The 72,089-nt window shown below is 34.8% G+C and overlaps 2 protein-coding genes and 2 long non-coding RNA genes across 5 annotated transcripts; all 4 read right to left on the bottom strand.

Moving 5' to 3' along the window:
* Nucleotides 1–2,237: 2,237 nt before the first annotated feature.
* Nucleotides 2,238–3,155, bottom strand: LOC140035372 (uncharacterized). The gene is made up of 2 exons (XR_011839514.1): nt 2,819–3,155; nt 2,238–2,642 (listed from the first exon to the last, which is right to left on the bottom strand). It is a non-coding gene; the product is annotated as an uncharacterized lncRNA (long non-coding RNA).
* Nucleotides 3,156–22,393: 19,238 nt separating this feature from the next.
* LOC140035371 (uncharacterized) lies at nt 22,394–25,864 on the bottom strand. 2 transcript variants are annotated; one of them, XR_011839513.1, is made up of 3 exons: nt 25,158–25,864; nt 23,561–25,060; nt 22,394–22,828 (listed from the first exon to the last, which is right to left on the bottom strand). It is a non-coding gene; the product is annotated as an uncharacterized lncRNA (long non-coding RNA). The 2 variants fall into 2 exon arrangements; XR_011839512.1 differs by having other exon boundaries at nt 22,394–25,060.
* A 9,334-nt stretch (nt 25,865–35,198) lies between these two features.
* Nucleotides 35,199–39,993, bottom strand: LOC113727413 (uncharacterized). The gene is made up of 5 exons (XM_027251567.2): nt 39,501–39,993; nt 38,224–38,385; nt 37,972–38,144; nt 35,736–37,845; nt 35,199–35,578 (listed from the first exon to the last, which is right to left on the bottom strand). The coding sequence occupies exons 1-5, from the start codon at nt 39,627–39,629 to the stop codon at nt 35,522–35,524; spliced, it is 2,631 nt and encodes an 876-aa protein (XP_027107368.2). The 5' UTR covers nt 39,630–39,993; the 3' UTR covers nt 35,199–35,521.
* A 28,291-nt stretch (nt 39,994–68,284) lies between these two features.
* LOC140035728 (uncharacterized) lies at nt 68,285–70,635 on the bottom strand. The gene is made up of 2 exons (XM_072077077.1): nt 70,322–70,635; nt 68,285–68,681 (listed from the first exon to the last, which is right to left on the bottom strand). The coding sequence occupies exons 1-2, from the start codon at nt 70,633–70,635 to the stop codon at nt 68,285–68,287; spliced, it is 711 nt and encodes a 236-aa protein (XP_071933178.1).
* Between the last annotated feature and the right edge of the window lie 1,454 nt (nt 70,636–72,089).

The raw sequence follows: 72,089 nt of genomic DNA, 5'->3' as shown, positions 1-72,089 counted from the left end.
ATATAGTGAATTAATGGTGTGCAATCGTCCCCTAAAAAAAATCAAATCTGTGGTTAAATAAAAAAAAAGTTCCCTACAGAGAGCGCGTGGTTAAGTTGGAGGGTTATTAATTCACACAAGCAACTGCACCAAGAAAGAAATTTGCAAATTCACACGAGCAAAACAATTCCTTCAATTAATGACGGAATTCACATGAGCAGACGACTATCAATCGATCAATGACAGCGTGCCACTTCAGCAATTGGAACCCAATTGAAAACTCCCCCATTCCCCAATAGACTAGATATGTTTATGCTGTTAATCGAAATGCGCGTTCGGATGCTTTGTTGTTCTCTATCTTTGTTCTTTTATTCATTCGTTTACGGAGTTGGTAGCGTGATTTATTCTTTAGTTGGGAAATTATACTCATTTTTGTTGTCTGATTCAAGAAATGAGTCTGATTCTTTATAAATTTCATGAAATTACTCTAAAGTTTTCTCATTCTTTAGTGGATAAATCAATAATTGTAAGCTTTCAGTGGAAGTCTTTTTTTTTTTTTTTGAAAAATGTAGAACCTTTTCCAGATTTAGAACTTTCTGGGTCTATTTTGCGTAGTTCTACGTTACTAATTATCTTTGAATTCTAAAGAAGATAAGATTAAAAAAAAACAGTGACCCTGCCGGTTTAACCGTTAAAAACCAGAACAAACTGCCAGCCGGTTGACTCACCAGTCCATGTTTTAAAACATTAATGTTTGCCACATCTAGGTTGATCAAATGCTGCAATCTCATGTGCACAAGCTCAACTGGCTCCTGCAATCTCATGCATACAAGCTCAGCTAGCCCTTCAGGTAGTGATGGCTTGGGTTTGTATGCGGAAGCAGCATGTGACATTTTATTGCAAGATTGGTTTATCCCTATTTTTAACAAAGCAAACCACTGGCATTGACTTTTGCTACATTAAAGGAATTTGTCTCTATATATAGATGGTATTATATGTTTCATGGCAATGCAGTTGCATTTATAAATGACTTTTGCTAAATTAAAGGAATTGGTCTCAGCATTAGTATAGCAAAGTATTCTTGGTTCTCATACTCCCTTTCACTGCGCTCAAGAGGCCATTTGGTATGTAAGGATGTCAATCTTAGTGTGGAAGTAGATGACCTACCAAAAGTTCAATAAGCTATAACAAGATCCACAGAAAACTTTCAGAGTTTACATAAGCACAAGTATAATTAGAAACTAAAGTAGCTGAAATGTCCAAGAGATCCCAAGCTTCTGCTTGCTAACTCCTAGCACATGCTTTTGTTTGATGTCTTCAAGTGGTTACACGTGTAATAGACCAATCACAGAGAAGAATGAAATTATATTGCACTTTGTGAAAAAAATTAAATCACAAAGGATTGAGACCAGAAGTTGCAGGCAAACGAATTTAGATCTGATCATTTTTAACTTCTGGCAACAGTTTGAGGGACTATTATAGGACCTTGTATGTGCTAATCTGCCAAAGACAAGGCAGGTGATACCAAAGTCACAGAAAAAAATGCTAGAATCCCTTAAAAATCATGTTACCATAGGATAGAGCATGGGCGAAGCTGGATTCGGAGACGCAGAACCCAAAAGTAAGACAGAGCAAGCTAATTTCTCAAAAACCTGCAAGCTGATTTGAGGAACTACAGAGGACTCCAACCAAAATGACCGTCTTTTTAAACTGCAGCTGAGCTACTAGGAATCATCAGAGTTCAGGCATCTACAGCTGCAGTATTCCTACTTTCTAAGTAGACTTCAAAACTTCATCTCAGATAGAGATGTCATCCATCCAAAGAGACACGGTTTAAAGGCACCTCAACTCAGGAAAGTACAACTTCTAGCTAATTCTGAGCTGATCAAGAAGCAAAAATTGTTAACCCAAGCTACCATTTAATGCGCATTTAGCATCTTCAAGAGCAATGTTAGAATGTCAATTCATTGGCAAATGCACAAATATAACAAGATCCAAACTATTCTTCAGTAAGGATGAGTAACAGGAATGCAGAATTTCGTTCAAATTAAGCAGTAAGCCAAAGAAGATAGATATTGAGTTGCCTTCTATCGACAGAACATATCAATAAAAAGAAACGAAAACAACTAAAGAAATTTGTACAAGAAGAAAATGGCAAGTAGCAAAATTCATTCACCTACAAGAAACAAATCTTGAACCTTTCCCCTCTAAAATCATAAATAACCAATAGCTCCCATATAAATTCACTAATCCAAAAAGATCCAAAATTTGATTTTTCTCATTGATCTTGGTAAGTTCGAATCAAATCAAGAATCTAAGCAAAAAAATAGCTATAAATTATGCATCAAACAGTAGAAGAAGAGCAGTACAACAACATCTAACTACTATTAAATCTAATATCAGGGCCAAAGGAAATGATCATCTAAGATCAGAAAAGAACAAAAATTTCTAGTACCCACAAAAAATTAACTAGCTCAAGAACACATTTCATCACCAATCTTGATAGATCTCTGCCTCCGATTTTTCAGCATCCACGTCTGAAGAACAGAATCTTGATGCTTAGATGGAAATCCCACTGCTCTGCTTTGCCTTCTGGACATTGATCTTGTCCTAGATTTCACTTGATTCATCATCTCTTCTTCCTCTGGTTCCCGATTAAGAACCTGAAATTTGCTCAAAATAAGTCCATGATTGAATTTCACAGCTGCTTTTCTTCTTCTGACAACTCTTCTTTGAATATAAGGGACTCCCACAACAGAGCCCGCTGTAACAAGGTGGATTGCCTTGACAAGCAGATCAAGGCCTTGGCAGCGTTTAGAACTGGAAGAAGCACTTATACCTGATGAAATTGGACAGAAATTTGGTGGGGTGGAGGAGGATGATGAATCTATGGAAGAAGCTAAGGAGTTGGCGGTGATTGATGAACTTGAACAATTTGAAGATGCTGATGTAGGTGATGGTGAAGAATAGGAAGAGGATGATGATGGAGAAGCAGAGATTAATGATGATTTTCTTCTAATCCTCATAGGAAAAGCTGTTTTAAGAGGCAAAATTTGGGTTCAGAGGAAGACAGATATGAAGAAGAGAGCAGGAGCAAGGGAGGAATGGGGAGGCAGGGGAAGGCGTGTTGGGGGAATTTTGGGAAATAGTGCTAATATTTGGATCTGTATTTCTGTAAATTGTACTGTTTCTTTTATTATTATTTTTTTCTATTTCCCTGGTGTTAAAATTTATAACAGCAGCATCAGAGAGAGACGATACCATGATACATTCTTTTATCTTTCCCTCCTTTTTCTTTAACCACCTCGTTTTTAACTGCCATAATATTGTTTACTCAAGAGGCTGAACTAACTCGTGCGAGGCAATTTGGCCCCCAAGTTGCAAGACAAGTTGAGGATTCAATATCCCCTCTTTGAAGTTAAAATTTTTCTGAAAGATGATTGGTACATTCCTTTGGTTCGATAGACCTTTCCCTGTAACTCGTGTATGTAGAAAAACTCAATTCAGTTCCTTTGATTAGAGAAAAAATAATAGAGGTTTTGCCCTTCGACAGATAATTTAAAAGAAAAAATGTTTATTGAAGAGGAAGAGGAATAGAAACCCTTTATTGATTCAAGTGGAAAGTAAATTTGCAACTCCAAATCGTGGTGTTTACATATTATTACCTGTTAATTAAAACTTTATTAGGGTTAAAGAAAAAAAAAAGAAAGGGAGGGTTTTAGATCACCTAACCAATGTTTGTACCATATAAATTATGCTTTTGGGACAAAAAAATGAAGAGTGACCAAAAAAACTGAAGTGCTGGGTTTCGCGAATTGGCAAAGACTTGGGGGAATGTCAAGAATCAAGCTTTAAGCGACACTGTTTAGATCAATTGTTTAGCATATTAGTAGAACGGTGTAATTTTGAAATAAGAATTTAGTTAGAGGTAGTTAACAGAAGTGGTTATGAGATGCTTTGCATTATCAATGAATAACATAATTGTTTCCTTCTCATTCTCTCATGTCCTCCTCAATTCTCATATATCTTCTATTCTTCCTTCCCTAATTCATCTTCCCAACTTCACCCAAATCCCTGACAAATTGGTATCAGAGCTCTGCAATCCTTGGAGATGGAATAATGGCGAAAAGTACACATTTTAAATCAATGGACGAACAGGTTAAAAGACGGAAAGAAGGTTGCAAGAATCCATGGAGTTCTTCCAAAATTCCCAGTAGCAGTTTCATCTGGAGTTTGGAAATGGCACTAGGGCAGAAATGGAGAATTCCAACAAGAGAATGGAGCCAATGGAAGCTACCGTGGCCAGTCTGGAACAAAAATTCAACTCTTTTCTGAAGCTGATGTTGAACAAAGAGAGGACGGCCAATGAAGAAGGGATTATGCCTACTCCACCAACACCTTAGAGGATACAAAATTTGGAAGAAATTTCTGGAATAGTTAAGAAGGATGAAGGTAAGGTAGCTACCAAGTTACGAAACCCTCCTAAGATAGAATCGCCCCTTTTCTATGGAGAAAAACCTCAAGATTTTTGAAAATGTAATAAATATTTCCTGAGCTATCAAGTTCCTAAAATCCAAAAATTAGAAGTTGTGGAGATGTTTCTAGAAAGGAAGGCTATCCAGTGGTTTCAAGGAATTAAGGTGGAAAAACAAAAATTATCTTGAGAGTTTGGAACATTGTTGTGGAAAAGGTTTGATGGCAAGATATGCAGAGATGTAGTGGAAGAATTTAACAAACTTTAGCAAATAAGGAATGTGGAGGAATACCAGGAGAAATTTGAAGAATTGAAACCCTTAATGTTGATGAGGAATTCCAATTTGAGTGAAGAGTATTTCATATCTAGCTTTGTTAGTAGTTTTTAAAGAAGAAATCAAGCCTATGATTAAAATGTTAAAGCCAGAAAAGCTATCTATTGGGTCAATTGCAAGAATATTCTCTCAAGATTCAAGAAAAATCTGTAAAGGTTACTTCCACTAGTAGGAAGTAACAATTACTACAAAATTCCCCCAAGAATTTCAAAGAAAACCACTTTCGAGAATGGTGGAACCAAGAAAATTTCAGTTTAGAAAATACAATTCAAAAGAAATATTGGATTATGTTTAGGGTGTGGAGAGAAGTTTGGGATAGGGCATCAGTGCAAAATGAGACATTTGAATTTTTTGTTTAGTACAGAAGATGATGAAGAATCTGAATTTGAAGATGCTGTGGGAGAGCAAGATGAACACATAGGAAATCCAAGTCAAGTTATAGATATGTCATTGCATGCTTTGTCAGATGCAATTTAAAGAAAAAAATATTACCTAGGTTGGCAATTTAGCTTGTGAAGAAGTGCTAATATTAGTTGATACTGGGAGTTCTGTTAGCTATATAAGCAGTGAGTTAGTGATTGCCTTGGATGTACCATATTAGATGATTGAGTCATTTGCAGCAATCATGGGAAATAGATCTTGTGTTACCAGTAATGTAATCTGTCCAAGGGTGACTTGGAACATTAAACAGTACATATTTAATTTTGATTTGAGAGTTATGAATCTTGGTGGATGGGGTATTATTCTAGGTGTGGACTAGATGACTCTTTTTTTTTTTCCAACAAACTAGATGACTCATTTCATTCCTATTATTTTTTACTTCCATCAACTGTCCATTTCCATGTTCAGTCAAGGAGAGTCAATTCATTTATAAGAAGGGAAAATTGCAGAAATCTCCCCTGAAACTACTGACACTTGCACTGACCTCCCCTCTAAGTCCAGAAATGGTATACAGACCCCTGAACAAGAACAATATGTTGCAGAATCAGTCCAGGCAGCTTAAGGTTCCATTAAAAAATTATTTGTAGAAGTGAGATAAGAAATTTCTTCCAAATTTGCCTTGATCTTGTTTGATAAGTAGTATTAACAAGGGAGGGGCATAGGCATTAATCATCAAGTAAGTTCAGGGGGTATAAATGCAATATCATGCTTCCAGATGCAGACCTGCAACTAGGGCTGCAAACGAATCGAGCCGCTCGCGAGCGGCTCGAGTCGAGCTCGAATTCGAGCTCAGAATATTAAGCTCGTTAGCTCGCGAGCCGGCTCGCGAGTTTGAGTATATATATATATATTTTATTTTTATTTTTATTTAATAATAAAATAACGTATATTATATATATATTTTTTTATTTTTTATTTTCATAGTGAAATTACGTATATATCCTTAATATTTTATTATTTATTCAGAAAAAAATATTATTTTATTTATTTTTTTTAAAAATAAATATTTTTTTATTTTTTTCGAGCTCGAGCTCGGCTCGACTTGATTCGAGTCGAGCTCGAGCTCGAAAATTGCCAGCTCGTCGAGCTCGAGCTTGGTAAAATTTAGTCGAGACTCGGCTCGATTAGTTCAAAACTCGACTCGGCTCGATTCGTTTGCAACCCTACCTGCAGCAACTTCATTTGCTGAGAAACCAACGGCTACTTAACGGCTAATTGTGCAGTTTCTTGCACTAGCTTATAAACGATGCTTAGTCATGCATGAATACCAAGATTACTACAAAATAATGAGCAGCAATTTTCCAACTCAAAACACAACTTGCTTGATACTCAGTTTGGCAGCTTCAAGTCATATTGCAGTCCCTAGAGAATGGCTTCTTCCAGTCACAGGAGAGTATCATGGAACTCCCCAACATCCTTCACAATACAAAACAAATATTACTGGTGCAATCGAAAGGCAACATTGAAGATTTCTGAGACTGAAAACAACCCCAACAAATTATATTTTTTTTGTGCAAAATGCAAGTACTTCCAGTGGTCTGAGGGTCCTAAAGAAGAAGAGGTTAACAGTAAAAATTATGACACCAATTCAATGCTGCAATCTCAACAACAGCTACAAAGGTCTACGGCAATGCAACGGAAAATGCCAATTGTTCTGACAAGTGCAGTGGCTATAAATGTAGTAGTCAACATACTTTTCATCATCAATCTCATACTTGTTGCTATTATGCTTTCATCCATATTGTGAAGTCAATAGGCTGATGCTATCCAGAAATATACATTAGTGAATATGTAGATGTAGCTGCAGTTCGAATTGAGGTTGTAAGACATAGGAGAGGAACAAGTTATTCATCATGTATGCAGTAGCATTTGTGGTTTACATTATAAATGCAAGCAGTTAAGTTTATATCTACTGTCATCAGTACAAAATCCACTTCATCCGACAATACAAAACAAAACAGTCACGAATCACACTTGCATTACAAGACTAATCCATTAATACAATAAGTCTGATCAGAATTGTGATTGAATTACTACAAAAGGGCATCACAACATTCCATTAATACAAAAACATAACTAAGCAATCCACTTCAATTCAAAACACGATCTGCTGCATTAAAGGACTTAGAATAGATGGTGAGGATTGCAAAGACCTAAGATGCAGAAACATATAAATCTGCAACAGTAAAGTATAAAATATTCTCTTATGTACCTAATTAATGGCATACTACTGAGTTGATACTTTTAGCAATAAGCATTCACCTCCCAAAACTACAGAGTATGCATCAGAATTGCATACTGAATCTGCTGTTGTTGCTAACATTTGTTGAGTGCAGTGTTGCAGCTGCATTGATTGATTCAGATACAGCTGTAGCAACTTGAGATGTAGCAATTTGCTGAACTGCAGCTTGTTCCACAATTTGAGTGATCTGAATAGTATTTGAGTTGTTTCTCTTGCTGCTCCCTCTAGCAGTTGCTCCAGTATTGCTTAAAAGCCTTCCTCTCTGCACAATCACAAAGATTGAACATTACACTCAAGCATTTTATTGAAGCATGTATAAAATGTAGTCATTTGAATGAACCTTTTTCTTTGAAGTGGTTGATGTGCTCTGAATCTGCACATGCAGATTCACAGTTGCAGGTTGACTTGAAGAAAAAGGATTGCTTCCTTGGCTTGAGTGTACAACTGGAACATTGCCAGAGATATGATTCTAGCAGTAAACATGGACAAGTAGTATTAGCATCGACAAGGCTAAGGCTGTAAATGTTACAATCAGAAGCTTAAATAAAAAAAAAATCTTACCCAAAGAGTTGCTCCTTACAGGTCTGTTTTTGCAGTCCCTCTTCCTGGTTTGCCTCTTCTATAGCTCTATTGTTAAGCAATAAGCTTACATTAAGTAATGAATTGAGTATAAAATAATCAGATTCAGTAGCAAATTCAGCACATATAACACCTGTTGGCCAGGAGTTCTGTTGTCATTCTTCTTATTCTGGACAGGTGCTCCTTGGCATGACTTCTTGTTGTGACCAAAAGAGCCACAATTTCCACACTTGAACCTGCTCCATCTTTTTGGTTGTGATGCAGACTGTCCTTCATCATGTTCCCTTCTCCTTTTCACCTTTGGTCTACCTGGAGCTCTCCTCAATGGAGGAGGCAGGACTATTGTAGGGGTAACATGTGGTATAGGTGGCCACATTCTCTCATCAGGAATTGGATAAATTATACTTGCATATGTCTTTAAGTACATATCTCTTGAGAACCAATGCTCACAGTAGGATTCCAGCTTTTGTCTCTTGTAGATAATCCCTAATGCAGCATTGTAGACACCAAATTTTCAGTGTTTTTAGTTTTTTAGTTTTTATTTTATTTTATTATTTTTATTTTTAAACTTTAGCATAGAATTTCTCGGGAAAAAGAAAAAGCATTCAAAAAATATGTTTTAGTTGTTTTGATTTAAATTCCATGTTTTCTCGAAAAAAAAAGGAAAAAAAAAAGAAAAAAGATGAAAATGAAGGAAAAAAGATTGAAAAATGGCAACTTGGTTTTTGTTTGTTTATTTTGATGTGATGTTACTTAAATTGTTGTTTGTTATTATTATTATTATTATTACTTAATTTTATTATCAATTTTGTTAAATTATTTTTTTTAAAAAAAAAGGAGAGGATCCCGTAGCATGCAAGCTGCATTTTTTCGCAGCTTGCAAGGAAGGGTTTGGTCAGCCCCTTGGCTGCAAATATAGGAGAGATGGCTGGGGTTTTAGGGTTGGAGATTCTGGTATAAAAAGGAAAAAAAAGGTAGCCGCAGGTGGGGGGGAGTGACGGCCGCAAAATCTAGAGGGGAAGAAAGGAAGAAAACAGGCTGAGGAAAGAAAAAAAGGTTACGGGAAGAGGCTAAGGGTTCAAAGGGGGCGGCTGAGAAGAAAAATCTGAAACGGAGCGAGAGGGAAACAGAGGAGAAAAGCAAGAGGGTTGGCTGAGAAACAGAGAGTGTGGGATACGGGAAAAGTTTGACGGCTAGAGAAAACTGAAAGAGAGAGGGGGAGCCCAAAAGCTGGAGTTGCACCAGAAAACTAGTGGACGGTTGAGAGTAGAATCGAGAGGACGACTAAAAAGTGAGAGCTTTGAGAGTAAAAGGAAACGGGATAGAGAGAAAATGGCGGCGGAAGGAAAGAAACCAGAGAGGAGGGTAGGGAAAACAAGGGAAACAGAGCTGAGGGGTTTACGGCTGGAGAAAAGCTAAGCTAGAAGGGTTTCGGCTGCAGGACCGGAAGGAGAAAGCTTGTGTGTGCAGAGCGAAGATTTCATTTTTTCGGTCATCCCAGACCTTGATTGACCTTTCAAAAGGATAAAGGTAATATTTTTCTACTCTGGAGTTGTTTATACGTTGTTGGGTTATGATGGATTGCAGAAAGTTTGCAGCTTTGATTGTTTTGTGTTTAGAATCTTTTAGCACATCTAAATCTAGAGTTAGGTTTAGTTTGGACTGGGTTTTAAGAGACAGAAACCCGGGTATGTCATGTCATGAATGTTTACCGCAATTTTTTCCTTGGCATCCTTACTGCGTTTTCGTAGTCAAATTACATTGCGGCATTTGATCATGTTGGAGGATTTTCGTTGCCTAGGTTCAGATGGCTTTTGGTTGAGATTTATACGTGATTAATTTGCTGTAACAAATTTGAAAACGTTCGGTTGGTTGCATGGATGTTTGTAGACTCATTTTCTGGAATAACTGAAATTCTGTTTTGGTTGGGTTTCTTCCATTGGGTTTGTTTGTTTGTCTAAGTATTTGAGGCATCCGCAAGTTGTTTCCTTTGACTCTTTACTGCATTTTCACAGCTGATAACATCGTTGAACTTGCTGGGAATGGGTAGGTGCACTTGTGTGTTGCTAACAATGCTAAGATGAGGTTTTAGTAAGGTGGTTAACAACCCTAGAATCTGTTTGATGTTGGGTAAGAGAATGATTCGGTTTTTCTTTGTTTCATAGCGTGGCAGTGGTAGGTCACGCACTTAACTCCTCTCTGTTTCATGACAAGATCATACTAATTCATACAGAATGTCCCTTGTAATAGTTTGCTCCATGTATGAACAAAATCATCAGCTCACTTTTGATCATGAAACTAGAGTAAAGTGAGCGAAGTTGCTGCAAATCCTCACGTTGTTTTTGCTGTTTTATGGTTGCACTTGTAGTGAGGTAGAGACAAATGCATGTTTCGGATGCTGTGATTGTCATTTGGTTGCTGATTTACTTTTGTTCCATGTACAGCGCACATCTTATCGTTTTTTTTAGATGGATAGTGTTTGTTTTTATTAAAACTGATGTTTTGCTGTTCAAGGCAGCAATAGCAGAAAATTTTCTAGAAAAATGCATGCTCCCATTCCTACGCTTCTCTTTTCTTTCTTGGCTTGTTTTGGGCGTTGATTTTTTGTGAATTCGTTGTTTTGGAATCGAGGCTGTGATGTTGGGTTGAAATATTAACTTGTTTTGGATGGAAAGATTGCATTAGAATGAACACAAGAATGGCAGGAAACATGGCTGGAAAATTTGCAGAAAGCTTCAAATGCAGAAATCTTCAAAGTGCCGAACCATTCTTGTATATTTTTCCAGAGTGTTTGCATGATCTCTTCCTATGTCTTTGGTTGTTTGAGTGTCAAATTTATGCCTTGTTGTTTGGTTTGAAGTTTTGGATGTTTAGATCAAGAAAAGTTTGGCTAAATCTGAATCACGGTGTTGGAAAGGGAAACAAAGAATGCAGCAGTCTTGTTGGCCTTATTGCAGAAAGTTCTACGTGATTGCATTGATTTTTGCATGCAAAAACAACTTCTGAAAATCTCACTTTGACCCCTTGGCTTCTAACTAATGCTGCTATGATCCAATCAATTGAATAATCTCCTCAATTTGGTCCTTGGTAGTTTTAATTTTACAGTTTCATTGCTTGTTTGCTTCAATTAACTACTATGCTTTGTTTCAATTGCACTTAAGTCATGACTTTAGGGGCTTCATGATCAAGTGAGCTTTGTTTCGCACATTTTCTTTAATTTTCCCAAATAAATTGGTACTTTGACCATTTCTTTTATTTTGGAGGATAAATAAGTGACTTCACTCCATTAAAGCTCCATTTCAAGGGAGGTATAACTTCTTTTATCTTTTTTGTCTCTCCCCTATGTGATCCAACGTGCTAAGTGAGAATTGCATGTCTACTTTACTTGCTTTCCTTGTTTTTCCTTAATTCATTTCATTTACTTTTGCTTTTATTAAGTCATTCTTTTATTTACGGGGTATGTGTACACCTCTTGGCTTGTAATAGATAGGGCTTAGAGAGCACTTGATGAAGACCTATTGAAAACGTGTGCCTAGCTAGCAAATGTAATAGGTTTATTGGCTTGATTGCTTGCTTTTGTTGCTATGTGTTAATTTGCTTTATTAGACTCTTGCATCTAGTCGAGCATGCTAAGTGTTATGTGCTAAGTGTTTATGAGTATTTTGGCATGTCTACTTGCTTTCCATAGCCATGGATGAATGTGATGGATGAATGTACGTCACCACACTAGTCCAATGTTAGTTGTGGCTCATTATTCCGTTAGAAATTCATAGAAAGGGCTAGTCCAACGCTAGACCCAATAGGCCGTCCCCTTTTTGTTAGTGCATACTTGCATGTTCACTACATTTCATGCATTTTTCTTAGTTTTTATCATTTGGCATGCTCCTCCAATCATTTTCCCCTCATTTTAGGCTTTTTTTACATCCTCATGCTAGTTATAGGGTACATTTTGCTTGAGAGTTCCCTTTCGATAAGGGAAACGAGCGAGTTTGGCTACAAAATAGCCTTAGCACGCTAGTTCTTCCTTCTAATCCAAGGGAAAATCAAAGTCGTAAAGTTAGGAGTCCTTCCCGTGCCCGACCTGATGCATTCCCTTAGGATCATACACTTGCATTCTTTTTATATCACATTCACACTCTTTTAGCCACGTTTTCTCACTACTTAGATTTTTCTCAATCCATTTTCTCACCACCTTTTTCCTATCTCTCATTTATTTTCAACCTCACAAATGGCACTCAAATTGCACTTCTACGTATCTAATATCCTATTTTCATTCATTTGCACACACAAACACCTTTATTTTCTCACATTTGCACACTTGCACTTGAGTCCTCACTTGCATTAATCACGACTTTCATGAGAGCTTTCCTCATTGGCCACCACAATTCATGTGGTTGGGACCTAAAAGTCTCATGAGAAACATTTTAGATTTAGGATTGCATTTTTCTTTCCTTTTCGCATCCATTAGTCATATCCAACATGCGATACATACCTTGGGTAGAAAAAATTAGGAAAAGTGGGGCTAAGTCACGCAACTAGCTTTGGTTAGGGTAAGGGAGTGCCTTAGGCTTTGCCTTTGCCTTCTTCCTTATCAAATGTGACCCCCGATCCCTTTCTTTGGTTATGTAGATCTAAAAGTTCTTCAAAAGGGTTTGTTTACTTTTTCTTTCAAAAACAAAACAAAATCATTTTTTGGGTGACTTGGTACACCCTAACTCCGTACCAAGTGGCGACTCCATTTTTTTTCATCCAAAACCCTTTTTGGACTTTATTTGGCCGAATCGTCGCATTTTCAAGTCCCACGGCCTTTTATTTTGTCACTTTCACGCACATTCACATTTCACACATCACACACAACCATATTTTCAAAAAGTGGGGCGCGACAAGCATGTTTATAAGGAAGTCCTGAAATTTGAAATGCTCCACAATCACAACTTTTAACTGGTAAATTGACTATGTAAGACCTGTTCATATCCTGCACTTCAAATACGTCATCAGAAGCCATAGTGAGTACACATTGTCTTGATGCTTGTCCTATTTTTTGTAGTTTACCAACCATTTTTGGTGTGATGGCAGTGGCGAGAATGCTTTCTTTCTGATATCGCTTATGCATTTTCTTCATAAACTTCTTCCTCAGCCCATTAACTAGTGTCAAGATAGGTTTCCCTCTTAGCTCACCTATCCATGCATTGAAGGACTCAGTGCAGTTATTTGTGACATGATCACATTTTAGTCTATTATTAAAGATATATCTGCACCAAGTTGTTTTGGGAATTTTGTCCAAATATTTCCATACTTCTATGTTTAACTCCTTTATGTTGGCCATGGCTTCATTATGTCCTGCAACATCAAAGCTTTTTGCTACTCTCCAGAACAAGTTACTAAGCAGAATACCAGGAAATTGAACTTTAAAATTGCTGCAGATATGCCTACAGCAATGCCTTCCACTAGCAACAGACACTATCTCTTCATAAGTTATATTCAAGCCCTGAAATGAAAACCAAAACATGCAAATAAGTTACACTGATGCCTAACAGAATCAGAATTAAGTACAAAACTATTCCAGAATTGCATACATTTTGCCTGTCACTCATGAAGGTTAGAGGACCATTTTCTCTAAATGGCCCAAAAAACTCCTCAACGTAATGAAAAAACCAATTCCAGGTTTCTTTATTTTCAGCTTCAGCCACAGCAAATGCAATAGGAAAAATGCTATTGTTAGCATCTAAAGTTACTACTGTGAGAAGCACACCACCAAAGGGACCTTTTAAAAAACATCCATCAAAACCAACAAAAGATCTACAGCCTTCAACAAATCCACTTCTTTGAGCTTTGAAACTAATAAACATTCTTAGAAATCTAGGCTCAACAAGAAGAGTAGGCCTATCATAATGTATTTTGCAGATATTTTGTGGATTGTATTTCCTAATGAGCTCTACATACTATGGCAATTTGGTGTACGATTCACTGTAATTGCCTTCAATCTCATTTCTTGGTTTAGTTAATGCTCTATACATCTGCTATTTGCTTGGATGCACATCATATCAATCATCTCTATTTCTACCCCTTTGGCGGACATGTTAGGGTGAATTCTCATAACTGGTACTAGTTTCTTGGCAATCCAGTCAGTTGTAGCTTCTGTGTTCTTCCTATCCATCACAATGTGTGTTCACCTTGATAAGTTTTAATCATAAAGGTCATGGAATCTGTAACTAGTAATGCATGGATTCTCCATTTGCATCCTTCAACACCACAAATAGCAGTGACTCTGCTCTTCTCATTCTTCAGCCTCATAGTTGGAAATCCTTTCTGAATTACATAGTCCTTTAAAGCTGCTCTAAATGCATCGATATTAGTAAACAGTAGACCTTTCTTAAATCCTATGTCTGCTTTTGGGTTATATGTCCATATTTTTTATTTCAAAGCTTGCTGAACAGGGTCAGTTTCTTCTTCATTTTCAGAATCAGGAACTATATCACCCCTCCTCATTGTCATCAAAATCAGAAAAGGACATGTCAGTTTGATTACTACCTGCCACAGAGGCACTATCAACATCTTATATCCTTCTCATTGTCACTATTCATGCTGTGCAGCCAGCTTGAATCAGAGCTGGAATCACTATATTCACCTTCAGAATCATCAATGGCAACAACAGATACATTATCCTTTCCTTTTTCTCCTAAGTTCAAATCAGTGTTATGACCATTTTCATTCATCTGATTGGTTTTATTAGATGGAATAACATCCATATCCAGCATATGCACATTAATCACCATAACAGACTTATGCATTGAGAACATTTCACTAACACTATCAGCATCTGTAATATCAAACATGCGATCTGTCTTAGGAATCTGGCACCTTCAGATACCCAGGGACTTCACTGAACATCTTCTTAGCAACATCAAACAGCAAATTAATGTAACAGTAACTAATTGGATCAACATTTGGAATTCTCACTTGTTTCTCCTCATAGTGGACAACTGTGTCATAAGTAGGAAGAAGAGCCATCCTAAGTTTCAAAAATAACAGTTACTGAGCAAAGAGAAAATCACAACAGCAGACAATTGTATCTAGTTTGGACACTTATATTTACACTGATGACCAATCATGAACTCAGACGATTGTTGCATACATCATGTTTATACAAGTCTTAAAAGATCAAAAAATAGATCATGATACATCATCCATTGATAAACATGTCTAAAACAACTAAAATAGCAGAGCAACAAGTCTTAATGTGCAGGCATAGTACATCAGCAAGTCTGAAAACAACTACAATATCATCACATTTGGCATTGATCATTAATGACAATAACATCATATTTGTTTCTGATCATTACTAACACATTCAACTCATGATGCAAGAGCAAACATGCATTCACTGCAGTCAGGTATTGCCTTAGTATCATACAAGAGCTAACGTGTAAATTTTGTGCCTTCAAGTGACAACATCAGAAATTATTTACTTACTCAACTTCAGTTCTTGCAAATTAACTGCAGTAGATGCTCAGAATTGGTTCCTAGCTCATAGTCACATATGCTGTTTATCTCTCACGGATCATAAACCTCCTATGAACTAAGCAAAAGTTCCAAATTTCTTCTCTTATGTTTCCTTCTCTCAATGGTCAGAATTTTATCAGCAAGTCACACTCTCTTATGCTGCAAGTAGGCAGCTTGTCACCTCAAGAGCAACGTGTCAGCAATTGGCGCCAATTCATGGTGCTATCTTCCTCAGCAATTGGCGTCCTGTGTTTGCCTCTACAACTAATCTCAAACACTAACTAAACTCTGAATCAGAGTTAGATGGATAGACAACAGCTTTAGTTAGTTAGTTAATTAGTTAATTAGTTTAATTAGTTTAACATGCAAATAGTTTGTTTAGTTTCGAACAGACAGCAGCTTTAGTTAATTAGTTAATTAGTTTAACTATGCAGAAATCTGATTGTTTAGTTTAATTTGTTTAAGAAAGGATTTATTGGTTGTGATGAACGTAAGCTTTAGTTAATTAGTTTAACTATGCATAAATAGTTTGTTTAGTTTAATTTGTTTAAGAAAGGATTTGTTGGTTTTGATGAAAGTAATTAAACCTTTTATCTGGTAAAGTTAAATCTAATTGGGGTACACTAGTAAATTCACACACTTTTACCTTTTAAATTGGCTCCAACTTTTTTTAGAGGAGGTCAATGCTATTTCAAAATTAATAGGGGAGGTCAATGCTAGTAGTCGAAACCTCAGGGGAGGTTTCTGCAATTATCCCTTTACAAGAACATGCTGATAACTGTGATTTGGACTTGATGAGAGAGAAGGATCTAAGGCATTTTGTAGAATACAAAAACAGTTGTATGGCTATGAAGGGGGTCAATGAAAGAAAGAGATCAGATATATCAGATGGGACACAATCTAAAGAAATCAAGGAAATCTTAAAGGAGTTTTCTGAAGTATTTCACACTCCAAATTCATTACCATCTACCATAGCAGAAGATCATGAAATTCTACTCAATCTAGGGGCATAGCCTTTCAAGTTTAAATCATATAGATGCCCACACTCACAGAAAAACATAAATTGAAAAGCAAGCTATTGACATGCTATAGCATGGTACAATGAAGTATAGAAAACAGTCCATTTGCTTCTCCAGTTTTTCCGGCTAAGAAAAAAGAAGGAACTTAGAGATTTTGTGTGGATTGCGAGAAGTTGAATGAGGTCACTATCAAAGACAGGTATCCTATTCTAAATGTAGATGAATTGCTGGATGATTAGCTAGTGCAATATTCTTGCCTAAACTAGATTTAACTATAAGCTACCATCAAATTAGAGTCAAACCTCAAGATATGCCAAAAACTGCATTTTAGACACACTGTGGCCATTATGAATTCCTGCTCGTGCCTTTTAGCTTGACCAATGCTCTAGTAACCTTTCAATCATTGATTAATCAGGTTTTTTAGCCCTATCTCAGAAAATTTGTTCTAGTTTTATTTGATGATATATTCGTCTATAGTCCAACATGAGAATCACATATGCAACATGTGAGAGTGGTGCTAACTATACTTGAAGAAAACTAGTTATTTGCAAAAAGAACCAAATGCACTTTTTCTGAATAAAGAATAGAATATCTAGGCCATACAATATCTTCTGAGGCAGTTAGGATGGATCATATCAAGGTTGAATGTATTTTGACTTGGTCTATTCCTCAGAATATTAAAGAATTAAGGGGATTTCTAGGTTTAATAGGCTACCATAGGAAATTTATCAAAAAATTATAGGCTTATTTGTAGACCTTTAACTGATCTTTTGAAGAATTATGGGTTTCTATGGAACGATTCTGCTCAAGTGGCTTTTAACACTCTAAAAAAGGCAATGAGTATAGCTCTTGCTCTTAAAATTCCAGATTTTTAGAAGCCATTCATTATTGAGATAGATTCTAGTGGGAGAGGTATTGGAGCTGTGTTAATGCAAGATGGACATCCTATAGCTTTTCTGAACAAAGCATTGCCTGCCGAAAATTGGAGCCTGTTTGTGTATAAGAAGGAATTATTAGTCTTGGTAATGGCAGTCACTAAATGGAGACAGTACTTGGTGGGATTTCACTTCATTATTAGGACTAATCATCAGTCTCTTAAGTACTTACAGAATTAGAAATTAACCACTACTATACAACACAAGTGGAACTGATAATATGATGGCAGATGCACTATGAAGAAGAGTGGAGAACTAGGAAGCCGAAACTACAATTGGGAGCTTTTGTATGGCCTTATCAATAGCCAAACAACTATGGATGGAGGAATTAATAAAAAGCTACAAAATGATGCTCAATGCAAAGACATTATAGCCAAACTAGTGCTAGATCCTGATGCACAACCTCCATACCAATTAGTGGAGGGAATACTGAAGTATAAAGGGAAGATATATGTTGGCTCTAGTAATGATTTGAGGTTATAGCTCCTGCAAACATTACACTCCTCAGCCATTGGTGGCCATTTTGGACAAGGAGGATGTTGGCAGAGAATTAAATCAATTTTCTATTGGCCAGGACTCAAGCAGGATGTGGTCAACTATTTACAAACTTGCGATGTGTGCTAGAGAAATAAGTCTGAGAACGTCCCTTACCCGGGACTTTTACAACCACTTCTATTGCTTTAACTCGTCCATTTTTAGCAAGGCAAATGGCATAAAACTTCACTAACAACATATATATATATATATATATATATATATATATTACATGGCATTCCTAAGTCTATTGTATCTGACATAGATGGAGTCATCATCAGCAACTTTTGGAAGGAATTATTCAAATTGACTTGAATTGATCTTCTCTATAGATCTGCCTATCATCCTCAAATAAATGGGCAGAGTAAGAGACTAAATCAATGTGTAAAGGCCTATCTAAGGTGTATAACTGGAGAACTGCCTACCAACTGGAGCAAATAGATCTCACTGGCAGAATGGTGGTACAATTCAACATACCATTCCACCTTAAATCTTACCCCATTTGAAGCCTTATATGGATATAAGCCAATGCCACTACCTATGGGACCTCATTTAGACTCTGTTATTCTTACAGCATCACAGATGTTGCAGGAAAGAATTAGAATATTTGCAAGCATCAAAGAGCACTTGATGAAAGCTCAACAGAGTACGAAACTATTTGCAGATCAGCACAGGATAGAAAGGACCTTCAAGGTTGGAGATTGGGATTTTCTAAAACTGCAGTTATATAAGCAATAGTCTGTGGCAGTAAGGAAGAGTTTTAAGTTGGCAGTTAAGTTCTATGGACCTTTTAAAATAGAAGAAAGGATTGGAGAGGTTGCATACAAACTAAAGTTGCCACTGGGAGCTAAATTATACCCAATGATTCTTGTGTCCTTGATGAAGAAAAGAATAGGAGCATCACAATAGATTACACCTACATTGCCAGAATTTAATCTGCAGGATCAATGTCCTCTTGAACCTTAATTGATTTTGAAGAGAGGAGTGATAATGAGAAATGGTAATCCAGTAGTCCAATATCTGACCAAATGGGAACAACTAGCTATAGATGAAGCCTCATGGGAAGACAAGGATTTCATCCAACATCAGTTTTCAAGTTTCTAGCCTCGAGGTCAAGGTTTATTTTGAAGAGTAAGGCAATATCAGGTATCAAGCATTAAACGATAGAAATTAGATCAATAATTCAATGTATTAGTAGAATGGTGTAGTTTGAGTACAGTTTTGAAATAAGAAGTTAGTTAGAGGTAGTTGACAGGAATGGTTATAAGATGCGTGTATCCGATTGATGGATTATCAATGAATAATAGAATTGTTTCCTCCTTATTTTCTCTCTCTTGTCCTCCTCAATTCTTATCTATTTTCTATTCTTTAGTTCCTAATTCATCTCCCTAAATTCTTCTTCGCAACTTCACTCAAACGCCTGACAAGGAACCTAGTCCATGACCCGAATTATGCACCGTGTGATTCCTAAACAGCCACAACATCCGCCCACATTGTTTATGAAAAAAAGGATTTCTTCTTAGGTTAATTGACCAACTAGTTGAGTTAGCTTATGTTGCTAGCTCAGATGCACCGCCCAATTTCTTCTCTTCCTTCATCTTTTTCTGTTTACCTATTCACTCGACAAAACTTTAGCAAGTGAACTTCTATCACAATCTCCTCCTTTCTTTCTTTCGTTTTTTCCTTTTCCCCCATCCAGAATGTACTAATATTTGTTCCAAAAAAACTGAGAGATTCATATCTATCAACCACTTCATGGCCATAGATCGTACATCATCTAGACAATCTTGAATATTTAGATTCAACCAAATTTGTAGATTACTAGCTTTTGATGGACTGAAAACTTTAAGCGATTGAAAATACATGCAGGGCACTTGATATTTTTAGGAATTTTCTCTATTTTTTCATCAAAAAGAGGAGGGGGACTAGGATAGAAAAGGCTTCAGTGGCTACAAAAAAGTTTGTAGATTTGTGGGATGTGTACTTGCTTTTGGCCTTGATGGATTTTATGTGTTTGTAAAAATACCCAACAAAAATTTGATGAAAATTGTGTTATGGATCTGAAGATTCTTTTCTTTTTTTTTTCCCAAATTTCAGGAAAAAGGAATGTTGCTCTTTAAGATACAAAAGAGTGTTTTTCCTCTTGTCGATGTAGCAACTTTATTCAGGCAAGCTACCTCGTCTATTCAAGTGGCTTCTCTAGGTTGATCGATGGTACCAATTAGATATAAGTTGATCCGATGGTACCAATTAGATAACATGGTCGAACTATTTCTACCTCTGCTCCAAGAGAAATGAGAGAGGAGGTTGAAAAATGTTTAGAGAAATGTTTCAAAACTGTTACTATTGTCCGGGTCTTTTGTTCCTTCAAATAAGTAAGGAAAATAGAACCTTGGTTAAGTGGGTATGGCTATTTAAGAACCACATAGTCCATTAGTGGGGCCATAGGCGGAGTTCACTCAAGTTTTTGCCTTTTGAATTTAGTTGGTTTACCTCAAAAAAAAAAAAAAAGGCTTGAACAAGTATAAGAGATACTATGAGTGGGCAAAATGGAGTTTGGAGAAAAAAAAAGGTAGTTTAAAAATTGGAATTGGACTAGGGCTATCGAAAGAAAAGGCCATATCCTTCCTATACCAAAAGATAGAATGTTTAGGGAAATTCATCAATTTAGTCCCTAAATTTTTACACTAGAATCGATTTCATCCTTTAGGATTTTTCTATCCAAATTAGTCCTCTAACTGTTTTTCTTTTTCTAATTAGGACTTTATGGTGGCAGTATTACATTTACATATATTGCGTGACCAATCAAGGGTAAATTTGTCGCGTTGGGGCACGTTTTCGGATTAAATTTGAAAAGTTTCAACAGATATTGAGTAAACTCAGTTTGCAACTCTACATGTAGATTGAGTGATACAAAACTTTACACATAACTTCTTTTTCTACTTTAATACAAAAAGTTATTGAAAATTCGGGGTTTTCTCTCTCTTGTTCATGACTAGAATTTAACCCTGTTCTGTGGAAATTTTGTTTGCTTCAACCTTCAACTTGTCATATTTTTCTTAAGTTTGCTCTTTCTGACGATCACAAGTCACCAAATCAAACATTTCAATTCCTTTCCCTTTTCTTAACCTTTTTCTTTTTTGTAGAATTTGCAAGCCAAATCCTTCAGTTTTTATATTTGATTTATTAAATCTTCTATTTGTTCATCAACCAAACTATGAAATAAGAAAAACACTTACCGAAACCCATGAAGAAATATATAAATTCATGCTACCATGAAAAAGAATAAGATGTATGGGACGTGGACTTCATGATCGAAGGGTTCTTCATGGTCACAAAAATCTTTCCGCCGCAACTATTCACAAGATTGGCTCCATCATTCCATGCTTCACGTTCACTAGGCTTCATTAAAAAATTTCCCTCTCTGCCTTTTGGTTTCTCTTTGCAAACATCATAACCTCTTGATTTTATTCGGAACTTTTGGATCCGGGATCAAGATTTTGGATCCGATGGTGGCTTTGCTCCGCCTGGGCATGCTGATAACCATTTGCATTTGTAGCTTTGTTTCCTTGTCTAAAGAAATTCCTAGTTTTGTTTTCTCTCTCAAACACATAATGGCAAGAAGAATTTGTGAGGCGTTTTGGTATTAAAAAATTAAAATTGTATGGAAGGAATGTGGCCTATTTAATGACTGGGTCTATGCTAGATTTTGCCGCTTCTAAATCCTTAATATGGAGAATGTGACTTGACATGACAAATTTATGGTTAATTGGTTGCATAAAATGTGGTGGCATCACCACAGAAGTCCTACATTGGAAAAGGTAAAATAGTTTGAGAACTAAATTAGTTTAAAGAAAAAACCATGAAGGATGAAATCAATTTTAAGGACCAAATTGACGAATTTCTTGAATGCTTATGGGATCTTTGCATTCACAATACTTATCATAGATTGCAATTAGTAATGGAGATGATTTGATGGAAAATTAAATTGATGGGATTAGTTGTAGAACAGAACTTTCAAATGAGTCAGTATTTGTTGTACATTTCAACATTGTTGTCTTCATGTTTACTTACATATAACTAGAAACTTTTTCGGCTGTGCCTTCAATGCCCAATGTGTTGGGCTAAATATGCGGGAGAGGTCTTTGGTTTTCCTATATAGATGTATGGAGAAGCATATCATAAATTTTAAACTTAAAAAATTAAACTACTCATTTGGAACCTTGAAAAATACTGATCTGATTAGATGATGATTCATTTAAGTTGAATAGAACGTCTAACGGTGAAGTTGTTGTGTAGAGAATATAGTTGACAGCATATAGAATGTAGACCATGACCATCCTCATTGGACCATTTACTCATTGCAATACTTGCACCATTTTATATGTGCTAGCATTTCTGGTTGCAGTTACCAACTTAACTTCTATTTTTGCATAAGCACAATAAAAACTTGATTCGTACAATAGCTCATTCACTCAATGCATAACCCATTAACATGTTTGAACTGATTCTATCTTCCCAATTTCGAGCAAAAACTAAAACATCTGTCCCTTGGAAATCATTTCACTCTAGCAAGTGAAGGACCTTAGGAGTATCAACAGCAACTTCTGATTTCAACCACTCAAAGCATAGGCACAGGCCCCAATAGAACCTAGCCGTACAGTCCTTGAGATAAATCTCTCTACTGTTTCTGATAATATAGAAACTGAGAGAGCAATTATGATGGGCCATAGTCACACGAGTGACTGGGACAACGGCACCATACCCTTCCCATTACATTTTAAGCATCTGCATGGAGATTTTTCGACAAGCTATCAGCTAAACAGAAAAACTTATATCCAATAACAATAATTGCAGTGAGAAAGCTGCTAACGATCAAGATGGGCCTAACGTAGCTAAACTGTAAAAAGTGTAACTTTCAGTTTATGGTATGAACTCTCCCTACAGATACAACAAAGTCAGAGTATGGAATACAACCTTACATCATTGTATCAGAACCATCTCTGAGCAATTAGACCCCTCCCATAGCATGCAGGACAATGCATCATTTGATTTTATTATTTATCTCCCAAAGGAAGACCATTATTCTTTTCAGAACTTTCCATTGCAGGAACCTCTGATGAGCCTATGTAATCATGTTCCTCAAAGGGCATAGACATCAAAATTATTTTTAAGAAATCTTAGCTCAGCTTTAGGTGTATAACACCCACAAAAAAGATTCTGGAAAAGTAATGAAAAGATGAAGAGTTGAAAGTATACATGGACCAAGTTGAACTTGAAAGGCATATAAAGGTTGAAAGAATGAACAAACTTTTTCAAAAATTAAACTGAAAGATCAAAATTAAACATCCATATGACATCTATCACCAGCAAAAATATAGCGAACGTCAGCATAGAATGAGCAACATGAGATCAAGATCAGAACCGAAAAAGGTCGAAAAGGAAAGATAAAGTGCCCTAAAAACACAAAAAGAATTGGCCATAGGAGAAAAAAAAGATATAGAGCAAAATAGAATTTACCTGTGTAATCTTTCTCTCCACGTTTTCTCTGCTAATTATCCCAAATTTCACATAGACATTTCATCAAACACTTGATAGTCATTAGTCTATGAGATTTCACATACTTGACTTATTTGAACATCTGTATTTGCTTGCAACAAAAACAAACACCACCAACCAAAAAATAAACTCAAACATCAGAACATCATTTAAAAAAAATGAGAAAAAGAAATAACAAAATGAAGAACATCTAATAAAAAACTTTAAAAAATGAAACAAACCTTGTCAACGAAGAATAAATCCAAAAAAGACTATGATCAATAACATATATAAATTAGTTTCTTTATTTATCTACTATTGTTATTTGTTATGTAAAAAAATTAACAAAAAGTAAAGAAAAAATCTGTCTTACCCAAGGAGGCACCAGAGAAAAAGCAGTGAAGAGCAAGATGGAACTCAGAAGTGCTTATTTGTGCCAGGAATTAATCAGTGCATGACCAGTTCCTAAAACCAAAATTTAAGCAGATACCAAATTATATCAAACAAATCATGATTTGAGTGCAGATTCTACTTGTTGAGCCCCAAAACATATGAAAAATTAGAACCAAGACAATAGAAGCTAGGGGAAATACTCTTTTAACTGGTCTTTGGTTGTAATTATGATAGTCACTAACATAACAATGCAGTAAAAGTCTAAAACAATCAATGAAATTAATGTTTCTAGGTCCATCAAAGTATTGTTTCCAATGGAATTTAAAGATAGTTCGAGCCATTGCAAAACATTAAAGGATCATTCAGCATACAAACACAAATGCAAAAGTAAAATCATTTTTGTTTAGGACCAAACAGTAAGCTAAGAACATCTCTTAAATCATCTAATACTCCATAATAATGGGACATGTAAATTTTCAGAAAACTAAACCAGTGTGGTGGTAAAGCTACCTTTAGAAGCAAATCATCAAACACAAAGCATGGTACTATTGTTATCCATCACTTACTGTATTCAGAATATGTGAATGCATAAAATAGCAAAGGTGTTGTGGTTTAAAGGTTTGAAAGTTGTGTGGAACCTAGAACGCTGACTTTAGAAATAGCTTTGAGGAATTAACATTCTACACCTTTAAGGCAGCTACAACAAATCCTAGAAGCTCAATATTAGGATTATGTGTTTTAAATTTGGTTTGTTCTATAGGCAACCTAACTTTTGTGCATAATAGCTTCAACGTGGGTAAAACCTTAATATGTAAGACTCATTCTAATGCTTTTACATAAGGCTGGAACTTAAGGTTAGAATTGAGATTGAGAATTTAACTTGTTTTACGTTGGTTATCTCTATTCATTAAGTAGTAATAACCCTTCCTTGGTAATTAGTTGTACTATATTATTAATAGGAAAAGAAAAAGCAAAAAACTGAAGGACTGAAGAGAGAGACTTGAAATTGAAGCAACTGCTTACTGCAAATGTGTGGATGCTAAATTAGAGGTTTCTCTGCACCAATTGTTTCAAACCGCAATTAACCCCCTGAAGAAGTTTAACAACCAAAATAAAAAGAAGACAAATTATCCAGTCTCTTTAATACTGGTAGGGGAAAAATTAGACAAAGAAAAGGAGTAGTTACCTATAGCACGATAGGCTGCAGAGAAGAAGATAGAAGCACGAAGTTTTTTTGACCGGTATTTCTGTTCTCTGTTCCAATATAAGGGCACAAACTTTACTTCATTCTTGATAATTTGCCAATTGGTCAACAATAAGGAAAGCAAAACGACATCCCTATATCCCTAGCAATGGTAATAGCCATGATGAAGAGAGTGGATAAAAATGCAAACTTGATAAGTTTTCAGAGATTTTTAATAATTTACCAACCAGGAAATGAAAATGAATACAAAAGGACAAATCACAATCCCATAGTTGGGATATGATAAAGAGGACAGAAGTAAAAAAAAAAATTGGATGGATAGCCATAATTTAGGGAAGAAATCATTAAATTGTCGACCGAGTGCTAGAGGAATTCAAGGTATTTTTCTTGGTCTGAACCAGAAAGAAAAAGAGGGGGAAACAACAGAACGGAAAACAGAATTTGGTGAAGACAATCTTCAAATAGTTGACCAAATTTTGGAGGAATTCAATTGGCACTTTTCTTTGTCTATAAACCAGAAAAGCAAAACAAAGGAGAAAGAAAATAAGGGGAAAGAGAGAGAGCATGAGATTGTTGACCAAGTGGGCGGAACAGTTGAATTCATACTTTTCTTTGTTTCTTTTGGAAGAACACATAGCAGGTAGACAACCTATTTTTGGCCACTGTCTCTAAAAGCTGTTCAACTACTTGTCTGCTGCTCTGTTTCCATCAAGAGAAGAGGAGCAGTGGAAGAAACGGGAAACAATGAAAAGGAAAGGAGGATAATTTGACCCAACATGCCGGAAATGACCCTTAACAGTGATCTACTGTTTTGAGGTAATGTTATTTCTGTTAGGACAAAGTTGTAATTAGATGGTAAAAGACGTATGACCCCTTAATAGTAGTTAACTGTTCAATCCAGAAATTATAATTTGGAGGGCATTGTTGGCAAAAGACAGCTGCTGCAGTACACTCCCTCCCCAAGAGCAGCCACGTGGATCAACATGGGAGAAGAAGCCTTAGGTTTTTATATATACTAGTGAAACGGCCTGCGTGATACGCAGGAAGGCTAATACTTCCGGTGTTAAATTGCACAATTTTTAGCCATTGTATATTTCTTATAATGTAAAGAATTATATAAGTGTTATAAGTTTGGCTTGAATTTGTTACGTTAATATAGTTAATAAAGTACTATAGTTGAGACAATATAGTGTTGATATTTTGTATAATATGATTTGTATAAATGATATGGTCTGGGTTCAGTAATTATAAAGATGGAGAAAAGGATAAGTGGAGAGTAGAAAGTCAAGATGGCAAAATGCATAATTGAAGTTAGAAAGCAAAGGAAGTGCAGTTACATGCATGAAAGTTAGTCCGAAACATGGTCTCATGTATAGTTAGGTTAATAGTTACATGAAAGGAGAACAAAAGTGCTTTTGGAATTGATTTTATTAGAGTGGTAATGTTGTCTCGAATTGGTATGATCTGAGCAACATTCTTGTGTCTTGAAGAGAGTACTTTTCTGGTCCATTTTCAACACAGATGATGACTTGGTAATCCAACAATACTTTAGAGAGGAAGACTAATAGATCATTTATTTTCTGCACGAGTTTGCTTTAGAAATTTGGTCCAGCCGTTTGTGAGATAGTTGTTGTCATAATGTGGCTGGGCATGGATGTTTTGTCGGTGCAGTTGGATGATTGGAGCAGTAGTATTTTTGTGTTTTTTTTTGTGGTGATTCTGAACGGCAATTTCTGTCGGGAAATGCAATGAGTTAGTTTATTTCTAGTATGAGCAATAAAATGGACAAAGTAAAAGGACATTATACCAGTTGAAGGATGTCTTCAAGGGTAAGTCGATGGAAAAATGCTGCGGGAGTTAGATCTTGTGTGTTGTTTGGTAAGCCAGTGACAGTTTTTTGATAGATGTAGGTAGATTTGTCAAAATGCATGAGTGCAAATGGATATACTTGTGCTTTGTGTATGAGTTGGCGTGGTTCATGGAAATGTTCGTTGTTGATAGTTTTTTCCAAAGATGGTTATATTGAACTCCATGTTTGCCAAATGTTTAAAGAGAATGACATCACCTGTCTTGAGGTCATGGTCTTGTGCGAAGTCTGTCCAACCCTGATTGAGTTCAAAGTTGGTCAATGTAATGAGCCATTGTTTGTCCTTTTCTTTGATGGCTAGAAATATTTGTCAGCATTGTCAAACTGTTTGGATCAGGTCATCTGGAACAGGTTGCCAGAAAAATTGCGATTTTACTTGTTTGGGATAAAACTGTCTATTTATGCAGAGCTCTAGTATTGTGTATTAGGGCCTTACCAGTCTTTTGTTCTTTGCAAAGCGAATTGTAAAGTAGCATGGTTGTGGTCCATAGATGTGAGGATTAGCATAAGGAAGGCTGGCTTCTGTGTTAACAATAATAGAATTAGTGATTAGTTGTAGTAGTCGATGTAAGTAATGGATGAAGGAATGGCAAATATAAGACTTACCTAGTGGATATGGCGAAACAAATAGCAGAATTCATTCTACCCAGCGGGGAATTGACATGGTGTTCTTAATTTCGAGGATTTCTACGTCTTCAATTAGGTCGGAGTGTTGCTCAATGAATGTAGCATTGTATTTGTAAGTATAGTGTTGGGCATCTCGCTATAAACTTGTAGCAGCTGGTGTTCTGGCTCCAGATTGTGTGACTAAATAGTACTTGTATATTTTTTGCCTTTGTGGAGTAATTCTAGTAGCAATTGTCCACGAAATGAATGGATCATAGTCCATGGCAATGCACAGTGTATTTGTTGCTAATCTGCTTCATTTATGATGAACTAATGTTCATCATATTTGAGGAATGTATTGTGTATAGAATATAGTGAAATTACTGTGCATGTATAAGCTGGATAATAGAAGCATGAAATTTGAATAGTAATTAGAGGAAAAGGGGAAAAGTAATTGAGTATTAGTTTGTGAACAGGGAAATGGGATTTAATGGGTAATTGAGGAAGAAATAAAGGATTGAGAATTAAGGAAAATGTATGTTAGCAAATATAGAAGTGGGATGATTAGTGTAGAAATTTGTGGAAAATCGTTAAAATGGTATTTATATCACTAAGTGCTGTACAAAATAATTAAAAAATTCAGGTAATTAAATGTATAATCATTGACTCTAAAATGTGCTATATAGGGTGTACTATTTTAGGCCTAATAAGAGAAACGGACAAATGATTCTGGAATCTTTCTGTATTTGTGAAGAATTGGAGATGAAGTGAGTGATGGCCAAAATTGTGGAGTTTCAATACGGTGATATATTGTGAAGTTAATTGCATAAATAATTAAGGAATTTTTGAGGTGGATTTATGTTCTTGATGTCTTTGGTTATAAGCACATGTATTATATGAAAGTTTAAAATCTTTTTTCTCAAGAATTATAGCTATAAATGGCCGAAACAAGTAAATAGATGGTGCATGATTTTTGTAATAACGATAAGATTTAGTATTTAGGTTAGGGTTTTTAAAAGGATTGTGAATATAAATTGTGGTAATTTTGATGAAGCAAGTATCTAGAAAAGTTTGGAAACTGACCTGGTAAAAAGTGGAAGAAGCGTCGTCTTCTGTGTGAATAGGGAAGCAAACGAGCCGAGCCGAGTCGAGCTTTGAGTTATTCGAGCCGAGCCTCGACTAAATTTTACCGAGCTCGAGTTCGACGAGCCTGCAATTTTCGAGCTCGAAAAAAAATAAAAAATTTATTTTTAAAAAAATAAATAAAATAATATTTTTTTCTGAATAAATAATAAAATATTAAGGATATATACGTAATTTTACTATAAAAATAAAAATAAAAATATATATAATATACGTAATTTTATTATTAAATAAAAATAAAAATAAAAAAAATATATATATATACTCAAGCAACGAGTTTAATATTCTTAGTTCGAGTTCGAATCGAGCCGGCTCGAGCTCGACTCGAGCTTGACTCGAGCCGCTCGCGAGTGGCTCGCGAGTGGCTCGATTCGTTTGCAACCCTATGTGTGAAGCTGTAAACGGTTGAAGTTGTGCAAATGGTTGAAGCTGTTAGTGGCCAAAAGTTAGAGAAGAAAGGTGCAGTAAATTCTCTGATGTGATTGATTTTTTGCTGGTAAAATGGTGCTTAGACCGATGGGGTTGTCATAAAGTGGTAGAAGTTGGGGCAGAGTTAATGGCATTTGTTGTGGATAGTAAGTGAGGTAATGTAGGGTTGGTACTTGTTGCATGTAAATGTCTGCATAGTGGGAGATAATTGTGTTGGGCTTGGACTATGTATTCTGTACGTGTTATTACAATTGTCAATTGACGAAAATAACCTCCACATCCAACAATAATTGCAACGTAACCGCTTGACCAAAAATTACTATTCATAACCCAACTTTCTCTTTTATATTGTTAGATGTAAGATGTGTTAGTGCATATATATTATTACATACAATTGTATCTATGATTTTACAATCTCTAAATCAGCAAAATAAAAAGAAGCGATTGGAGTTTGGAGCCTGGGGTCTTCAACGTTTTCTTTGTCGTTGATTTAGTTAAGGGAGGGACTAAATTCACACCCCTTCATACTAAATCTGCACCCTATACATTCTTTGTTAGATATTGATCCTCTTAGCTTTTAAAAATTAAATCAAAACTTGATATAGTGATATCTTTTCTAAAGAAAAAAAAATCACACCCTAATCTTTATGTAAGTTTTATATACAAATTCCTTGTTCTTATTTATTTCATTTCAAAATTCATCTTTCTCTAAAGTTGCTTTAATTTTGTTCTTCTTTCCTATTATATATGATTTACTACCTTTATTTTGTTAAACTTTTTAACACTTACACATAACCAAATAGTAAATATTCGTATGTAGTTAATATGAATGCATATTGCACTTTGAAAATTGCTTAGATTTTGATTTAATGGTATAGAAATATGTAGATATTGTTGTTTACATCATTATTAATAATTGAAAAAATTTTTATAGTTAGATCAATTATAAATTAATATTCTCAGACAACTTGTAAAATGTTTGAAATGTTCCCTATTATGATGCAAACATTTGTTTTACACCTCTTTTTTGCTGTGTAAATATATGTTTCTTAAAACTAGGGGTGGGCAAAAAATCCGATTCGATCCGAAACTCCACCAACCCGATCCGATCAAATCCGAAAAATAGGATATTCGATCCGATTTTTCTTGCCGGGGCAGATGCGAGTCGAGTACCCGCAAAAACGGATACAGATACGGATTAGCAAAATAAAAACCTGCAGGTACCCGACCCACAGGTTATATTATATAAATATTAAAAAAATAAGGGTTCATTATATAATTTTATAATTTTTAATCCTAAGTGTAAGTAAAGTGGTTCACAACCTCATATTTTAATCTCATATGATCCGCCTCTCCTCATCTTGTCTAAAAAAAGTGAATATTCTTGATGAAACCTAAACCAAATGAATAAAACAAAGAAAAATTTGTGAAACTCTATCATAAAAATTGTTCATCCCTTTCATCCTTTTTCATTTTTATTTTACTTCCATCGATATTTACTGCAAAATTTTGATTAATTCAATCAAACATTTGTGTATGGAGCTCCAATTTTCTGTTAGCTAGATAATGAAAACATTTGTCTCTTTCATTTATTTATTTATTTTATTGCAATTGTGTCTCTTAAATTTGTTTCCTTTATTTTAGTGCAAGAAATTTATTTTTCTTTTTCATCACCTTTAATGCAACAAGGTCTATTCCAAAGATGTAAGAAAGTTGGGGAAAATTTTTCAAGATTATTTTGGTTATACTTTCTTCAAAAATTTTTAGCTCTGTTCAATTCTTTTCCGGACTTGATTCCACAATCGACTCATTTTGGATGTAATCTTGTACCACAATATCCTTAAGGAAGTTGGAAAAGTTGTCATATACTTATTATTCTTGTGTTTGTTATGTTGTAAAAGGATGAAATACGTGAGAATGGTGATGTACTCAAAATTATCATAAAACTTCGTTTTATCCTTGTGTTTGTTATACTTGGAAAAGTTGCCACATGCTTATTATCCCTGTGTTTGTTATGTTATAGAAGGATGAAATGCGTGAGAACGGTGATGTACTCAAAATTATCATAAAATTTCGTTTCATCTATTAGATATTATAATTCTAATATGTACTAAATTTATGAAATCGGTTTGATTATTGGATGAAATGTGTGAGAATGGTGATGCATGGATTTTGATTATAATATATCTACCAATGTTAATTGGAAAGTATACTTTTTTTATTGGAAAACATGTTGATATTGTGAAAAATATTTTTTTATTGGAAAATAGTTTTTTTTTAGGGGCGGGTACCCTATGACCCACCCCTTTTTTTCGGATACCCGAATAGCGGGTACCCGAAAACATTAGGAGTGGGTTAGAGTCGCAAAATGGCTGATCCGATATTTTAGAGTCGAGTCAGTCATATCTTATTAGGGACAGGTACCCGACCCGTGCCTACCCCTACTTAAAACTATAAAAAAGCATCAAATAAACCTACAACTTAAAAGCTAAGACTATTTTTGTCCAATAAGTGCATAAGGTGTGCATTTAGTATGGAGGGTGTGTATTTAGCCCCTCTCTTTAGTTAATTTTAGTTTCTAATCTTGCCAAGTTAAAAAAACATGAAAAAGCCATCTATCGTGTCTCCATTGTGCCTGCGTCTCCCTTGAGCAATATATTGGACAATAGATTGGGCAAGTTTTAGTGTTTATTAAACTTTCAAGCTCACTCACATATAAAATCTGACAACTATATTTACAAAATTCAAGGACAGTCAACCAAGACCCACATAATGCTAGCTTTAAGATAGAAGAATAATAAGTGCAGCTTATGCTATTAGCTTTGATGAATCAATTTATGCCATTGTAAATATGCTACTTCAATGGCAAAATCTCACATTTTGATCCTCCATACTTTGGATTACTCTATGTTTAACTGCACAATATTTAATCACCATTCTCGTCTAAATGTATTTCCTTTTATCGACAAAAAAAAAAAAGAAAAAAAAAAGTAGGCCTATAAAGTTTGAGGTTTATGTTATGACATACTTGGCATCGTAGATTGGTTCCGACATGAATGGGCTAACTTTCTCAAATGACAAAATATGACATTAATTAAAAACCTAAAGGTGACCAAACACACGCACAAAAGAATAAACTTGGTCAAACATACAATACAAGTAAATCACTCTTACTGAGATGAGAATATGAGAAAATAAAGCTACGAATTGATTTAAGAGATTGGAAACAGAGACTGAAATCACTCAAACATGGCTGTCAAGATGTGAATTGGCATGTTTCTTCAACAGTTATGAATTGGCATGCAAAGTTCCACTCACCATCAGCACATAAAGAGCGGAGCAGAAGACAGAGGCTTGTTTCTTGGATGCATTGGATACCTACATAGGTATGCATCTGCATTTTTGACACTTTACAGTATCTTCAGGACCTACTTTTTAAGAAAACAACATGTATAAAAAAACTCAACCTATTTCCGCAATCAAAGACGTAATCTAACCTACACAAACGTTCATCCACAATCAGATGGATAGATCTGCACATGAAATTTGATTTAATGGGTTGCGAAACTCCTAAGTAAGTATGTCTTAGAAACCATAAGCAAATGAAGGGAAATAACGTTGGAGCTCATCTACTAACTATGTGCTCCAAAATGGTCTAGAAGTCCACAGCCCAGGCATGCAAGTCAACCATCTAATAAGTAGTAATCCTTTCTTATGGCAATTGATCCATTAAGTGATTCAAAGGTTCAGAGTACTGGTACTCAATATACTAAAGGGCTTTGACATATTGTAGCAGACTAAGGATCAGAATGGACCTCTGTAAGATAAGTTGTATACTATTCTTAATTGTATGCATCAGCTTAAGCTACAGAAAAGTCATCAAATCTTTCATAGCACAATGAATATAGCAATATGAACTGATAAAATCCATAGAATATGTAGGCAGCACGTCACCAAAAGACAGCCCCAAGCCTGATCCGGAGTCCCAAGAATTTGTTGTTACCTTTTTCAATCCTTGAGAAAAGCAAACACGTAAAACTAGCTAATATTTTGATTTTCATGAATAATGACCCATTGATCTTTGAAACTCATAATCTTCAATCTACTTCTGGAGCTGATGCTTGACACAGTTGATAGTAGAAGAACCATAGAATTATGGATTTTACTTCTCAGCACATGCAATGATATTCTAGGATAAGTACAGGTTTTCAGCCAGCACCTGCAGATTTATATCCAAGTTTTCATGGTAACATAGTATACACATCTCAAATGATGTTTGCAAACAAGCTTACTGATGAAGTAAAGCTTGCTTTCCACATGAGTGTCTCTTAGTTTAAAAAGGTGAACGAGAAATGAAAAGTAATAGGCAATAACCAACAATATAAAGTTTATAGCATGTAAAATGCATAAATACCTAAATCAGTGAAGTAGGTAAGGAATATCAAATTTTGTGCTGCAAAAGGTTACAAGTAAAGGGAAAAGAGATTGATGTGAATGTTTGGAAAACAGAGAGTGAGGCATTCAAGGCTGGAGAGATGGATAGAAGGAGATAAGGGAGATAGAGAGAGAGCAAGAGAGAGTACTGTACCTGTTCTTTTTTCACTCAATTTGTCATAGTAATCTGGAGGTCCCTTGGACTTGAGCACTGTGCTTGCCTCTGCACACAAGCCACTTGGACTTAAGCTCAGGGTCAATAAGTACAATGACAGTCGAATGCTTTCCAAGTTAAGCAGTCAGTAACTTATGAGAAGCTATGTCTATGTGCAGCCAAATATCTAATCCTAGATAAGCAGTTTTTACCTTTTATGGTCAATTGGACAATTTATACAAGCTTCTGAATCAACATTATGTAATCCTAAGGAGAAGCACCAGGATGGAATGAACATTACCCAAACCTGTAATCACAACAAAGATACCCCTTAAAATCAGTCTGCATTCATTAATAAAACATTTCTCTAAATCTGCACATGAAAATGTTTGTAAAAGTGACTGAACTGAAAGACCAGGCAAGCCAGGATCTTCAGAAGGACACCCAAGGTGTTTTAACTGAGAAGTCCTCAGTTAAGAATATCAGGACAGACTAAACAGTTTTCGTCTCAGCATACTAACATGGACAATTAGTAACCTCAAGATAATGAACTTCGGCAGAAAATGATGGAAATGTGTCTTGAGTGAATGTGTGTGAGAGATGAGAGCATAGGATGGTATTTAGGAAGCTGTGGCAGATGAATAACCAGCTGCCTTGGGGAGCCAAGCAAGGGAGAATATCCAGCCAGATGTTCTCAAGATATTTCCAAACAAAAATGTGCATTAAACATTCTCCAGCACCTCTGGATTCAGTGAACCAGTTTGCAAGCAGGCTGTTCAAAGAAATTCAAAACAAACATTGCCAAGAGTAGCCCCTAAATGGGTACACAAGTTGTTAACCAGTAACACAGAGAAGTTCTATGAACTAGTATTACAGTTTGGGTTCAACTTTAAGCCAGCATATGAAACCCAAAAATGACAACTTTCGTTTTATTTTTGCCTCTAACTTAGTTGGAATATAATTTCTGTTGGCCAGCCTTTCTGCTGGATTCTCTATTGTTAAGTTTTCTGTTAAGATTAAACTGCTTTAATAGAGAATTCAAAATGGCCAATGAAGTTGTATTATGAACTTATAGGAAGATAATGGATCAAAGTGCTGAATGTAACACAGAGGAAAACGTAATAGTAGCCAAAAAAAGAGAGAATTGCATCAATATGCTTTTATATTTATTTTTTAAGGTTAAAATGACAACTTACTTTTTATTTTTGCCTCTAACTTGGTTGGAATATAATTTCTGTTGGCCAGCCTTTCTGCTGGATTCTCTTTTGCTAAGTTTTCTGTTAAGATTAAACTGCTTTAGCTTTAATAGAGAATTCAAAATGGCCAATGAAGTGGTATTATGAACTTAGAGGAAGATAATGGATCAAAGTGCTGAATGTAACACAGAGGAAAACCTAATAGTAGCACTTTTTGCTCAACTTAACCAAAAAAAATCAATAAAAAAGAAAGACAATGCTTTTATACTTTTTTCCTACAATTACATCTAGTAGAAATATCCAACAAAAAAATTCCCTTGTGATATAAAGCCTGATTTTCCAACCTAGCCCAGGGGAAAGAGCAGCTACACAGGCTTTATCTCCATAGAAAAGTTGAGGAGATGACGCGAGAAGCAGAAGGATCAATGAACATTTCTGAGCTAGAAAAGATGAGATTGACAGCAGAATAGGATGCCAAAGATGAGATTCTAAACAGGCCAAAGCAAATTATAGGGGATCAGGATGTCTCCACAGCTCTTCTCCTTTCCTCTTCTTCAGCTTTAAGCCAAGCAGCCTAATGAGATTGAAAGAAAACATCAGAAGACCAAGAGAAGTTTTGGGTCAGACTCAGAACATAATGAAACCAAAATTACTACTAGGGGGCAAAAGTGATAGTTTTCGATTGAAAAAAAAAGGAGGACAAAAAAGAAAAAAAGAAAAGGAGAACTTGCCTTGTCCCTTTGAAGCCTAGAGAGATGAGGACGCATAGAATTTTCAAGGCTCATGCCTCCCCATGCTTCTTGTAGCTCTTTCTGCCTTGCCTCTCGGTGAGCAACTGAATGCCTAATGTGATCCTCTGATTGCTGAGCAGCTGCCACCATAATTTCTCTTTCAAATCTAGACTTGTGTTTAACCAAAACCTGATCCAAGCTGCTTTCCTGCCCACCATACTTGTCTAACTCTTTCTTGGTGTCCTTCCTCAGAACACTCATTGCTGCTTCTTCCTCTGATTGCTGAGCAGCTGCCATCTTTTCTCTTTCAAGTCTGGACCTGTGTATAACCAGAACCTGATCCAAGCTGCCCTCTTGACCACCCTCCTCATTTAACCCTTTCTTGGTGTCCTTCCTCTTAACCTTCGTTGCTTCTTTTTCCTTGGCCTTAAACTCCATTTTCTCTCTTTCCAACCTTGACACATGCTTCACTAAAACCTTATCCAAACTTTCAAAGTCTGTTGTACCATTTCCTCCATTTCTCAAATCTTGTTTCTGGATATAGCGGTGACTTCTCGATGATACTTCTTCCACTGTATCGCCCATTTGACCAACATTATCTGGTGTAGTAAGGATCTTGTGATGACAATTTCCTGCTTCTTTCAATCCATTATATTGACCTTCATGTGACAACTCTTGTGCTGCCTTCAAGGATGGTTGCTTATCCTCTCCAAGAACATTCTTGTTCAAGTCAATGTTTTCGGTCCCCTCAGGAGCATTGTCTCTTGCCGATAATGATAAAGTTTCTTCTGGAACTCCAGAAGAAGTCAAAGATCTAGCCTTTCTGCTCTCAGCAACCTTGCCACCTTCAATTGGCTCAAAATTTCTTCTGCTCTTTGCTTCCTGGACCTCCTTTTCCAGTCTAGACACATGTTTTACCAGAAACTTGTCTAGACTGGGCAATTCTGTAATATCTTGCTTTGCAGGACAGAATCTGTCCACTTTTTTGGTATTCATTTTGGAACATTTTTCATTTCTCCTCGCCTCTTCAATCTCCTTCTGAAGCTTAGAAGAATGCTTCACTAGAATAGTACCCAAGTCAGACACACTGGTATCTTTACCAACATTCTTGTGATCCTCTTTAAACATTTCCCCTGATTTCTTCATGGCCTGTTCAATTTCCAGTTCAATCATTGGAGAAGTCCTCTGAAGATTACTTCCAGAGTCTTGGTTGTTATGGTCTGAACTTGTGTAATCAAGTGAGCATAACCTATCATCATCAGGCTTATTGTCTAGCTTCTGCTCACTCAAATTGTTAGCTTCTTTCATCCTAGCATTTTTTGCTTCTAGCACCTCCTTTTCAAGTCTTGTAAGTCGCTTCACCAGAAACTTGTCCAGGCTTGGAAATTCTGTTTCAGACATCTTTTTCTTCAACTGATCCTCAATGTTAGATTTGCTTACTGATCCTGCTCCAGAAATGGACAATCTGCTACAAGCATGAGGACGTGAGTAATGATTAGCAGCAGCACTGTCTAAATTATGCTTCTTATAACCTTCTACTTCAGCAAGAGCAGCATTCAGACCACAAGTTGCTACTATAGTCGCAAGTGAAGCAAGCTCATCTTCTTGCAAACCTTTAAGCCTTTCCAGCATCATTTCCTCAAGTTTAGTCATATTAAACTTTTGAGACACTTGACTTTCCTTGTATTCCTTTTGCATCACTCCAGAAATTTCTTTCTCAAAATCTGATCCAGTATCTGATTCACATTCAGAAGAGAACTCCGAGAAGTCCTGGAAGTTTTGATCAGAATCTGGATTCTGACTGATTTTACGTAGGAGTTCTCTGAAGTCATCCTTCTTTATGGAAGGACAATTTGCAAGCTTGGTTAATGCTGCCTTTACTGCACAAGCTACTTGTTTATCCACCTCAAATGGAGTTTCAAAAGATGCTGAAACAGTATGAGTAGACGAACCTCCTCCTTTAGCAGCTGTTGTCTCAATTTTGCAACGCTTTTGAGGGCAATCTTTTATGTCATACATGGTTACACCAAGGGTAGTTGCAGCTTCAAATGCCTCTGCTGCAGTTTTTTCTGCTTCAAACATGTGAACTTCTGCACCTTTACAGTCTATCCTGTAAAATTACAGTAAAAAGATGATCAGAAAATATTCTAGACATGTTTTTCCAATCTGTCTAAGAGGGAACATGCTTCACTTCGTTTCTTAGTTTCTTATGAGGATCTCATAAAAACATCAGTACCTCGCTGCTTTAAGTATTCTGCACCAAGATGCTTCAACCATTGCAGCCTTTCGAGCCTCAATTGCCTTACTTGCAGCTTCCTTTACTGCAATTTTTTCTCTTAGTACTCTTGAGTAATGAGGATTTGAATCACCCAAAGTCTCATCCAGAGTTAAATTCATTCCATCTACTTCCTGTATATACATTGTCCGAGTCAAAAATTCGGGCAAAAGACAAACCAATTCAGGAGATGGTTGGTGCACATAAAACTACCTGCAGCAATTTTATTTTCCTTTTCAAGTATGAGTCCACCTTCTTCCGAGGGAACCAGTTTAGAGGTGAAGTTCTCCGATGAGGCGGCTTTCTAATCTGTGATGTACATTTGTTTAAGACATTCCAATTGGACTGTCCAGATTCTTTAACTGCTTTATTTTGCTACATAGCGTAAAGAGAAAATCAGAAAATGCTAAAGGACACCAAATCAGTAATAAAGGAATTTACAAAATCCGTCCGGCAATTTTCAGAAAGCTGTGCTCCAATAAACCGGAGGCGTCATCATAAACTACCAATCTACTAAACATTGTTCAATATGCTACTTAGCCTCAAGTTGATTTCAGGGAAACAATAAGAGTAACCATGTTCCTGTAAGAAGGATGAAGTTAGTCTCTATTGACACTGTCATTTTAGATTCTGCATTCCATGATTCTATCACATATCATAGGACTATGCATACTGAAAGGGCTATACTTGGGGATTAACTGATCAAAACTATACCTCTGAGCCCTTTGTTGTGTTATAACATGGTATAAGCAAACATGACAAGTAACTCAATTTAGCAATAAACAGTTGAAACAATTAACTTGTTAAGAAACTAAGATACAAATTCTTCTCATAAGAAATAAAGATGAGATGCAAAGTAGAAAAGGATCAACACAATGGGTTACTCCAGTAGTTCCAACCCAAAATCCTTCTTGTTTTTTAAAACGGTACAAAATTTCTAAACCGTACAACTTATCACTGAGGTAGAACCATTTTCCAAGATGTCAATGACTATCTGCATTTCCGTACCCTTCTAGAATTCAAAAGTTAGCGGACTTTCAAAACTTTCTTCTATTTCTTCACCCACTCATGGTAGATTTCGTTTGGTGGGGTTGTGATAGCAGAATTATATTAGAATCCCATCATAGTGAACCAACAAGAAAATCAGAACCCCCAGTCCCTACAATTACATATATGAAACCAAAAACCCATATTAAATTAAATATCTTAACATCCAATAAAATACAGGATCTAAAGTTCCAAATAGAAAGAAAATCAATTTTCAGAAAACAAAACAGACTGTTAATCAAAGTTCAGTACAACCCTGATAAACTTTACAAATCAACCCGCCAAAACCAGATAAAAAAGAACAAATCACAGAGTCAAGAGATGTCAACATTATAAATACAGACACAATCCACAAAAAAAATCCAGGTAGTAGAAGCCAGGAAAGCCAGTAATTTCTTTTCATTTTTCTCTGATTAAAAGAAAAATGAGTAGAAAGAAAGTACCTTTCCGATCTTAGAAGTAGCCATCACAGAATCACTTGAACTAGTACTACTACTGCTACTCTCTTTCTCAGGGGAAGCATCTTTTCTTTCCGTTTCGATACAACCCATGTCGAAGCATCCAAGATCCATTTGCCTCAGATAGATAGCTTTTCAAGATTTTGATGATCGATCAATGAATGCCCTGCTATATTTCTTGATGGTCCAAGAGATTGATTCACGTATACTACTAAAATTCTTGGTTTAGAGAAGATGGATTTCGTGAAAATGGAGAGTATGAGAGATGGAACTTTTCTTGATTTCTTGTCAGATGATGAAATATTGAACGGGTTTCTTGAACCGGAATGTGGTTTTTTGTTTTTAAAAGGAAAACTATCCGTTACGATTCTTTCCTTTCCAACGGTCCATTTTTATTTAGGAGAAAAGATCCGAAAGAGATCCGGCGGATATTAGGTTCTAATGAAGTGGATATTTCCTACACCCGGGTATGCCCTCTTTTGAGATAAGCTCAATTAAAGGCTAATCAATACATTCGGATTGATTCCCCCAACAAAAATACAATCCAATTGATACTTTCAGAGAACAAGATCTTCAGGAATGCAAGACTTAGGGTTACTTCTTTGTTGGATGATTGTATACAAAATAAATGGCCATTTATGTTACATTTTTTAGTCCTATTTTGTGTGATACTAAAGATTAAATTGGCAGTAATGCAATGGACAAAATAAAAGCTAGATTTTCTGGGATGAGAAATCATGGTTAGAAATAGAAGCATTCCTTTCAATAGGGTTTTTACTACACTCGTTAATACACATACATGGTCTTTTTTTTTATTATTGGCTACAAGTTTCTGTGGCCATTAAACTATTCCTTGTGTCTATTTTTTAATATTAAACTATTTTTTTTGTCTCAATTCAGTCACTCAATTAACTAATCAGTGCACCTATAACCAGTTCATCAGATTTTGTTCTTAATCTACAAAAAAAAAAAAAAAAAAAACCTAACATGTGCAAGTCACGTGTCAAATCTAAGAATAAATATGTCCATTGAACTTCCGACCCTTAGAAATTTCAATGACCACTATTTTGATCGCATACTAATCACTCAATTATTTTTTAATTCAAAATGGCTACTCAACTCACAAATGTGTATGTTAGTGGTCATTCCGTCTAAATTCGATATTAAACCTAACGGAATGAGTTGTATGTGCACTACATACACCCAAGACCATAGGAAAATTCATCCAAATAGATAAGACAAAAGTTTTAAATAGCCATTAATACAAACAATATATTCTTAATGATCTTTCATTCAAATTGGTCACACAACTTGACGAACGTGGGATATACATATAACAATTAAGCTCATTTCACAGTCAAGTTTTACATTTATAAATCTTAAATACCCCACATGCGATTTTTCGCAAGTATACGAGTCGTTTATTGAGCATAGGGGTATTAGATGTCGATCCCACAAGGAAGATTGTCAATTACCTATATTTTTCGAACTCTTTTATTATTTAGATTATCAAATGTACTATATATTGAATCTAAACTATAAATAATGAGATAAAAATAATAAAAATAACAATAGAAAGCTCCTAGGATATGGAATTTCTTATTACTCCTGCAAATGAATTACCAGTTAAGTGAATGCTATTATCTTCGTTAGTTATGGTGTAATTTCCTAATATATGTGATACCCACTTTCACCGGTGTATTCACTATACCTATAGTTAATTCATACCTACTTTCGTGGTTATGAAACTAATTACAACTCCATTTCTTCTATGAAATTACATGAAACAAGTCACTAAAGTCACAAAGGTGCACCTCTACTTTCGTGAGTGTACTCCCTAGGTTTATCACTTCCTTAAACTAGTGTTAATTTCAATTCTCATTGCAAACTTAACACCTTAAAATTATCACAATTAATGACCAGTTAATCATGATTAAAAAAGCAAAAGTGATAAATAACTTGCTCAAAATAATATCATCAAATAACCAAGTAAAAATCGCTAACAAAATACAGAAAGTTCATCCATAACTCTAGGCATAAACTTTAGCAAAACATGTAAAAATACAAATCCAAAACTTGCATATTAACCATACTTAAGAATCCAATACAAAAGATAAAGAGTTAGAGAAGAGATAACCCTTGTCACATAAGTTTCAACCCCTCCTTCTTCATCTCCATCTTCATCCTAATATAACCAATATACAAGAGTAGATAACACACATAACTACCTAAACTATTCTACTCTAACTAATGAACTAAGGAAATTCTAGTAAAGACTACATCTTTTGTGAATTTCTCTAGCCTTCCAAAGTTGTGAAAATGTTCTCCAAAGCCTCTATTTATAGAAGAATTCAAGATCATGGTGAGTTGTTAAAGTTGATGTAAATTGCTCCTTTGAATCACCAAAAGATGCTTCTTGAATTCTCTATACTTGCTTGCTCAGTTCCATCCGGATTTCTTGTAGATAAATTGGTCAAAAAGCTTGTGTGAACATAGCACAAGTTGCAGAGCAAGTTGTAGAGCCGCAATTAGGGATCCGAGGGCAAGATCCGAGGTCAGATCGTTCAAAATACCCCTTGGATCTCATTTTTCTTCATTTTTATCTTCACTGCACATTAGGATCTGAGGCCTGTAACATGGGGATCCGAGCTCGAATCCTCCCCTCGGATGTAGCCTTCTGATTACAGAAGTTTATCAGAGGTCAGGTTTAGTACAGATCCAAACTCGGATTTACTTACTCTATTTTTTGTACAAATTTAACTGATATTTTATTGATGATAGAGGCTGAATTAACTCTTGTGTAAAACATAAAAGTTATAGCCCTTTGAGTTAGTTTTCCAATGCATCAAGATCATCTAATTTGGAGGTCTGTGGATTGAGAAATGACCAAAATACTTTTGACTGGTCAGAACTCTGTTTCAGCTTTTGACCATAAAAATGCACTTCTGTATTTCAACATTTTGACAATGAAAACAACTGAACTGGACTTCGATATCTCATACCAAATGTAGATATATCTCTTAGTTTTAAAATGGTACAAGAATCACCTTAATCCGATACTTGTAACTCAAGATATTACCGAAATACCACAAGATGTCAAAGCTGGAAAACTTGCATTTCATCCTTTGAGTATTTTGCACTTCATATCTTCTTTTTATCACTTCAAACCATCATCAATCATCCAATTATCTTCTCAAATCACTCCAATTGATGATTGAATCTTTAAACTTATAAAAACATGAAATTTTCACCATAAAAATCCATAGAAATGAAATTTTTATCAATTAAACCACAAAATGCATATTTTCACTAGAATCCTAACTAATTAGTTATAAAACTAAATAAAACACACCAAAACTAACTAACAAAACATACTTAAAACATGTAAGCTATGCACTTATCACAAATAACCAAAATAGTATATTAGCAAGCTTTCCTTCAAATTTTGTTATTAGACCTACTATTTTCATTTTATTTCAGGGTTCTTGGGAATAATTCACAAGAACTTGAGCATATAATTTAGATTTTTTGTTGAAACTTGTAAATTAGAATATATTAAAGCAAATATTAAAGATTCTAAATTTTTTTTGTTAATTAAAAAATCTAAAACTCTAGATGGAAAAAATCTAAAAAAATTGACCTTATGAAATTGTGCTTGTTTTTGGTACGTGAAATGCACATGGAGCTCATTCTGTTAGCATTAACAGAAATATTTGATAGAATGACCACTAGTATATCGATTTAAGAGTTTAGTGACTATACTAAAACAAAAAATATTTAAATGGCCAAAAGTGTACAAGTGAAATAGTTTAATAATCTTAGGAGTTTTTAGGTTTAGATTGAGAAGTTCAATGGACATATTTATCCTTAAATTCTGACATGTGATTTGCATGTGTTTGATTTATTTTGTAAATTAATAGCAAAATCCAATGAAATGACCACGAGTATATTGGTTAGTTAGATAAGTAGTTGAATTGAGACGGAAAATAGTTTGATGGTCAAAATTAGATGTAGGGAATAAGTTAATGGCCACCAACGTTTTTTACCCTTTTTTGGTTAAATTCACACTCATATTATCATGTGAGTGCACAAACTCATATTTATTATCTTCTTTTGTATTTACATACATTTTAGATTTCATTTTATTTTTTCAAAACAGCAACATTTGAATTTCATTTTAAGGAATGCCCAATTTCAATAGACCCTTTTCTATATGGATTTTTTTCCTATTTGATGCCTAAATAAGCACGCAAAAAACAAAAGGATGGCCAACTAATAAAGCTTTAAAATTAGCACCCAATCCCTGAATTGCCGCACTTCCCTAAAAAACATTTACATTTTGCAGAAAAAATAACATTGAATCCACTGCTTATTGTTTGCCCTTAGAACACCAAATAGACAAATACATACTATTTTAATAAAATTTAATAGTTAATTATTCTTTCCAATCTTACCTTAAATACTTTCTATATAATCTCAATCAGGTTTGAAATCTGTAAATTTCTAAGTTGATAACTTGTCACTAATTTGGGTACGAACCTGGAAATTTGTTTGAAAAGCTTGTATTAAGGGCTACGTAGTGCAGACACTAACAGATACAAATGTACAAAACTAAGACTCAACGTAAACACTTATATAACAATATGTAAAAACACAATAAATTTTATCATATATCTAAATTTGTACGCAAAAATAGTGTTAGTGTATGTACTTGTTTTTAAGTGTCAATATTAATTCTACTAGTGTCTATACAAGCAATTATAAAGTCCATTGATTTTCCTCTGGAAAGTCTGATGAATTGATGGAACACATTTCTAACAAGAAAGTAGGAAATTTCAACATTACTCAAATCATCCATGAAAATGTAACTTCCAAAAAAAAATTGGGAAATAAGTTGGGAAAAGATTAGGTCATATAAACAAGATGATCATGTCATAGATATATATGTTGCATATAAACTAGCACTTTGTTATCATACTTGCTTAAGGTACAGCATATACAATATACAATGATATATGCCAACAGACATTATTCATGATTACCTAGAATAAAAGATAATCCAAGATTATTATGCCAGACAGAATTCTTGGCTATAACTCTTCATTATCGTAGCTACATAAAAGGGAGAATAGCTTTGAATAGTGTTTGGATACCCTATGGATTTCATCATTTTGGGAAGTTATTGAGGGATGAATTGTTTTTAGAGTGAGTTTCTAGGGTTGCCTGTGAATGTTTATGGGTTTGGAACTCATAGTTGTCATGTTTCCATATATTGGCAGAAGAATACCAAGCTTGTGCATGGTAAGAAATTAAAATCATGCTCACAGTAAAAAGTTAAAAACATGCATAGAATCGTACTCATGACGCCCAAAATGATTTGATTATATTGTAAAATAAGAAGTGAAATTATTGATGTCAAGATTGTTAAATTGACATTGTTTATATTAAAAACTTCATCTGTAAAGTAAGAAGTGATTATATTGTAGGCGGCATATTAACAGGCCTAAACTTGGGATGAAAAGGTTTAATGCAGCATATAATCATTCTTCCATGCAAATTATGCCCGACAAGGCTGATTAGATAAAGTTTTTTCTTTTGTAATAAAAGGAGATGGCATAAAAGATAATCAGTCAATTGCAAGTTGTGGAGTACTAACTCCACAATAATCCTCCTACAAAAGTCTATTAAGTTGTAAAGGCATTACATCAAAAAACGAAATGGTACATGTCTGATACAACCCTAATCTAGTCAATGTAGTTGCACATCTATTTGCTTTATGATAAGTATGCTTAATTGATGTGTGTCACATGGAAGAAAATGTCAAGCAAGCATGCTTATTAGTGAAAATATATGCTAAGTGAATCATGTTAATAACTATAGGTGCATCTGGTTCAATTTCCAAAGAAAGTAGATTGAAGGTTTTGCAAGCATCAAGTCATCTCTAAGGCCCCAACGTTTAGTAGAAATAATTTTTGCATGTTCTAGTCTTTAACTAAAGCCTTTTGTCCATCTACCATTGTGATCTCTAATCAAACCACCAACTCCAGCAAGTACAGGATTGCCTTGAGCAGCTCCATCTCTAAATGCTCTTGATCCAGGGCAATACTCTCCATCCCTTGAGTATGGCGTAACCTTCAAGATTTAAAGTAAATTTTATTCAATTTCAATTTTAAAAAAAGTGCAACTGAGATATCAAAATAAAACAAGAAAAAGAAAGCTTGAATAACAAAACACAAGGTGGGGCTGGCTATGCATACCACTGCCACCAGATTGTGGTATCATTTTTTCTTTCCAAGAAGCTGATTAGATAAAAGAATGAAAACTAATAATATAACCAACACAATTTGGTCCAATGCTGGTATATTCACATGTTGTAATAAAGACCAAAAAGTACATTATTACATTTGTCTATTAAAAACAAAAAAGTACGGTTTAAGTTGAAGCAATTCTCATCACTTTGAAGTACCAAAAGATACATTATTACATTGGGCAAAAAACTGCAGTGGTTCTCGAACTTTCAACTTTGCGCACTTTTAATCCTCCAACTAATAAGTACATAAATGTAGTCTTCCAATTAATAAAAATGTGTAGTCATAGTCCTTCCATCCAATTTGACTATTAAGATTGATGGAAAACACATCACGGACTACTCACATGACATTTATTTGGGATAATCTCGTTATCACAACATGGGGACTTTCCTCAAATCTCCTTCTTTATTCCAATCGGGAAAGAAGCTATGAGGACTAGTAGCAGTAGATTGAGAGGCCCTCAATTGATCCAAAAATAAGAAGATTCAACACTCCAACTCTCTTCATGTGCACCTATGGTAAATTGATGAAGGTGGTGACTTCATGGAAATCTCGGAATCCTGGTAAGAATGGTGAATTTACCATAGGTGCACATGAAGAGAGTTGGAGTGTTGAATCTTCAACTTCATGTGCACCTATGGTAAATTGATCCAATTGCAAAATAAGGTGGTGTCGGTAGTCAATTGAGGTGATACCTGGACTTTTAAGAAGGGTGAATGCAACTGAGGAACAAAGGGATGAATTGCAAGATTTATTGAACAAATTAGAGTCAAAAGCTACAAAGTTAAAGGTGAAAGTGAAGGAGATGGAACAAGAATTGGCTAGGCAAAAAAAGATTAGGAAGTGGCTTGTAAGGCTACTAGTACTCTCTTGGGTTTTAATGTTATTAATGGTGGTTTGGCATCGAGATGAAAGATGGACTCCTGGAGTGTTGTAGATTGAAGAAGCCCTATGAAAATTGTGTTCATGTGAAAGTTGTGTCCATCGAGATAATGATGAAGTAATCTGGTCTATTGTGTTTATATAAAAAATCTGTTGTAATCCTTCCATATTACGTTGGCCTTTTGTAGTGTTAGCGAACCAGTTTGAAATTGAAATGTACTCCATACTTTTTGAAGAATGGAAGTAATGGAATGAAGTTTGATCTAAACTAGTGTTGCTTTAAAATTATTATAGCCACCACATAAAGATAGTAGAATGAGAACAATTTAATCAATGTTAAAAATAACAGAAACATATATAACCAGAATGCCTATTATACTCATTCATTCACAAGTGGATAAAAGCCAACATAGCAATCAAAAGGGATACAGTAATCAAGCTTGACCATTTAATGATCAGTAAACAAAAAAACTAATCCATTTATACAAAATACTAAGCTGTTGGACAAAAAGCTAATTACTTGGTCAAAAGCTGTCTATTTACAATTACAAAATATGTTTCCTAGTCAAAAGAAATCCACCCATTGTTCAATAAAGTGCTACTGACTATAGCAATAAAAGACTAATTTATGGCCTTGTTGGACTTTTAAGTTGCACCTTTTTCTTTTCTACCTCCAATTCTCCTTCCTCTACCTGCTCTTCCTCTGCCCCTTCCATTTCATTTTTTCCTCCAATTTCCAATAGTGAAGAGAGGTTGCTTGCCTAAATATGCATGGTTCAAATTGATAACTCCTTTATCAGGATCTATCAAAGGCTATTTTGAAGCTCTTTTTCGCTTCTGCCTCTTAGGAGTTGGTTGTTGTGTTGAGGGAGTGCTAGTAGAGGCCTATTGTTCTTCAAGATTAACATGGTGGAATGAAGATTGGTAGTCTTGCTAATCCAGTTGTTGTTGTTGGTTCTCATTTTGATGCTCATATTGGTGTACAGATTCAAATGGAGACTATTGATGCCCATTATGATCATGGAGTTGAGGTGATTGCTACCACATAGTCCTCCTTTGATTACTTTGCTGGTTCTTTCTAACTTGTCAAAGGCAGCAAATTTAAAAAAGTAAGATTTTAATATTCGTTTGCATGTGTAGCACAATTTCTGAATACTTAGAATCTGTCTTTTAAATGGCCTCATAGATATACCCTTTGAAGTATGTATACCATCATTAGTATCCTGTGGAGTATGTACGCCATTATTAGTACTTTCTTCTACTTGATTAGATTGCCTAGATCCTTCTTTGCATGTAGCTGCATTGCGACCTACTTTCCCACACTTTCTACAATGTATAACAATTCTTTTTCTCAGTTTTCTACCATGATTTTTCCTCTTGGTGATGTCTCTTCTTCAAGCCTTTCTTGGCCTCCCAGGTTGAGCAACTATGAGTGATGAGTCCAATAGAGGCATGGTGGATGGAAGCCATAGAATTTCACCACTAATTGGTTGGAGGATATTATAATATATCTTCAGAAATAGATTTTTTACTGTAGCACCCTTCAAGTTTGTTGTAAGAGTTTCCATTATTTCTATGAATTGTAGCTATTGCATGATAGCAAGGAATTCCACTTACGGCCCACAAGTTACATGTGCACTACCTTTTCTTTAGGTCTACAGCATATTGGTGACCTCTTGGGCCTCTCACTTGATAACTAATAGCAGAATTCTAAATAGGATTTTAGTGAGTTGAACGCTTGACCCTTTTACCAACAATTTCACTGGGCAGCGGTCCAATAGGACCTTTACGCTTCTCCATGGCTGTCTTTCTTTGTTGAATCCTGTCCATAATATATTCACTGATGGACTGTAGCAGTGAAATTATAAGCTAATCCCTGATTTCAAGGATATGAATATTGAAAGACTCATAAAGGTTATTAACCAACATATCACATTTGGCATGAGTTGGGAAAAATGCCTTGCACCAATGTTGAGGATGAGATGCCTTTTTCACCCAACTATGTGCTTCCTTGTCATATGCTTTCAAATCTGCCATTGCCTTATTGAAGTGCTCAAGTGTAGACAGCATGCAATATTCCAGAATCTTTCCTTCAACACCTCTCTTGGATGCTTTTTCTTGAAATTTATGTACAAATACTGCACACAATATCAATGCTCACAGTTTGGGAGCACCTCAACTAATGCTCTATCTAGTCCCTGTAATATAAAACGAAAAGTAAACATTTGTCTTAATGACTGCTTATAAAATGAAATCTAAAAAAATTATAGTACATAACCTTTTGTTGATAAGAGATAAAAGTGTAATGGAATTGGTTTTCTATTTCCAAATCCTCACTCAACAACTTCAGAAACCATGTCCACTGTTCAGTGATTTCTTTCTCCATGACTGCCCATCCAATTGGCCAGTAGTCATTGTTAGGATCTATCTCAAGGACAGTAAGTAATTGTCCTGGATAAGTGCATTTTAGATAGCATCCATCTAAGCCTATAATAGGCCTACAACTAGCCTTAAAGCCTTGGTTAAGTGGTCTAAGATAGCAATACAGTCGCATGAATCTTGGATTACCTGAAGATTGTCTGAATGGAGTAAACATGACCTCCATAGTACTTCTCTCATGTGTCTTCTTTATTTCATTGTAATATTCCCAAATCTTCTTGTATTGTACCTCTGCAAACCCTTTTATAAGCTGCATAGCTTTGGCCCTTGTTTTTCTAGCCACTCATTTAGAAGCCTTAGCCTCGTAGTCCTTATGAATAGTTTGTCTAAACTCCCTAATAGGCATCTTTGTGTTAGCCCTGATTCTCTCCACATACCTATTGGACAACCACTTGGAAGTAATGTTTTTATTCTTCCAAACATGATTGCAATTGTCATGCACATCATGCATCATCTTTACCACCAAGTCTGATGTACCAAGTGCCTTCTTAATTGATGCAAACACAACCCAAGGACATGGGTCTTTACAAACAACCCTCACCCTTTTGGTATCATTTTTTGCATGTCCAGACTGGTTTGCCCTTTTTGATACTATTTTCGGTCACTGCTGTATTGAATTGTTGCCTTGACTCAAATTTCATCCCCAATTCAAACCTGGGATCCATCATGAACTTATCCTATACAAATCTCTTGTATCTCCCTTCAAACTAGTCCCTTTCTTCATCTGATGATCCATAATCACTGCTTAAGTGATTAAGTACATTGTTTTCACCGAATGAATTTGTCTACCCGTCCAGATGTGATGCTTCATCTACTGATTTCTCTCTTCTTCTCCTTACCTACTCCTTCCTTAATTTAGGCATCTGTGGTTGCTGATTGTTGGTTCCCTCCTCAACTAAGAGCTGTTGTATTTGCTGGTTGTTGTTTTCATTTTCTACTGAACATTAGTTAGCTCCTGATTAGAATTTAGACTGCTAATTCTTGTTTCTAGCCTGCCGAGAAGACTCAGGTGTATCATGCTACTGTTCTTCTCTTGTATTCACTTGCTGCTAGTCTCCTTCTCTAATTAGGTTATAAAGAAGCTGCTTATCTCCACAATAACCAACATCCCAAGCAAACCTATCTACTTCAACATCTGAATCAGATTCCACTTCACCATCAATATCTCCCCCTATCTTTGGAGGTCTCTCATATGTAGTGCCCTATGTCTTGCACTTTCAACTATTGCCTCATTCTCCCTTGATGGACGTGCTGAAGTAATTGTGCCATTGTCAACATTTTGCCAAGTTGACTATGATAGCCCTAATCCACTGCATACCACTTCAAAACAAGGTTCCCTAAACACCCTACCTTCATCATCTAGTTCTTCAATTACCATACCATATTTCTTCTTCTCTACTAAATTTCCCTTACAAGACTCCCATCAAAACTTGATCAATTTCTTCAATTATTAAGTGGTGACAATAAACCTCCATCACTTTGTATTCATAGGTTCGGTTGCAAAATTTGTTTACAACAGCATTTGTACACAATTCCCTCAACCCACAGTAAGATCTTTGGTTGGTTAAGATAGTAATACACTATGGTTTCCTTAATATGACCCAGTTCCTCTGCCATTTCATTCAGTTCATGAATTGGCATCCATTCACAATCACATATGTTTACATGGTCCACATTACCAACAACAAAACTTATGTAACTTTCCCAACGAATCTTTCCCCCATGATGCATTCTTATAGTAAACCATTTGAATCCTGCCTCTACATTAACAGTTGCAAGTAATCATTAATTTGGTAACTAAGTGATTAACTCATTAATTTCGTATAAAAAATCCTAATCCCAAACCCAAGTCAATAGGCAAAATTACAATAAAATATTCTAAACTAATTAACAACAGCTCAACAAGACAAAGCAGCCATGGCCCAGTCATGGCCCAGTCATGTTATTAAATATGCTTCAGGACCACTACTGCTTACTTATAGACAGTGAATGCTACAAAAAAAAAAAAAAAACCCCATATGTGGGACCACTTTCCTCCCATATTTCAGACAAAAAATCCCCACATTCAACCCCATAACCAAAATAAAACTTCTTATGTCATTAGCAATCACTGTAACACACATATCCATAAATTGTTGAAAATTTTTGCAGAACTTTGTACACTTAAGTACACATACCATATATAACTGGGGTCAAAGTAGATGTCCCTCATCCCAATTTTCTACTCCATCATTCCTCTAGGTAGACTTCAACACTTGACCGATCTTCTTCCTCGCTACAAATTGCTTGACCTAAAAGAGTATTTTATTTTTGCAAAAGCTGCTAAAGAAGAAGTTCAAAGTGCATCCAATGTATGTTTGAAGCTTTCAAGGGTTTTCTTGGTCTTTGTACTGTACTGACGAAATTACCCCAAATAAATGTCATGTGAGTAATCCGTAATATGTTTCCTATCCATCTTAACAGTCAAATTGGATGGAAGGACTACGACTACATATTTTTATTAATTGGAGGACTACATTTAATTAGTTAGAGGACAAAAAGTGCGCAAAGTTAAAAGTTCTAGAACCATCGCGGTTCTTTGCCCTATTACATTTGTCTATTAAAAAAAATACTGTATAAGTTGAAGCAATTCTCATCACTTTGAAGTTAAGTGACATTAACATTTCTATTAAACCAGTAATAACTCAAAAGCTTTGCACGTGAATATCTTTTTCCAAGATATAAAATCTTTAATATATTAAATTTTTGTGCAAAACTTTGATTATGGGCATAATATAAGTTCAGAAATTATATAATGAACAAAATTAAGCAATTCATAATTATACAAAATGTTTTTTATGTACAAAGTAATTAAAAGTTTATTGTGCATTCTACAGTTGTAAAAACTCCAAAGATGATAGATTATCATATTTAAACTAAGTTGTCAGTATAATATTGACTAAGAAGTCATATAATAAACAAAATTAAACAATTGCTAGTTGTCGAAAATGTTTATTATATACAAAACAATTAAAAGTTTATTGAACTCTAAAAGTGGAAGATCATCATATCTAAACTAAGTTATTGCATATTTTACTTGGATTGTGAGAGTAAGAAGAGGAAATTTTCTATGTTGTGTCAAACTAGTGTATGTAAAAAAACCTAAGCAAAATACATACTAAATCATTATGATTTGGATATGACAAATTTTTATCAATTTCAGTAGTTGTAAACCTTTTCTGTTATATTTTTATAATTATCAATAATTTTTTTTGAAGTTTTCTTAGTCAATATGACATTATATAGTGCATTTAATCATCAATTTAACCTTTTGTTTTCTCATTAATTGTTTATAACCTTTTATCTTATTATTAATTGTGATTTTCTTCTAGACCAATATGTATATAAAATATAGTTAGCTTTATTTATCACGCATAAGAATATAATAATTGGATATAATTTTAACACATACAATAATTGGAGATGATGAAAATGTCTAGTGAAGATAGTTGTAAGTGGACAATTTTTAATTTTAATTACCAACATTTACAAATTTTTATCAATTTCAATAGTTGTAAACCTTTTTTGTTATATATTTTTAATTATCGATAATTTCCTTGAAGTTTTATTAGTCAATATGACATAATATAGTGAATTTAATCATTAATTTAATGTTTCATTTTCTCATTAAGAGTTTATAACCTTTTGTCTTCTTATTAATTGTGATTTTCTTCGAAACCAATATGTATATAAAATATAAGTAGCTTTAATTATCACGCATAAGTATATAATAATTGGAGAAAATTTTAACACATACAATAATTGGAGATAAAAAAAATGATTGGTGAATTTAGTTGTAAGTGGGTAATTTTTAATGTTAATTATCAATATTTTTTAAATGCAATCTATTGAAACATTTCATTTTTCTTATTAGTGTCATGAATGAAATGCAATAATTCTAGTTAAAAGACATGAGGGTAAATTAGACATAACAAAAACTAAGATCAAAATATATTTACACTCACACATTTTATTGTCAAGACTCATCATACTGTTTATATAGTAATAGTAATGACAATGATTACACATTAGTACCATGTGTGACATGATAAAGTTACACATTCCTAAAAAGATGCTGCTTTATTAGGTTTTCTCCATTTCTGGGGTTCTCACATTGCAGTTCAACATTAGAGTTTTTTTGTTTAATAAAATATTATAATTTTATTAAAATCTACACTAATAGCAGAAAATACATCATCAAACATACACGGATATCAAAGAGCAGATCTAAAGAAAGGATACTCCAGATCTGAAGAACAACAAAAATTACATTGCAAAAATCCAAATTTAAAAAATGAGATAAAATAATTGTAACTCCACGAACATCTGTGCATGCATCCAACTGCCGGATCTACTGATTAACTGTTTCAAATTTAGATATTACGGTGAAATCGGACGAATAGATCCAAGAAATTCTAGATCTGATAATAAAAATTTGAAAAAACTCAGATATAATAAAAGAAAAAATAAATAAAAAACTCTTTCTAGAAATTCCTAGGAGAGAATAAAACTCTGACTAAAAAAATTAGAAGAAAAGAAAACTCTCACTAGACAATCCTAAGGAGAGAAGAAACTCTCAATAGAAAATTTTAAGAGAGATTTTATTCACACAAATGAAAAGAAACTATAGAGAGGGCTCCCCTCATGGGAAAAGATCGAAAAAATTTGATTTCTCTCCTATGGGACAGTTGAAGGGAGTTTTAGTTAAAAAGTTTTTTTTAGAGAGAATGAAGAGTATTGGATATCAATAATTAGATGATAGTATATTTATTTAACAATTAGTCAGTTCAACATTAGAGTTGAAAATATTTATTATTTCATATTTCAGTTTTCTATATTCTTTCTTCCGTACTGCAACCTCTAGTGTCATTTCCTAGTGATTTTTGTTAATCGAAAGCAATTTTAACATTCATTTCAAACAATAATCCCAATAATGGTGAACTTTTAAAGGGGAAATACTTGGTTTAGACAAACAAAAAAGGATAGTGGCAACAATTACATTTCTTGTTTTTAGTTGTTATTTGTGAATTAACATATAACTTTGCATCCTCTAGTGTTCAACATTGCATTGACAGAAACCACTGAAAAGATGCTGCTTTATTAGGTTTTCTCCATTTTTGGGGTTCTCAGATTGTAGTTCAACATTAGAGTTGAAAATATTTATTTTTTTAGATTTCATCTTTCTGTATTCTTTCTTTCGAACTGCAACATTTAGTGTCATTTCCTAGTGATTTTTGTTAATCGAAAGCAAGTATAACATTTATTTCAAACAATAATCCCAATAATGGTGAGCTTTTAAAGGGGAAATACCTGGTTAAGATAAACAAAAAAGGATAGTGGCAACAATTACATTTCTTGTTTTTTGTTTGTTATTTGTGCATTAACATATAACTTTGCATCAAATTCTCACAGAAGTTTACTGGCACAAATAATGAAGTTGACACACTCAAATAAGTTATATGGATAAGTGCATGCAAAATCTACCTTGTGATGGGTTGACTTACTGGGGCTTTGTCTCTATTACAAAAATTCGATATCTTTGAGGACTATTTGCTAATCTACTTGTCCACAGTTTTGCTTACTTAAAAGAATAATGTATTGAAGTACAGTAAGATCAGGTACCACAAATTAGGTACATAGTTATCCGTAACAATTTCTTGAATTATCTTTTGTAGGATAGCGTTCTCTAAACATTGCAGACTTAGAAATTGGCTCTATGAATTGCATAGAGGTGTAACCATTTTTTGCTTGAGAAACTAATCACTCCGAAGCATTTATTTTTGTAGGTATTTAGAACGTATGTTTCTTGGGTATCAAAACTTTGACTATGGCTACCCTTAGTCATTGACGGAAGGGCACCAGATTGCTAATATAGGGGAAAAAGGTCATTTACTCAATTGTTTACCCCTATTCCATCGTCTCCAATCTCCATTAAACCCCTCTTAACTCATAAAGAGGAAGTTGCGGTGTTTTTTTGCTTGATGATATCAATAGGTTAGCTTCCCTTTTTCGACTGGCCTTGGTTGGATAATTCTCCCGTGGTCGTCCTAAATTGGAGGAGATCAGAAAGTTCAGTCACTCTCTTGATTTAAAGGATGCATGCTCGATTGGACACATGGATGCTCGACATGTTCTCATTTGCTGTGCTTTGGAACCAGATTTTTATCGCCTCTGGACTAGAGGAATCTGGTACGTTGGTAAATTTCCTATGCGAGTTTTCAAGTGGACTCCCTTATTTCATGTCAACAAAGAATCTTCGTTGGTTCCAGTGTGACTTTCTCTCCCGGGTTTGTCCATTCACCTATTTGATAAATATTCCCTTTTTTCTATTGTGAATGAACTGGGGAAGCCAATGTTTATACATGCTACAATTGCTAATTTGTCCAGGCCAAGTGTGGTACGTGTCTGTGTAGAAGTAGATTTACTTCATTCATTACCTTCTCGGGTTTGGATTGGGACTGAGAATTCTAATGAGAGATTTTGGCAGTCGTTGCAAGCTGATAACTTCAGCATTACTCTAACTGCTGGCATTTGGGGCATTCTAGTAATGTTTATAATAAGGATGCACTTGCTGGAAATTCATCCCAGTAGTTAGGAAAGGATCCTAAATCTTTAGAGGAGGTTTTTAATCAACGTTTAGGAAAATGTCCACTAAGCTTGGATGGCGGCCAGAATACAGATAAAAGTCGGGTTCCGATTTTGAAAAATAACCCAGACAAGGTGGTGTAGGCTATTTCTTCATTAGTCTCAGCTATTGCTTCCAATACAATTGTTGTTTCGTCTCAAGAACAGCACCTTGTTGCAATAGCTCCGACTGCGGTTTCTCCTATCATCCAGTTAACTAGTACAGTTGTAGAAAGTAATCACAAGATGATGCATTGCAGGTTGCTGATGCTGCTCTCGACAAGGTGGTGTCTTCTGAGTTGCAGGTGGTTTTTTTGTCCCAAGAATAGCGGCCATATGAAGTTGCTATGTCTGTGGCTCCATCTAGCACTCCATTAGCTTGTACTGTTGAGGAAAATAATCATCAAGATAATGCGTTGCTAGTGGTTTCTCAGGACCAGCAGCTTGTTGAAACTACTAAGTCTGTGTCTTGTATTCAAGCAGCTGTTGTGGCTGTGGAAATTGCGTATGCTCAGTCTAGTGCTAGTGTTTCTCTTGCTCAACAGCCTGACTAGATTTCTTGTCTCCTTGCTAAGTAGCAGGAGGTGTTGGAGGAGGAAGTAAATGATGAATTTATGGGGGAATAGTTACTTTTATCTACAGGTAATCTTTCTTCACGAGGAGTATTGGTAGTGATTTTGCCTTCTATTCCTGAAGCTGGCCGGTGTGTTCAAGATGATTCATTCCAGGTTGGTAGGAAACGAAAGGGACTTCATGCTGTCACTCCTTCGGATAGGCAACTACGTTCTTCATTAAAAAAACCATAGAATTCTTTCTAACCTTGATCCGATGATTAAGTCACTTTTTTGGAGTATAAGTGGTTTATCTAAACCTTCTTACTTTAGACAATTGAGGAAAATTATTTCTCAGCAACAAATTCAATTTCTAGTTATTTGTGAAGCTCATATTGATGTTATCCTTGCTGAAAGCTTTCGGCTAAAACTTCCTTTTGAACATGTCCTGTGTAGCAAGTCTAGTTCTCTTTGGATATTTTATAATACTCTATTTCATCTCTTGTTGGTGGGTGAGAGGGAACAACATTTTTCTTTTCTTGTTCATCATAATTTCTACGCAGTCCCTTTTATTGTCTCTTCTGTTCATGCGTTGTGTACGGTGGAGAAGAGACGGGGTTTGTGGAGTGAGGTGTTGCGAGATAAGCCTCTTCAATGGGCATGGTTAGTATGTGGGGATTTTAATGTTGTGGTAGATGCTGGGGAGAAAAAATGTGGATAGCCTTTTCGGTTATCTGAGGCAGTTGATTTTTGGATTTTATGTCTTCTGCTGAGTTGTTTGATACTAGTTTTTCTGGATCCTCCTTCACCTGGTGTAATAATCAATTTGGAGCGAATTTGGAAATGTTTGGATCGGCTTTTGATTAATAATTCTTGTTATGATGCGGGTCTTGTGGTTTCTATTACTCATTTGACTAGGGATCATTCAGATCATTCGCTTCTTTTGCTTTCTTTACTACTTGTTTGGATGATAAACCTTAGCCTTTTCATTTTCTTAATGCTTGGGCTACTCATCTAGGCTTTATGGAAATTATTAGAATATCTTGACAGCAAGAGTGTGCTGTTGGTGCTCCTATTCAAGTGCTTTGTTCCAAACTTAAACGATTAAAGGCAGATATTAAAGTCTGGAATAAACATTGTTCTGGTAATGTTTTTAATAACATGAAAAGGGTTGAGGAGGAGGTGGTTGCTGCTGAGAAACTTGTGGAGGAGGATATCTCAGTTGGTGCTCAGGAATCCTTACAAAGAGCCCAGGCAAAGTTTTGTCAAAGTTTGCTAGTGGAAGAAAGCTTCTGGAAACAAAAAACAGGTTGTTAATTAGATTTATGAAATAAGAATACTAAGTTTTTTCATTCAGTGGTAAAGCAGAAGAGATTGCAATCGGTCATTCACCGAGTCCAAGATGAGAGAGGGAACTGGCTATCTTCTAAAGCTGATATAGGGCATGAAGCTATCAGATTATTTTCTTCTTTATTTTCAGCATAGACTACATTTTGTTGGGATTTTTCTTCCGTTATCCCACAATTAATTCAGCCAACTGATAATGCTAAGTTGGAAGAGATTCCTATAATGACGAAGGTGTGGCGGGTGGTTTCTGATATGGATGATGATAGCGCGGCAAGTCCTGGTAAGTATACTAAAAAAATTTTCACTTTTGCTTGGGATATAGTTACTCGAGATTTGTATAAAGCTGTTGTTTTTTGTGGTGCTGAGTTGCCATAAAAAATGACAGCTACGTTACTGATTTTAATTTCCAAGGTGTAAAACCCAAAGGAATTTTTTTAGTTTCGTTGTTTTAGTTTATGCAATTTTATAAATAAGGTGTTCGCGTCTCCTGGTTGATAGGTTGTCTCAGTTGCTCCCTAAAATTATTTCTCCTAGTCAAAGTGAATTTATTTGTGGTAGGTTAATATATGATAATTTCTTATTTGCTCAAGAAATTATTATGGGCATTGGCAAGAAAAATAGAGGAGGGAATGTTGCTCTAAAATTGGATATGACTAAAGTTTATGATAGGGTTTTTTGAATTTTTTGGATCAATGTGTTACGTGCTTTTGGGTTTGGAAAAATATGGATAGATATGGTTTGACATCTTATTTCTAATCCATGGTTCTTTGTTTTGATTAATGGGATGTCGTGTGGTTTTTTCTCATCTTCTCTGGGTCTTCGTCAAGGAGATCTTTTGTCTCCTGCCTTGTTTATTCTAGGTGCAGAGGTTCTGTCATGGCTATTGAATCAACTTCTGCTGCATCCAGGGTTTAGTGGATTCAAGGTTCCTCGAGAGTGTCCTCTAGTTAGTCACCTGGGGTATGCAGATGATATTCTTATTTTTTCTAGTGCTTCAACAGTATCCCTGAAGCTATTAATGGAAATGCTGGAAAAGTATGAATGGGTGTCAGGCCAGAGGATAAATGCCTTAAAGAGTTGCTTCATGGTTCACTCGCGTCTATCCCGCTGTAGGAAGACATTAATTAAGAGTATAATGGATTTTTCTCCCAAGGATTTTCCTGTTCGCTATCTTGGTTGTCCTCTAATGGTGGGGATACGAAAGAAAGCCTATTTCCAGGATTTAGTCAAGTCGGTGGCTGCTAGGATTAGTTCTTGGAAAAATTGTTTGCTGTCGCTAGTTGGTAAGGTTGTACTTATTAAAAATGTCATGTCCTCGGTCCCATTGTATTTGCTAGCTATTGCGTCGCCTTTGAAATCTATTTTTTCTACTCTTGAGCATTTGTTTACTAATTTCTTTTGGAGTTCAGATGAGTGTGGTTTAAAATATCATTGGATTTGTTGGGAGGATCTTTGTGTTCAGAAAGAGGAGGGTGGGATTGGCTTTAGGTCACTGGATAATGTTTTTAATGCCTTTTCTATCAAGTTATAGTGGAGGTTTCGACAGAATTTGTCTCTTTGGGCTAATTTTATGATGGCCAACTACTGTTCAAATGTGTACCCAGGTATGGTGGTTGGTTCGAAAGGGGCCTCTTATACGTGGCGTAGGATGTTACAAGTTCGGGACATTGCTGAACAACATATAACTTTTATTGTCTATTCTGGGAGCTCTAATTTCTGGTTCAATAATTGGTTAGGTTCAGGACCTTTGCCTTTACGGTTAGGGAGTGCTTCGGATCATAAGGTCTCTGATTTTTTAATTGGTGGCAAGTGAAATTTTTGTTTGTTGTGTTTGTGGGTACCTTCATTTGTTATCAACGAGATCCGACCGCTCTCTCTCCCTCAAATTGAGAATGGTGTGGATGATTTGATGATTTGGTCTCTTTCTCAATCTGGAGCTTTCACGTTGAGCTCAACTTTTAACTTGGTGCAATCACATATGCAAAGGTCATTTATGTTTTCCAAAATCTAGCATCCGCGAATTCTTTGAAAGTATCCGTTTTTCTTCTTCGCTTGTTGCGAAATCAATTACCTCTGGACTCTACGATATGTAAACTTGGTATTTCGGGACCATCGAAGTGTTTTTGTTGTTTCCAGGCAGATGTTGAGTCTTTGGACCATTTTTTTTATAGTAGACAGGTAGCTATATCCGTTCGGAATTTCTTTGGCTCTACTTCAGGTGTGCTGAATTTAGGTGGTTAGATTAAGGCATATATTGCTGGTTGGTGGTATGGCGCACGAAGGAATGGTTTCATTACATTTGTACATTTCACTATACCCTTTCTAATTTGCTGGAATATTTGGAAGTCCAAAAATTTAGCCCGTTTTGAAGGAAAAATTTGTTCTCCCGCTGCTATTTGTGAGTTTGTTTTTGAGGATGTGAAGAATCTCTTCAAGTTGCAATTCCTTGGGCACCCTTTCATTTCCTCAACATGGATGGAGTTTTATTCTTCGCTCTCTTCTATTCATAAGAAGGTTTCCTTTAAGATTGTAAGGTGGTTTCGGCCACCTTTAGGAGTGATTAAACTTAATACTGATGGCTGTTCAAGAGGTAACCCAGGGAGGGTAGGTGGTGGTGGAGTTTTGCATGATGATGGTGGAAATTTCCTGCTCGCTTTCTCCTTGTTTTTTGGGACTATAACCAGCATTCAAGCTGAGGCGTGCGCTCTTCTTTTTGGGTTAAGTTGTATCTCTCTCCTGGTTATGTTATCTTGCACATTGAAATGAATTCTTTGGTACTTGTTCACATTCTAAAGCAGGGATCTAGTTGTCTATGGAGTATTTATATAGGGTTAAGTACCTTCTAAAGTTGTCGTCTAATTTTGTTGAAATTTATCATTGCTTCCGAGAAAGTAATCAAGTTGCTGATTGTTTTTCAAGTGTGAGGTGTGATCAAGGTTTCGATACAACATATCTTCAGCTTTCGGACCTCCCTCTTAGAGCTCGTGGGGCGTTTCGTTTAGACAAAGTAGGACTGCCTTCAATTAGGAAATGTAAGTGCAAATGATGTAAAAGGAATAGTATCCCTTATCTCTCTCCTAACTTTTTCACTGTTTCCTGGCACTATTCGGAGGTAAGATCCATGTCCCTTTTGGTTTTTTTTCATTTGCGTTGTCAATAAAAGTTAGGGGTGGCGTCCCTTCCTCGTGCACAAGGTTTGCCAAAAAAACAAGAAACTAATCTTTTATTACATGTCTGGTTCAATAGTTCATCAAACACAATAGTCTTATCTATTTATTGTCCTTTTCTTTTTCATTTTGAGGCATTCAAGACAAAAACTAAACCTGAAAACAAAGCTATACTAGTTAAGTAGTAAACAAATGCAGAAAACTTTCAAAAGTTAATATCTCATAAAATTTCAAAACATTCTACAACCAAGAAGCTACCATACAGAGTCATAACTTCTTTTATTTTAGAAATACAATTTGAACATGATTCTTTGAAAAGTAATAACACAATGATGCAGGATAGAAATAGGATAAAGGCAAATGTAAAAAAAAAAAAAAAAAAAGGCCAAGTACTTAATAGGCACTCAAAATGTAGAGTAACATGATTGAAAGTGAATAAAAAGTCTTGGTTAATCTCTTGTCATGACTGCAAACTTGCAAGACATGCAATTTAACATTACCGAAAGCTATCATTATGAAAATGTTATCTTCTAATTACCATAAACATAGAAAAGAGGATGAGAAAGAATATCTACCCAAATAACACTAAGTGAGTAATGCGGAATGTTTTCTTTCATGTTTTATGGTTGTGAAGTAGGAAAAAGAAAGGCCTTCTATAGATTTTCCAGACTAACCAATCTTTTTTATGCTAAAGTAAAAAAAGCATTGCTATATTTTTCATCAAATGCAACCATCGAATATTATACCTATTTCTCTATTAAGACATACAGGCTTGCAGGACCTCTCAATAATACTTCATTCTAACTGCATATAGTTTCTGCACTTGACTACAAAATTTCTCCAAAGTTTAAAGCACGTTAACAAAAGTTCATCAAGGTCACTATATGAATTGTACCAAAACATCAAGCAATTTCTCCAGCATGATCAAAATAGTCTAAAGCATAAGGAAGAAAAGCTAAAGCTTTGTCACAAGTAAAACACCATATAATGAATGAGTTATAACTATAAACCAAAGTAGGACACCTGAGAATTTTTGTTTTAGCTCTCCAGAGATTCCTTCAAAGGTGAAACAACCAATAAGAACATTAGAAATTGTCATGATCCAAAGATTATTATACAAATGAAAAAAAGAAGAAGGAATCAATAGCCAAAATTTTTAATAAATTAAGTAATGATTATCATAGTTTAAAGTAAGACTCAGGTTTGTTAGCAAAAGCCTGGCAGAGATGAAGGTACTATCATGGCTACAAACATAGCTGCATTTGAAGGGGAGAATGTACTTCAAATGCCATTAGCGTTTTCTAGCCAAGATGCAGAAATCAACTTAAAGCTTGAAATACAACTAAAGAAACCAAAATTGTGTCGTCATAGCCTAATCAAGAATAAAATAAATTAGCCTATTTATAATTTTCATCTGCAATAATACTCCAGCTAGGAAGCTACAACCTCTTTCAGTAAAATTACCATCCATCTTTGTAAAAACCTAGCAAGAAACAAAAGGAAACATGAAGAAATGTTTAGTGCAAAGGAAAAATTAAAAGAAAATTACTCATGAATAGACACATATAGGAAACAAAAGAAGGATAAACCAGTATACACCTTCCATGAAGTGCCAAACTGGAAAATTCTTCACAACATTGGTTTAGATTACAAAAAACTTAAAATGTGAAAAACCCTGAAGATTGTCAAAATCTTAAAACAAAGAAGTAACTATTGAACTCCCTTTGCACCACTAAATAATTTTTTAGAATTTGACATGAAATTGACTTTCTCAAATCTTAGTTACATTTGTCCTATAGAACGCATCTGAACTTTGGAATTCTAGGTTGATAAAATGTAGTGGAGAATTATTACTAGCCATAAAGTATAACAAACCATTCTAGTTCTCCAACAAATGTTATTAACTGCTATGCATTCCTACTTATATGAAAACTAATCATGAAATGTGTAAGAGAAAATGGTAGCATAGACATAAAATGATAGGAATGTTCATCGACGAAGAGCTATGTTTTACGTATCTTATTTTGGTTTACATAGAGTTTAGAGGCAAAATCTTCCAAAAAAAATTTTGAGAAGATTGTGCCGAAATGGTACTTTCCATTCGCAAGGAAAAGAGTTGCAGAGGACCAAGTTAAAAAAAATTATGAAAAAATGATATATAAAATGAAAAGTGAAAAAAAATCGTGACTTCCAGGGGTAATGTCTTTCAGAATCTAATAAGCCTATGATTGGGTAAAACTCATTAAGTTCATTGTACAATACAATAACACCAAAATTTGAAGTGTTTTCTGCAACATGATCATAGTATGTATAAAGGAAAAAAGGGGCAAAAATTGTGAAAGCTATTTCAAAAATAAATGCCATACATATATGAGACAAACTTTGTAGTATAGAGTGAACATGCTTTACCCGTACATCAAAAGATAGACAATTCAAAATAGAATCCACCATTCCAAACAAAAAAGTGTACTAGTAGCATGCAAATAGTGATGGACCCAAAGGCTGAAATTAAAGAATCAGCCTATCCAATAGTGGCCATCGTTTAACCCAAAAGCCAAAAAAAAAAGGAAAAATATAACATTTTTTACTTAAGAAAATTTGCTATTCCACGAATTGGTTTTGAAGCATCGAGCAGTCAATTCTTACCAAAACACTATCAAATCTACCCACATGATTTTCTTTACAAAGTCTCGGACAAAGAGAGAGAGAGAGAGAGAGAGAGAGAGAGAGAGAGAGAGAGAGAGAGAGAGAGAGAGACATGAAAGTCACATGGGAGGACGAATGAGTATCAAATTTCAACACTTCTTCCCACTTTATATGTAAGCTGTTTATAGTTTAATATTACAAAGTAGAAGTTTACGCTTCTATTTCTAATTTGCTCAAAATGGAAGCAGTGACAGTTGAAGACCCACATAATTGTCGAACCACGTAAGAGAAAGAACTAGAAAATCATATGCCAACAAGTATAACTAGGCCCGTAAATCGGGCCATCTAAGTCGAAATTTAACAAATTTAGACTCGGCTCATATAGTTAGTAACACTTTCGGGTTTCGAGATGATCAATGTGAATCTTATATTTGGTCCACCAAATATTTGCCCTATAAGCCTAATTCGGGCTTATCTCAAGTTCACTTATTACTCTTTAATTTCTTTAATATAATTACTATAACTATTAAGTTCTAAAGCTAATTTAGCATTTAAAGGATCATAATATTAAAATTATATATGAACCAGTAACAATTCATTAAAAATTATATAAACCAAGAATTTTCGAACAATAATATATTCAATTGGTTCAAAGTGCATGGAAAATAGTAATAAAACATGATCAATAGTCAATACATATTCAAAAGTTCCCAATTTGATAGTACTAAGTTTTGTCCTTCTGAATCTTTTGACATAATTTTGTATATGTAATATTTCTTATATAGATTAATATATTTTGACACATAACTCATACTTATAAAGTATTAGTATTATATATTTAGATATATAATTATATATATATATATATATATGAATATATTATGTGTGTGTGTATATGCAAATTAAAGGGTCGAGAAAATTCTTGGCAACGGTTTACTCAATTGATCACTAATACTAGAAATAACTCATATGCTCACAAATAAATTGGTTATAACAATTCAAGAATCACCAAATCACCAATCTCTCCTTAATTTCTCGATAGTCAAGAGACGCTCATTAACTACTTCCCTTGTAAAGTAGATAATTCTAGAGATGCTCATAGAATTTAATCTATTCACAGTTTTAAATATTAAAGAGACTTAATTCTAGTTAACAAACACATATGCATGTTCATTTAAATTAGATTAGTTATTCCCACAACACAAATTAAACTACTTATGAAGTAATGAAATTATGTCATCTACCACTAATATTAAACTATCAAGTATTACGAATTTGATGTTTTAATTGGCATTAAATCATTCAAACAATTGAATAACTGGCCAAATTATTCAACTAAACCTAAATCATAGTAACCAATGAAATATAAGAAATAATTAAATACTCATGAACATAAAAAATTAAGCACAGAAAAATTAAAAAATCTTACAATTGATCATGAAACCATGCCTTGATTACTCCTCAACTAGACATAAATTTAGCTCCTCTCCATGAAGAAAACACAGCCAAGAAAAATAAAACTAGAACCAGAGTTTCTTTTGCTCTTGAAAGAAGAGAGAAGAAATGAAGGAAAAAAGTTCAAGTGTTTTTGAGATATCGATCTTTGTTTTTCCTCCCTATTTATTCTCCTAAACTTATTGTTAAACTAATTTTCTAAAAAAAAAAAAAAAAATCTCTTCTCAACTACCTCTCTCTACATAAGATAAGTAGATAAGATAGTTGTGGAATAAATTTTATCAGAAAATAAACTCAAACTCTTAAACATCGATACTTCAGGTACTTCAAATAATGAGCATAATCAATTGTGGCCCCCACGATTCTTCTAGAGATAAAACAATCATTAGCTCCTAAAATTTCCTGACTTCACTGACGTTTCCACGTCCTTTCTTAACAAATTTTCTGAAATTTTCTCTTTTAAACTTCTTTTAATCACGAACCCCTGAATTCAACACCAAAGACAAATTATAAGAAAAATCAGCAGAATAGCACAATAATTTGCCAAAAGTATGAAAGTATTTTCATAAATAAAACACCTATTAAATTCAATGTCAAATTCCCCCACACCTAAATAATGCTTGTCCTCAAGCATACAACTTTCTAGACATCATTCATTACATAATCGAGCCAAAACTCAATTAAAACAACAAGCATTTCATAGCAAGAATTATCAAATACAAACACCAATATCCCCACAAGGTTTAACTACCCTCACTAGAATATCACTCTATGCACTCAAAATATTTAGGGGTTCACTGAACACTCAAATCAACATCATAGGTGTGTGTCAACATACACCAAATAAAATAAAATTCAGCTTTTGTCATAGTTCCTGAAGCAACCTTCCTCTTACAAAAATTAAAGGCCAAAAACCTATGAATATATTTCAAAATCGGGTCCTTAAGATAAGAACTCTTAGATTGACTAGGGTTATATCGAAACTTATCAATTGACGTCTCTTTTCAAATCCCTACATAATGAGAAGCAAAGGGTTCAATATAGTCACAAACACTCTCCAGATATTCCTTAGATTTAGCTAATGTCCATCAATAAAACCCTAATTAGTAACTAAACTCAGTAATTGAGTGACTCAAATCGACCCCCAACAGCCTATAACTATCCACATTTTGAGTATCTAATGTGAAGTTGTCTAGTTTCACAAATTTGAAAGTACTATAAAATTTCCAACACAATTCAAGCAAAGTGGGATAATTAAGTGTCAAATAGTGCTGCCACCCAATTGCTGTAAATAATCTTTTCACCTCAGTCGAAATATTTAATTGATCCAATGTGGGAGTATGAATGTATTTACAAGGAGCAAATATTTGAGACTTCAAAATGTATAATGTATCTGTTTGTTCCTTGGTGAGTTGAGTAAGTTCACCCCCTAATTCAGAAATAGAATGTGGTAATACTCCCTTGGTGTTGCCCAATCTCGATCGCTTCTTAGGCTTTGTTGGGAGTCTTCATTTCTTGTTCGGCATGAGAATCGATTGGAGAGTATTGGTTGAAATTTTGGTCTTTTTCTTGGTCCCTCTTGTTTTGGCCATTATCAAATTTGTCCTACAAAATAAGAAAAGTTTATCAATCAAAAATTTTTTAATAATAATTGCTGACAGTTTTTTTAAAGATTTTGGGATTGAGTTCCATTAAACAAATAGCAATGTAAACCTATGATGCACAAACAGTGACCAATAACCGACAACATGCAAAGCAATTAGTTAGGCAACTTCCAACAAATTTGAGAATAAACTTCAAGAGCAAATAATTTAGGCAACTTCAAATGGTTGCCAATGAACAAACTCCAACAAACTAATTGCGTTCAACTTCTTGGTTTCTAGCCAACAACGGCCTTGAGAACAGCCGACAATAGCCTTGACAACAGCCTTGAGAATTAGTGGTGACACCAAATGATAGCGAACAGAGATAGAGATGACGAAAATTTTGATGAATAGATGACAACTCTAAGCAAAAGGGAAGCAAAGATGTTTGATGGTTGTTTCCTCAAAACTTGAAGTTTCAATTAAGCTTGTGAGCTGATGCAAATCTGTGAAATAAAAAGGAGAGTTTGCGACATTAAAAAGAGAATTCATGGAAATTGTATTCAAAAGGGAAAAGGAATTGTATGTGCATTAAGAAAAAGAAGCTCCACAGAATTACGATTGAACTTGGCCAGGTCGCACTAGAGGTTCAAGTGGGAAAACAAAAGGAAGAAAGAAATAATAAGAAAAAGAAAGAAAGAAGAAAGAAGAATTTATTTTCTAATAAAAGTGGAACACCTACCACATTGCATTGTCATTCCTAATGATAAGAAGAAAAGATGACAACATGCCACAATTGGACTCTAGTCTCTCTTTTTCTTCATTTTTTTCGTGACTGCAAATCACTTTTCTTAAGCCTTTATTCATTCACTATATTGTGCAAAAGATCAAGAACGAATATCTTCTAAGATAAGATGAAGTTTGGCTGCAAAACTCTACCCTAAGTTGTTATAACCTCCAAAGAACAAAGAAGAGAAAAGCAGAAATTTTTCTAAAATTTATAGGTCTTTTTTGTTTGCAGCCAAAAGACCACAAATTGATCCATATAAGGAATTTCATATCCCTTAGATGGTTATTGAATGGTAGAAACTTGTCTAGAGATGCATCCCTTCAAATCACGGTTGAATCATATGAAACTCGAAAGGTTGCAAGCAAAATTGTAGAAAGCTGCTAGGTGTAACCTTTGATTATTAAAAATTTCTTCAACAATTCCCCGCCATTTTCAATATATTGAACATTTCTTTATGGATCACTGAAAATTTCTGATAATCTATGCATAAATAATGGTATCTTTCGATTGAACCACCATCTTAGTGTTAATTGATTATAACTTGTTAATACTACTTGGTAGACAATATATGCAACAAGCGACATAAATTAATACACACAGATTCACTTCTCTTCAATTTGTTTATACAAGTGATACATTAGGTCTTGTATCCCTATCCTTTCATGAATGTGTTCAAAGTTAAGTCCAAAACTTTACAGATGCCAGCAATCCAACATTCATATAGGCAAGCTCTTAATGCCCCCGCCATTTGTAGCATTTTACAAGACTTGTTAAGAACTCTAGGTTCGACATTCCAAGTTCAAGCAGGAAAAATCACACTACACCTTCTGGAATGTTTTGTAGTGTTCAAAACACTAAATCAATGTACTTGTACTCATTGAATTCAAGGGTAGTTATTATAACTGGCATTGAATCGAGGTTCTATTGTCAGTGATTCATGCATTAGACTTCAACATCATCCCTTTAGATGTTTTAAAAATCACTTCCTTTGTTAATCCTTTGGTTAATGGATCAACTAGGTTCTCTTTTGATCTTACAAAATCTATGATTATCTCGCCATTCATGATCAAATCTCTTACTAGGCTATACCTTAATCCAACATGTCTAAATTTGTCATTGTACGCTTGGCTATAAGCTATAGCAAGCATAGCAGCACTATCACAATGTATGGAGATTGGTGAAATTGGCTTTGGCCACATTGGTATCTTGTCTAGCAAATTTCGTAACCGATTGGCTTCTTTGCTAGCTGAAGCCAAGGCTATAAATTTGGCTACCATGGTGGAGTCAGTTATGCATTTTGCTTCTTGGAAGCCCAAGAAATTGCTCCTCCACCTAATGTGAAGACCCAACCAATTGTAGAAGAATGATTATCTTTATTTGTTATCCAACTAGCATCTGAATAACCTTCTAATACTGAAGGATATCTACTATAGTAAATGCCATAGTCTTTGGTATGTTTTAGATATCTCAAAACTCTAGTCACACCTAACCAATGTTGTTTGCTTGGATTGCTTGTGTATCTACTTAACATGCCTTATAGCAAAAGCTATATCTGGCCTTGTACACGTCATTGCATACATCAAAAATCTAATCACTTTGGCGTAATCCAATTGAGACACAGGATCACCAATATGTTTAACAAAGTCAATTTTCGGATCAATGGGAGTTAAGACAGGTTTACAATCTTGATGATTGAAACGACTAACAATCTTCTCAATGTAATGACATTGTGAAAGCAAAATCTGCTCTTGCTCTCTCTTAATTCTTATTCCTAGGATAACAACGGCCTCTCCCATATCCTTCATTTCAAACTTACATGATAGCAACTTTTTGGTCTCATTGAATTGTTCTAAGTCAGTACCAAAGATTAACATATCATCCACATACAAGCAAATAATGACCCCTTTACCAATTGTATACTAGCTATATATACATTTGTCCAACTCATTAATATTGAACCCTCTAGCAAGCATTATTTGGTAAAATTTTGGTGCCAATGTTTTGGAGTTTGTTTTAATCTGTACAAGGACTTTACAAATCTACACGTTTTGTACTTTTGCCCAAGTACTACAAATCCTTTGGGTTGTTTCATATACACTTCTTCATCAAATTCACGATTAAGAAATGTTGTCTTGACATCCATGGTGAATTACCCATTTTGGGATTGAAGTTATCGCAAGTAGCACCCTTATGGTAGCTATTCCCGTTAACAACGAGTAAGTATCAAAACAATCAATGCCATGTTTTTGAGTAAATCCCTTAGCAACTAATCTAGCCTTCAATTTGTCTATGGTTCCATCCACCTTCAATTTCTTCTTGAAGATCCATTTGCAATCAATTGGCTTGGAACCTGGTAGTAAATCCACTAACTCCCAAGTTTTATTGGCCATAATTGAGTCCATCTCATCATTTATAGCCTCTTTCCAAAATGAAGTGTCATGTGACTTCATTGCTTCATCAAATGTTTTAGGATCGGTTTCAGTATTAAAGCAATAAGAAATAGTATTACTTATTTCATACCTTGTCCCTTCAACAAATAAGTAACAAAATCTAAGCCAAAAGATTTTGCCTTTTTAGCTCTTTTGCTCTTTCTTGGTTCAACAATTTTATTTTCATCATTTAAGCAACCTTTAGGTGATTCATTCTAGTTTAGTGCATTGTCAATTTCTTTTGATATTGAGGTGAATCTTGTCTCATCAAAAATAGCATCTCTTAATTCAATAACCATGTTAATTGATATTGAATCATTAGACTCTATTACCATGAATCTATACGCTTTGCTATTTTGTGTGCATCCTAAGAAAATGCACTCAACACCTCTTTCACCTAATTTCCTTTTCTTAGATTTAGGAATTTTGACAATGTCTCTACAGCCTCAAACTCTCAAATGTTTGATATTCAGCTTTCGTCTGTACCAAAGCTCATAAGGAGTTATAGAGCTCCTTTTGTTTGGAACTCTATTTAATATGCACCTTACTTCTAACTTGTCCCAAAATTCCTTGGCTGCTGTAACCGAATGATCGACATAAAAAAGTCCGCCACTCATTGCATTGAGAATGTGTCCCCTACAAATCTCATCATCCGTGTCCCATTTTTGCTTAGTGCGGATGTCATCCAACATCTCTTCTTCATCATTTGTTGCAGGCCTTGGAGTAGTTAGAACATACACTAATTTGAGGGCCACAAGAAGGAAATGCACTTGCTTCTTCCAATGAATGAAATTCCCTTCATCAAAATGGTCAAGTTTAACAATATTGAAAGCCAAATCTTTTATAGTGCTTGCCATTTCAAGGGAAGAATAAAGCCTTGAGATTGCCGGAACAACAACAAATTGATAAGACAAAGCTTCAAATCGTGACTACAAATCACTTTCCTAAAAGCTTTATTCATCTACTATATTGTGCATAAGATCAAGGACAAATATCCTCTAGGATAAGATAAAGTTTGGTTGCAAAACTCTACAATAAGTTGTTACAACCCCCAAAGAACAAAGAAGAGAAAAGCAGAAATTTTTCTAGAGTATGTAGGTCTTTTTTGTCTGCAGCCAAAAGACCACAAATTGATCCATATATAGAATTTCATATCCCTTAGATAGTTATTGAATGGTAGAAACTTGTTTGGAGATACATCCATTCAAATGGCGGTTGAATCATTTGAAACTCAAAAGGTTGCAAGCAAAATTGCAGAAAGCTGTTAGATGTGACCTTTGAAATTTTTAGAGGATTACTGTGGATTCCTATGGTTCTAAGACTCGAGATAGAACAAAATTGTCAGTGAAATTTGGAATATTTCTGTTTATTATGACACCAATAGTTTTAAAACTTTTTTGATAGATAACACGTGTAAGTGAGTATATGAATGTTGATATGTAAATTTAATACAATTTATAAACAACAAAATTTGAGAATAGGGGAATGTTGATACGTGAATTAGAATACTTAACTGGTATAGCTTTTGAACGACGAAATTCCTGCTTTAGTTTTGGGTATCAATGAGTGAAAATAACATCTAAATACTACCATCAAACAAAAAGTCACTAGTTTGAATGATATACTATTAGGTTTAATACTATAACTGTGCTAAAATTATATTCAATATTTTTAGGGATAAACCTCAGGTTTTTAAGATTAAAAATCAATCATTCATAATTTGAATGGCATTTAATCACAAAAACATAAGTTTTCCTTTACTATCATTCATACCATGTTTGGAATAGGTTCGCATCATGTTATTCAATACTATAAGTTCAACTTAAAAGCATCACAATGAGTTCATATTTGATTCAAGGGAAAATCGTTCAAAACGTCCCTCAAATTTTGTAAAATAACTTTTTTCGTCCCTCGCTTTTAAAAATGTAATTTTACGTCCCTTACAAATTTAGATTGGTCAAATTTGGTCCCTACTTAGGTTTTTGACTAGTTTTTTGTCGGAATTCATCACGTGCCTTGCACGTGATCATATTTTAAGAGCAAATTTTATATAATTTGATTCATAATCCCTTACATTTTAGAACATAAATTTTTTCCTCCTTCACATTTCACAAAATGAATTTTTTTTATCCTTCACATTTTTCAAAATGAATTTTTTCATCTTTTATTGATCATGTGTGTGAATAATTTTTTTTTAAATCCATGTATATATTTATTTCATTTCACCTAAACAGTACGAATAGCATATGAAATCAAATAGAGATATATTACACACTATTCGTATTACTCAAGTGAAATCAAATAGATATAT

Source organism: Coffea arabica, chromosome 2c, assembly GCF_036785885.1.
Source record: "Coffea arabica cultivar ET-39 chromosome 2c, Coffea Arabica ET-39 HiFi, whole genome shotgun sequence".
In the NCBI taxonomy this organism is placed as follows: Eukaryota; Viridiplantae; Streptophyta; class Magnoliopsida; order Gentianales; family Rubiaceae; genus Coffea; species Coffea arabica.
Note: the sequence above shows the minus strand (reverse complement) of the source record. Positions and strands in the feature narration are given on the sequence as shown.

Bases quoted from the DNA above. Each gene is read 5' to 3' on its own strand.
- LOC113727413 (XM_027251567.2), bottom strand. From the start codon at position 39,629: ATGGATCTTGGATGCTTCGACATGGGTTGTATCGAAACGGAAAGAAAA. The intron at 38,386-39,500 runs GTACTTTCTTTC...TACGCTATGTAG, and splicing joins CTACTTCTAAGATCGGAAAG to CAAAATAAAGCAGTTAAAGA. The intron at 37,846-37,971 runs GTACTGATGTTT...GTAATTTTACAG, and splicing joins AGAATACTTAAAGCAGCGAG to GATAGACTGTAAAGGTGCAG.
- LOC140035728 (XM_072077077.1), bottom strand. From the start codon at position 70,635: ATGGCAAGCACTATAAAAGATTTGGCTTTCAATATTGTTAAACTTGAC. The intron at 68,682-70,321 runs GTGCATATTAAA...TCTTCACATTAG, and splicing joins TGGGACAAGTTAGAAGTAAG to GTGGAGGAGCAATTTCTTGG.